The sequence below is a fragment of the Papaver somniferum genome, chromosome 3 (genome assembly GCF_003573695.1).
Source record: "Papaver somniferum cultivar HN1 chromosome 3, ASM357369v1, whole genome shotgun sequence".
Classification (NCBI taxonomy): Eukaryota; Viridiplantae; Streptophyta; class Magnoliopsida; order Ranunculales; family Papaveraceae; genus Papaver; species Papaver somniferum.
The window spans coordinates 161,059,470-161,131,558 of NC_039360.1; the positions used below are offsets into that span (position 1 = coordinate 161,059,470).

General features: G+C 36.7%; 4 protein-coding genes and 1 pseudogene across 6 annotated transcripts in view; 2 read left to right on the top strand and 3 right to left on the bottom strand.

Annotated features, from left to right (window-relative positions):
* LOC113360241 (cysteine-rich receptor-like protein kinase 10) overlaps positions 1–97 on the top strand; it is a 17,459-nt gene extending 17,362 nt beyond the window's left edge. Inside the window, exon 10 of the mRNA XM_026603773.1 lies at positions 1–97. This exon is cut by the window's left edge and continues 236 nt beyond it. Within this exon, the coding sequence (XP_026459558.1) occupies positions 1–97 (97 nt within the window).
* Positions 98–6,688: 6,591 nt separating this feature from the next.
* Positions 6,689–13,445, bottom strand: LOC113357844. 3 transcript variants are annotated; one of them, XM_026601334.1, is made up of 8 exons: positions 13,220–13,445; positions 12,980–13,024; positions 11,027–11,330; positions 8,932–10,754; positions 8,093–8,728; positions 7,716–8,006; positions 6,890–7,568; positions 6,689–6,805 (listed from the first exon to the last, which is right to left on the bottom strand). In XM_026601334.1, the coding sequence occupies exons 5-8, from the start codon at positions 8,542–8,544 to the stop codon at positions 6,797–6,799; spliced, it is 1,431 nt and encodes a 476-aa protein (XP_026457119.1). In that variant the 5' UTR covers positions 8,545–8,728; positions 8,932–10,754; positions 11,027–11,330; positions 12,980–13,024; positions 13,220–13,445; the 3' UTR covers positions 6,689–6,796. The 3 variants fall into 3 exon arrangements, 2 of the variants coding, with proteins under 2 accessions (XP_026457119.1, XP_026457120.1); XM_026601335.1 differs by having other exon boundaries at positions 11,000–11,330; XR_003363956.1 differs by lacking the exons at positions 6,689–6,805; positions 6,890–7,568; positions 7,716–8,006; positions 8,093–8,728; positions 8,932–10,754 and having other exon boundaries at positions 10,843–11,330.
* A 4,767-nt stretch (positions 13,446–18,212) lies between these two features.
* On the top strand, positions 18,213–19,406 carry LOC113360242 (F-box protein At3g49450-like). The gene has a single exon (XM_026603774.1). The coding sequence runs from the start codon at positions 18,213–18,215 to the stop codon at positions 19,404–19,406; it is 1,194 nt and encodes a 397-aa protein (XP_026459559.1).
* Positions 19,407–19,806: 400 nt separating this feature from the next.
* LOC113360243 (glutamic acid-rich protein-like) lies at positions 19,807–20,349 on the bottom strand. The gene has a single exon (XM_026603775.1). It carries the CDS (start codon positions 20,347–20,349, stop codon positions 19,807–19,809), a length of 543 nt encoding a protein of 180 aa, XP_026459560.1.
* A 1,225-nt stretch (positions 20,350–21,574) lies between these two features.
* LOC113361781 lies at positions 21,575–23,035 on the bottom strand (annotated as a pseudogene).
* Between the last annotated feature and the right edge of the window lie 49,054 nt (positions 23,036–72,089).

The following is a 72,089-nucleotide window of genomic DNA, read 5'->3' on the forward strand; positions in this document are numbered from 1 at the left end:
TACTAAGCTCAACCCTTTAGAACATTCTAGGAACAGCTCAAAATCATATTCTGCAGACGACATTTCGGCTAGCATCCCCAAGATAACACTGGTCTAAATATGCCCTTGCATGCCTATATATATAGTCATAGATTTGTGAGAAAATGATTCCATACCTATTCTTTTGCCTACAAATAAATATGATTGCGCTTACAGAATAGTTTTTTTTTTGTTCGAAAGAATGCTTACAAAATAGTTAACTATGGTTTGTTCGCATTGTAAAATGTTTGAGTCTTCATTCATGGCTAACAACAAACCCAATAATCGCTTATATAAATTCATTGTTTGATAAACACTGAATATGCATAATGGTTATATGTCTTATTAAAAGTTTTAGGAATATTTGTATATTGCATTTGACAATTTCATGAATATGCATACTGCAGCTCTTTATCTTTTTCTTTGCCATGTATGTACCGAGACATGATGAATGGCATTTGATTAGCGTCAATTACCAGTTGGGGTATTTGAAAAAACCATAGGAAATATTTGATCACAAGGCCATTCTGCACAATGCGATACAAAATATGACCATCTTGGATCACCTTGAGATGGACCATCTCATTCCATCACGCAGTGAGATGGCAATGATAATGCACTCCTCTTAACATCTCAGTTGAGTCGGTTTTTTCTGGGAATGCTTTCGACAATGGACTCCGACGGAAAAGTATTAGTGTGTGAACATGACTTGCAAATTCAATACTTCTTTGCTCGTAGTTCCAAAGATGATAGAATCGAAACAAATAGAGTTGTGTCTTGAGGACGAGGATTGTTAGCAGTTGGATCCTGTGGCTCAATGGTAGCGCGTCTAGCTCCAGATCAGAATGTTGCCTGTTCGATTCACGCCAGGTTCACTTTTTTCTACTTACTTTTCATCATTTCGTCTGAATCTTATCAAATATACCAAACACTACAAGAAAATGTAGTTCTTGCTACAAATCTCTAAAAGTTATAATTTAGTGCTGCAAAATGAAACTTTTGCCACACAATTGAAACTTTTACCACATAATTGTAGCAAAAATATGAAAAGAGTGTGGCAATAAACTTCTTGCTACATAGGTCATTTCTTAACACCTCCCCTCAAGTTGTACGTGAGTGATCGAATGTTCAACTTGGTGCGTAGAATATGAAACGTTGAAGCAGATAGACCCTTGGTAAATATATCGGCCAATTGATCCCTTGATCTTATGAAACGAACTTGCAGCTGCTTCCTTGCGACTCTTTCACGTACAAAATGGTAGTCTATTTCTATATTCTTAGTACGAGCATGGAAAACTGGATTTGCAGTAAGATACGTCACCCTGATATTGTCACACCATAGCATGGGAGTTGATATGATGACACCCAGTTTTTGAAGCAACGATTGAATCCAGATAATCTCTGAAGTTATAATAGCCACTCCTCGATACTCAGCCGCAGTACTCGACTTATAAATCATCTTCTGTTTTATAGCACTCCATGAAATCAGATTCCCACCAAAATAAATACAAAAACCACTCGTCGGACGACGATCATCCAGACTGCCAGCCCAGTATGCATCAGAATATTCATGTAGAGAGAAATCTTGGGAGGTACTCAGATGAAGACCATAGTCCACTGTGATTTTCAGGTACCTGATTATCCTCTTGATAGGTTCCGAATGTTCAATATATGGGTCATGCATATATTTACAAACTTTGTTGAAAACAATGGAGATGTCTGGTCTAGTAAGATGCAAGTATTGTAATGCACCCACAACACTTCGATATAGAGATGGATCGTTAAATTTTTCAGCACCATCCTTTCGAATTCTTTCATTTGCAGCTAGAGGAGTTCACACAGGTTTCACACCATCCATATTAGTAGGCTTCAAAAGATCAGAGACATACTTTCGCTGAGTGAGAACAAGTCCTTTCACTAGTCCAGAAGGGGCTATAAATCACGCATGAAATCTGTTATAAAACATAGTTTATTACGGTTTTCATCCGTTATTAGAATCGTTATTTATTTGGTGTGACTTTTTAAAAACGACAAATAGGAAACGTTATTAAATACAACATCTAAAATTCTTGATTTAAAATCACATACATAATCTGTAATTAAATATCAAAGTTATTGTATGTAACATCAAATAACGGTTGACTTATGTCATATAAGAATCACGGTTAATATATGTGAAATATAATAACGGTTGATGCATGCCATTAAAAAACACACGGTTATTAGGTGTGAAATAAAAAAACGGTTCATAACCATTATAATTGGAGGTATTTTCATTAAAAAATTTTTACCAATTCTAACGAGACTGTTTCGTCATTTTCTAGCTATGGATTCAGATTTTGGAATCTGAATGAAATCAGTTCAGAATTGTATTTAGCGTATTAGAAATCCAACCATATTAAAAATAAAAGAAACTAGACGTTAAAGAATTATTAATTATTTATTAAAAGAGAATATAATATTCAAACATAAATTGGTAGACATGTCCTAGCAACTCCAAGTTACATCCTGAAAATTAAAAAACTAATCAATCTACTCTCACTACCATTCTAACTCGATGGATATCCTACAGTAGTTACATAGGCCTTGGGCCACTTAACAAACTCACTTCTTTTAACATTCCCAAGTACAACATCATCATCTCTATCGCACAACATGGCAGTTGGATCAATAACTTCCTCAATCATGCAGTCGTATTGCTCATCAATCAGTAGCTTCATATCAACATATGCAAGTGCAACAACCTTTTTTCTGAAGTTCCTCAAACAGCAAAGACAAAACGACGAAGGGATCCCAATACCCTGTATATGTAACAGGACAAACTTTAAGATACCATAATAGCAGCATCGTATACATCTGACTATACATTACTAAGAGATATTCGAGGTCACCTGTTGATAAGAGCTATCATAGATCTGACCATGTACTCCAGTGCCGTTTTTCTGTCTTTCAGCATCCAACTGTGCTTTCAAAGCTTCGTTTTTCTTCCTCACTTTACGCAATTCGTTCCTCACTTCCAGCAACTTGGCCTTCATAAACTCAGCAGCAAGAAACTGAGATTTAGAAATACCAGCACCCATTCCGCGTATGTATCCCTTTTGATCAGTGCCATATATCTAGCCATATACATGAATCAAATTCAAATTTATTGATATTCGGTAAAACAATTAATGTAACCTAAGGGAGTTTCCTAGACTACTACTATGCAGATGGTCACGAGGAGGAAATTACAGTCTACCCATAAAGGGAAACTTCGGCCAATACAGTCTAGCATTTATGTCATCAAGCATATGTTACATCTTATCACGAGTTCAAGGATACTACTTGAAAAAATAGTGAAACCTACATAGCGGTGCTGACTACTTGAATATTGATGCAACAGTATTACGTTGTAGTAATATGATTATAAGAAAGAAAACAAATTTCAAACCAAATCAGCAAGCAGTGCTATAAGAAAGCAACGTAATCACTACCACCATCCGATATGAAAATTCAAGAAGTAAAAATATTCATATAACAACAAATTCACCACTAACCTCGGTGACAGCGTCAGTGCCCAAACACTTTTGTGCTGAAGGATCTTTATCATATGCCTCCTTCACTAGTTCCTACACATCAACAGAAGCCAATCAGATTCAGAGACTAACTCACATCATCAATATCAATAAACAATATAAAAATAGAAGAACTTGCAAGTTTTGCAGCTGCCTGTGATTTAGAAGATGAGGGATCATCATCTGGGGTGGCTCTATGTGTTTTCAGAAACACATCTGGCCTATATATCTGACCAGTGGGGCTTTCCTTTTCCTGTGACAAAACAATGCATTAAATAAATACTTACAAAATTTTGCATCACAAGACAACATCTGTGAGCCATAATAAAGAAGAGGTTTACCGGCAAGATAAGTGCATCAAAATTTTAATTAGCTGCTAAGGTAAGTAATTATCCTACAACAACAAGCCTTGAAATCTAACCAGCTGGGTTTCTTCATCTATTATTACACTTTAAAAACCAAATGGATTGAAACTAACAACTTTCAGTCGGAAGCAATAACGCAAGGAATGAACAAGAACCAATGGACTAGTATAAACAAGGACTCTAGGCATACCAAAAACACCCTATGCTATCCAATTAGGGAAACAAATGAAATAACATAAGAATAATAGCTTAAAATGCAATATAGTATTAAGAATTTACCAATTCATTCCACCTTGTAGGGACACCTTTCCTACCACCTGTATATTGAGCCTTAACATTTGACCGTGCTTCCGCAGCTTGTTCAAATTTTTTCAGCCACTTTGGGTCACTGATGTTATTGATAAATTTCCCCCAGTCTTCTTTCTTATTGTATGCTGGCAACTTCCTTTTCTTTTCTTCCACAGATGTAACATCATTGAGAGATCGTTTCTTATTTGACTTTTCAGTTCTCCAAGCACTGTTTTCTTTTGCTAAAACATACTTCTTATTGATAGTTATTACCTGGTACATATTCTGTAATAATGCAGTATAAGGATTTAATATATATGAACATAAGCATAAGCGAAAAAAAGCCAATTTGACTCACTTGAACAGAGTTCCAAACATCTTCTTTGTCTTCTAGAGGAACCTCTTTCAATTTTGCATACCCCAACCCTATTTTCGACCTTGTAATCTCTCCGATTAAGGTTGCAAAATTTGGTGGCCCGTTCCATTGCCCATGCTCATTAAAGAATATTGGCAAACGGTCATCTAGGTTTGAAAAACCAAAATTAGAATAAGTAATGAACCATCTATGATTTAGAAAAGAATGTATTTCAAGGAAAAAAACTTACTATAAGCAAATAATTTGTAGTTCGTATAACTTAAAAACTAGGGAAATGAATTAAAAGATATTTAACATTACCAGTGTTCTCCATTTCATTGTCTTGAAAAGTCAGAGCATGTCTGATTCATGGGTTAACGCAATCTCATCATATTGGACCCCTGAACTATGTGCACCATGACTTGATCCAGATATTATAGGGCTATGTCTCGGAGGCGAGGAAAGCCAGTTGAATGTGGGGCTTCCTTCCCTTGAAAAAGAAGTGGACATCTGAAACATAGAAAAACATAATGATTGAGCTCGGATAAAAGAGTTGGTGTCCATTGGTAATGGTGATAATGCTTATGATGAAAAGATGAACAATAAAAGGGAAAAATTAACTAAGAAGTTGCTTCGCTGAGCTTATTATTTACCGTTTCAAATTCCAATTGCTTTATTCTCTATTTAGTATAAAAAAAATAATGAATATATGTCAGCATTCTGAATCTTTCCAAAATCCAGCTGCATAAAGCCACCAGTATAAAACATATACTACTACATGTAAAAATTGACCCTAAAAATTGACACAAGATCAGCATAATTAAACCCTTTATATCATGTTTAATTGGTTCTAAAAGCCAGACCCATATTAAATTCGATCAAATCAACATGAATAGACTCCCCCTAAACCAATCATAAAAAAACCAGTCTAATTAGGGTTACAGTGATAGAAATGTTTATACCCAAAGGTTTTAAACACACAAACACCTAGTATACACCATAATCAAATCAACATGAATAGACTCCCTCTATAACAATCCTGAGTAACCCAGATTCAGATTCAATCAAAGATAGTCTGAATCTTTTCAATCAAAAGTCAAAATTTATTAAGATGGAGACAAGCATAAGATTATATTATAAGATAATCAATCTAATATGTAACCCATGAGTCTTTTCAATGTATTGTTACAAAACTAGATCAATCCTATGTAACCCCAATTTCATATTCAATTAAAGAGTCTAATATGAACTCATGCATCTTCCAAATAAAAAATCAAAATTATTTAGCTACAAATAAGCAGAGAAAAGATATACCTTGCTGTTTTTGATCTCTGATAATTCCACAAAAAGATATATCTCTGAACATCTCTTAACTAATTTTAGGTTTGAGATTTATAGCTATTCCAAAACAACACCAAGAGGGAATAATCCTCGCCCAAAAGAATTTTGTTTTGATTTTCATCCCGCCCTAAAATTGTTAGGGATCGAAATTTTTTTGACAGAGATTATTACTTGTTTGATATTTTCTTCCATTCCTTCTAAATATACTCAATTCGAATTGGGACGATTTGAGAATTTGACGAGTTGAAATATAGTTGCATAATAAAGACTCGATAATTCAGTTGAGAATCTGACCGAGTTGAACGATCTCAAGCATAATAGAAGAAACTAAAACTTCATCCTTTCGAATTGAGATGATTTGGTCGTAATATAGTTACATAATCAAGACTGGACAATTCAATCAAAAATTGGATCGAGTCGGAACGAGTTCGAGCAAAAATGAAGAAAACCGAAACTTTATCCTTTCGAATTGGGACGATTTGAAAATTTGACGAGTTGAAATATAGTTGCCTAATCAAGACTGGACAATTCAGTCTAAAATTGGATCGATTCGGAACGAGTTCGAGCAAAAATTAAGAAAACCGAAACTTCATCATTTCGAATTGGGACGATTAGAAAATTTGACGAGTTGAAATATAGTTGCATAATCAAGACTGGACAATTCAAAGTAACAATTTTATCATAATGAAATATTCCACTCAAAATCCAGTACCGAGTAACAAATATTTTTTTTGAATAAAATATCTAAAGAATTAATTTCAAATTTCAAAGTAACAAGTTTATCATAATGAAAGATTCCATTCAAAATCCAGTACTGATAAATTTTATCACGGGCCATTTTTGGGATGCTTACTGGTTTTAAACTTCCGCCTCCCCTAGTTTTCCTGAAACATCATAATTAATGACAATTCAGTACAACATTTCAATAAAATGAAGCAACAGTTCAATTCAAAAAACTTAAAACTTACAAATGCATCTTCTTCCGAGTTACGGTTATCATCCAAGTTCGCCGCCGTTAGGGAAGATTCTTTAGCTATGCCGGTAAAGACAAAAGGATCCTCAAAAGCATTCACATAAGGACTTCGTCGTTTTGGAGATTCTAAAACAATGTGCCACTTCCTATCAGGCCTACTCTCATCCTTGAAATAAAAAACTGAAGTAGCTTTAGAAGAATGGATAAATGGCTCATCGGTGTCTTTTTTGTTACCCATAAACTGTTCGAAGTTTACACAAATCTGTTTTGTAACCGGATCCACATACCATCCATACACCTTATCTTCAACACGAACCCAATCACAATAAAATACAATTTGCTTGAAGGTGGTGTAATCCAGTTCTAGAATTTGTTTAATAATTCGGAAATACGGAACTTCATCGTCCACCGTGTTCTGATCTCTGGCACTTTCTCTAAATGTGGTTGTGGCATTCATGGACACCCCAATATTTTGGGTGGACATACCTTTTTCTGCATCATCTGTATAAAAGATATATCCATTTACTGCATATGCATTATGTGATACTGCGTATCTATATGGACCATCAACGAGCCGCTTAAAATCTGTCATGTCTTCTCCATGAAATTGTTGCGTTAGCCATTTCATGTATTCATCGAGATTCCTTGAATTCCTTCTTCCTCTAACATGTAATCTATCATACTTCATGTAATCAACATATACGATTACCACCATACTCTACAAATTTGTTTGTTCATTCAACCCTAACTAGTTCAAGTCTCAACAAGGAAGTAAATTACTATGCTAAGAAATGATAAGAAAGTATGAAAGTACTACTTACTTTTCCCATTCAGTATTTTCTTGAGAATGCATCAAAACCCATCTGCGTGCTTGTTCGTACTGTGGGTTAGGTATATGATATCTTTTTCCTTCAGACATATTTGGTGGGTATGGACCTTCCTGAATGTCATCGTCAGTAGATATCCTTCCCTTTTTCTTGTAACACTTCTCCCTACCATTCAGAATGTACTCCATACAATGTCTCAATGCGTCATCTAATACATATTGTTCTGTGATAGAACCCTCTATATAGTTTTTGTTGCGACCAAAAACTTTGAATGTTCTCATCATCCTGTAGTGTAATCACAAAAACAATAATAAGTCAATTTACCTCCATGAAAAACTAAACCAAAAAATTTACTCAATCAACTAAATTACCTTTCAAACGGATACATCCATCGAGTTGTAACAGGACCCAATGTTTCTGCCGCTTCTGCCAAATGTACGACGACATGTATCATTGAAACAAAAAAAGCTGGCGGGAAATACATTTCAAAAACACATATAGACTCCACGAGACGTTGGTGCATGATGCGAAGCTCAGCAATATCAATAACCTTAGAAGAAAGAACCTTAAAGAACAATGACACCTGTCGAATGGCCTCAATCAATAGATAATGCCCTTTGAAACAGTACATCAAAAAAACGGGTAGCAAACCCTGCATTAGGATGTGGTAGTCATGTGACTTCATGCTTTTTAACTGAAAGTCACGCAAACATACTTTGCCTTTCCAGTTCCCGCGGTAACCAATAGGAACCTTCAGGTTACTAAGAGATGTACACACCAGTTTTCTCTCTTTTATAGACAAACGATAAAGTGCTGGCAGCATTTCCGAAGACTTTCCAGGTCCTCTCTCCTTCAACCACAAATTCCTCTTTATCTTAAAGATTTGCAGATCCTTGCGAGCCGGAATCCCATCCTTAGTCTTATCCTTATTGTCTATTATAGTTCCAAAAAATTCTCAGCAAAATTTTTCTCAATGTGACATCCAAATTGTGTCGAACCAGCAGATCCTAGAGTAAAGTAGGACAGTTAGTAACAACATCCATACATCAATAGTTGGAAGAAAAAAATGACACCAAAACAAAATCAAAAGAAGTAACTTAATAAATATGAAAGGTGAATGGTTCGTATGCCAATTCAAGAAGCATGTGTATTGTGCCGCAATAATACACAAAGTAGGCAAATCAAATAATAAGACTGTTAAATTAGTTACCTCCCAGTAAGGAAAATCAAATAAGATTGATCTTTTTGACCAGGGAGTGCTTGTATCAACTGATCGCTTCTTCATATTTGGCGGAATCCTTGTATCAACCATCTGTTTCCTCTTACCCGTTGCCCGACAAGTTTCAGTGCGTACACGATTCATAGTATTCAACAGTTGGACACCCGTCAAACGCCTTTTCCCAGTAGAATTTGATGTCTTATCCTTCCTACTTGTGAACTTTCCAAATTCTGTTCGCACACCATTCATCTTCGTCAACAATTGCTCTCCGGTCAAACGGCATGGAGCATCTCCATGTTCTTCGTTTCCATCAAATTTTGCTTTTGCATTTCTGAAAGGGTGGTCAGCTGGTAAGAATCTTCTATGACCCATGTAGCTGAATTTACGTCCATTCTTTAGCCAGATTGCATCTGTGTTTTCACCACACATAGGACAACCAAATCTTCCCGATGTTCTACAACCAGAAACATGTCCATAGGCCGGAAAGTCATGCACACACCACATTAAGATTGCTTTCAGCGTAAAGTTACTCTTTGTATGAGCATCATATGTCAACTTTCCAACAGACCATAATTCTTTCAACTCGTCGACTAACGGCTGCAAATACACATCGATGTTATGGCCTGGTTCAGTTGGACCAGGAATCAGTAGTGTCAACATTGTAAATTCTTTAGCCATGCAGTGTGATGGGGGCAGGTTCAACGGTACAAGCATAACGGGCCAACAACTATGGGGATAATTCATTCCTAAAGGGTTAAATCCATCGGTTGCCAGTCCTAAACGCACATTTCTCTTCTCTGCAGAAAACTCAGGCCACTTGCTATCTATGAACTTCCAACAAGGAGAGTCCACAGGATGTCGCATGTGTGTGCTGCTTTCCTCTATATTACCACTGCAATTCAACAACTCTGCTATCCATGGTATACTAAACATGCGCTGCAACCTTTCATCAACTGAGAAATATCTTAATTTTTTCATTGGCACTCTTTTGGCATGTGGTTTCTTCTTATCAACTGGTTTCAATCTACTTGCTTTACAATTAGGACATTCATCCATGTCAGCATAAATTTTCCGGTAAAGAATGCAATCATTCGGGCAAGCATGTATAATTTCTCACTTTAATCGAAAAGGTTCAATCATAGACTTGGCTTTATTGGCTGTTGCCGGTAATGTATTCCCAGTAGGTAAAATAGTCTTCATAAATTGCAATAACTCAGTCAAAAAAGCATCGGAACATTTATGTCTTGCTTTCATAATTAGCAACTCAATTGTTGTAGAAATTTTCATATGCTGCCCATCACAAGAAGGATACAGGGGTTGTAGTGAATCTTCAATCCTCTTCTTGTAATTTATTTCAGCACCCCGATCGCCTTCAAAATTATCACCGCTCTCTTGATTAGGATCATTGAAACAGTCTTCCATGAGGTTATCGAGGTCAATACGTCGATGTAGGTCACTGAACATGTTGACCATTCCCCGACCAGAATCTTCACAATGAACTCTATTACCAGGTAAATTAGGAGCTTGATTAACATTTACAACATTTTTATGAGGCTGTTCTCCATGATGTATCCAAGTTCTGTATGTCTTAAGGAAACCATTTTTGATCAAATGCAAATGTATTTCCTCTAGAGGATACTGTTTTCTTGCTGCAAAAATCTTACATTTCGAGCATGGACAGAGAAATAATTTATCTGCTCCTACAGTATCTTTTGTGAACTTGATAAATGATTGAACTCCTTCCCGAAATTCAGCGGACTGTCGTTCTGCACCCATCCATTTTTTGCTTGAAATAGGCATCACTTCGAGAAAACCTAGATGACACACATAAAAAACAAAATGATGATACTCAGTAATCTGTAAGTCTGTGAAGGATCAAATCAGATAAATTTTTGCTTCTAAATTCCACATTAAAAGAAACAAAAAACAAAACAAAGCTTGGGAAAGCTACAAAATGTAGCATTTAAGTAGCTCTAAGATACACACTCTAAAATACTGTTGTTACATAGGAAAATATGGTTTAAACAACAAAGTATAGGACTGATCTAAGAGATGACACCTGAGACGAAGTTAAGCAGAAGCATACTTTTCAAGCAGTTTCAGGATCTCCTGACGGTTGAACTGCTTGGCAACATCGATTGCTGTCTTGCCTTCCGAGTTTTCAAGCAGAAACAACTGAATGTAGAAACAACTGAATGCCCTGGTCCGAATTAATTCACCGGGCACTTATGAGAGGCAGACTAAGCTTACACATCAGCGTCGTTATCCAAAAGTAATTGCACACACTCTTGATATCCACAACCAACAGCGTAATGAAGAGCAGTACTTTTGCTAATATCCAGAGCATCCACTGCAGCTCCAGCCTCGAGGAGAACCTGAGCACACTTCACCTGGTGCAAAAGATAAAGCAGGTTCATTAAATTCTATCAACAGTAATTTGACAAATTCGGCAACATAAAGTGCTCCATTGTTACCAGAAACTTACATATTTAAAATATAAGTAAACAAGTGGTAAAGTCATCTGTATTTTTACAAAAATATCGCAAAAGATATCACCAACAGGCCTAAAGTGGTGACAGAGAGAGTAATTTCACAGAATCAGACTGCTTTTTTGCAACGTAGGAAGAAGAGATGGTTGACCTCAGATTCAGAGATAGGAAGCCTGGCTTGTTAACTGAGCTCAGTTGGTCTTACATTGATTCAGTACTCCTGGCTATGGGTTTTGGCATATTTTGGAAGAGCGGCTTTTGGCAACTGTTTTCTTATAAGCAATCAAATGTCATCAGTACGCATTCAACTGTCAGTATAAACTCAACAAATGTCGAAATTTTTGTACCGTCTGCTGGAGCAATGTATGTTTCTAAAGAGTAATTCTATATTATTTCAAGATTAAAAGGATTATCACCAGCAACAGCACCACCACCACCACCACCAACAACAACAACAACAACAACAAGAAAAAACAACTTAAGTTGAAATAATTTAGATGGCATGAACAAGACCTTGTAGGATAATTTCATGTCTCAAGTGAAACACTCGACCAGACTATCTTGGTCGTCTACGTTGGAAATTTCAGGTCCCTCGAGATAATTGCAAAATCTCTCAACGTAATTCAACCTGCTTTCTTGCGAGGTAGGCAGATTACAGATGGTGAGATTGTCGCCAATGAATAGGTTGATTTCAGAGTCAGAGATAGCAAGCCTCAATTGGTGGTAAAACTGGACATGGATAAGTCCTTTCACTGGCTCAGTTGGTCCCTCAACTAAGGTTTCTGGTACAAAATGGAGAAGGTGAATATGTTGTTGCATTTTTATAATTTATTTCTCTGTGATTAAAAGTATACAGTTGACTATAGCGATTTGGGATCAAAATCTAAGCAGTGGATAAATGTGGCATTCCTCCCAAAGTGGGGGTGGAGATTTTCAAAAGCAAACGACAGTTTGTGGGTGAAAGCACAAAGCACAAAAACACTTAAGAACTACCGCACTCCCAATCACAATGAACTGCTTAACCAAATAGTTTTAGGGAAACTAGTTGTATATGCTTAGTGTGTCTCTACCAGCACACGTTTTAGTGTTTATTGTTTTATTCCAACAAAACATCTGTGTTTTTATTTACAGGTTCACATATGTTGTTAAATCATTGGAAGGTTCCTAATAGCAATTCACACTTTCGCTAAATTAGAGCACCTTTTGCTTGCTTACCTGACAATATAATAAGAAAAAGACCAAATTTAACACCTAATAATCTCCTAAGATGTTGACCCCAGAAATGTTTCTACCTTTTCACAGCTCTTAGCCACGTTTGTGTTAATTGCTTGGAGCATCCCCATTATTTGCTCTTTAAATTCTAGGCTAGATTAGTAATTCGATTCTTAGGATAGATTTGAAAACCCAATTTTTTTATTAACCAGAGAGAAGATTAAGCAAAAAAAAAAAAAAAAAAAAAAAAAAAAAAAAAAAAAACAGAATCAAAGACTTAATTAACCCAATTTTTTTATTAACCAGACAGAAGCTTAATTAAGGGATTTGAAACTTACTTTAGTTTGAAATCTTCTTCTTCTCCGATCTCCTCTTAGGTTTGTCTAGAAAAATAACAGAGATAAGGGTTTGAATAATTGAATTCAGAAACCAATTTCATTCAATCAAAGTAATCAAAATCATTCCTTCCCAATTTATCAAAACAAAATCATTGGATGTGCAATTTTGCTCACCAAAATCAATTTTTTAAGGACTAGAGCAAAACCTGAATATAAAGATACCAAGGATTTGAAACTTACGATCTCGATACCATCTTCTTCTTCTTCTAAGTTAATTAGAGCTTCGGTAGTTAGGTTTCCAGCAGAGGGGAAAAAACAGACGGCGGGAGGAGAGATGATTCAACGAACTTATCTTCTGCTAGTATGGAAACGATCTGGCTCTACTGAACTTGTTGCAAGTAAGCCGGTGTCTGCCATTGGTTAGCTATTTTTGTGGTGCGTACAAGAATCTCATTGGGGTATCAAAACTTATGATATTTGACGGATTTATTGTGTGATATAATGGTTCATAAAAAATCACACGCCTACAAATTTATCACATTTTTGATAAATTTGAAAATAACAGTTTTTTTGTGTTAAATGATGGGTTCCACTATTTTCATATTATATGACATTATTTGTTTGTGATATCCCAATCACACGATTAATCTATCATTTAAAAACGTGATTTATGGCCCTTTCTGGACTAGTGTTTGGCATTCCGGAGAACCTCAACACCCAAGAAGAAGGATAAATTCCCCATATCCTTTAGTGAAAACTCCGAATCAAGAGACCTTATGAGTTGTTGTATCTTGGCAGCATTAGAACCCGTGACAATGATATCATATACATATACAAGCACATACGTGATAGAGTCCGAAGATTTTAATATAAACAGCGAGCTATCAGCAACTGAGCCATTAAAGCCAAGATTCAATATGTAGTTACTTAACCTCGAAAACCAAGCACGCGGAGCCTGTTTGAGGCCATACACCGATTTATGCAGCTTACAAACATGGTTTGGATAGTATGGATCAACATACACAACAAGATGATTCATGTAAACCTCCTCCTTCAAGTTTCCATGCAAGAAGGCATTCTCAACATCTAACTGCTTTAATGGCCAATTGTTCATCACAACAATAGACAACACAAGGCGGATAGTGTACGGTTTTATCACCGGGCCAAATGTCTCCCCATAATCAACATCTTCTTGCTGATTGAAGCCTTTGGAAACCAAGCGAGCTTTGAACTGCTTAATGATGCCATCCAGATTTTGTTTTACACGAAAAACCCACTTTGGTCCTACAACATTCATTCCATCCTTATACGGGATCGATGAACATTCACATGTTCTTGATAGACATGTGGATTACAGCGTAGAAAATGATTTGAACTTAAAATACTTGTGCTCAAGGGTACATTACTTGGACAAGACAAAGGAGACTTCTCCTGCCGAGAAGACTGGAATGGGAAGGAGATTTCCTCAAATCGTACATGACGTGATATATATGTTTGTTTTGTTTTTCGGTGCAAACACATATATAACCTTTTTGTGAACTTCTATATCCTATGAAGAAACAGGGTAGAGATCTAGGTTCAAGCTTGTTTGCATTATATGGCTGAAGACATGGATAAGCTAGGCAGCCAAAAACTCGTAAGAAAAAGTAATTTGGAGATTTCAGAAAGTGAAGCTCAAACGGTGTTTTGGATTATGAAATAGATTTAGGAAGCCTGTTGATCAAGTAACAGGCTCTTGTAAATGCATCATCCCAAAAAGATCGTGGCATATGGGCATGAAATAAAGTGCTAAGCCAGAATCGGTCACATGACGTATTCTACGTTCTGCTAATCCATTTTGAGGTGAAGTGTGTGGACATGAGAATCTATGTTGGATACCCGCGTCATTGAGATAAGACGTGAATTTCTTATACTCTAAGGCATTATCAGACTGAAATACTTTGATAGTATGACCTGTGAGATTCTATACTTGTTTGTGAAATAGAGTAAACGTTTTTAGAGCATCAGATCTTTGAACAAGAGGAAATACCCATGTGTAATGTGAAAAGACATCCATAATCAAAAGGTAATAACGAAAACCAGATCTTGATAATTGTGGGGAGACCCAAATATCAGACACAACCAAGCTCAAAGGCTTGTCATAAATAGTGGTACTGAGAGAGAAAGATAACTTCTTGATTTTACTGATATGGAAAGAGTGACAGTAATCAAAGTTTTTATTTGCAACAGGAAGGAAAAATTGACGACATACTTTGGAGACGGTATGCAACATAGGATGACCTAATCGTTGGTGCCAAAGTGGCAGATTATGCGCAATATGTGCATGTAGGTTTATTTGTTTATCTAGCACATCAACTCCATCAAAGATGTATAGCCCATTCTTATTGAGTCCTCTCAGCAATGGAAGCCCCGTTTGCTTTTCTTTCACAGCAAAAAAAGATGTGTGAAATTCAAAAAATACAGCATTTTCACAACAGAACTGAGACACTGAAAGCAAATTAGATTTGATCTTTGGTACGTGATAAACATTATTCAAGAAAAAAGACCTGGAATTGTATGTAAAAAGCTATTACCAATATGAGCAATATTCAAGGCATTACCATTACCAACTTTCACTTGTTCAGTGCCATCATATTCATGAGGGATAGTGAGATTCCTCATGTCAGCCGTGAAATGATGTGTAGCTCCAGTATCCGTAACCCATTGGTTGTCATGGTTTCCTCCTAGTAGAGCAATGTAGGCAGCTGGTTTTCGCTGCTGATTTTTTTTAGGTTTCTCATAACGAAACAACCACCTATCTGCTAGGTGATTTCGCTTCTTGCAAATATGGCATTTAGGTGCTCCACTGTTCTCATTCTGGGATTGCTGGTTGTGATGCTGGTAAGGATTGGAGTTGTTACTCCTGTATTTTGGGATGGAGTATTGCTGATACTGAGAGCCTGGAGCATACCTCCGTGGATCATGCCTATGTCCAGATGCTGATGTGGTAGACATAGCCACATTGGCTAGCTGCTGCTGCCACAAATCTAGTTTTTTCTCTAGCCTCATGTCAAAGGTTAGAAGATGAGAGTAGAAACTGTCGATATCCATTCCTTCAACAGTGCTTAGTACAATTACAATTGGATTATAGCTTTGGTTGAGTCCATTGCTAATGGCCTGTTTTCTCTCATCAGCAGAAACAGTGCATCCAGATTCTGCTAATTGAGCAAATAAAGTTTTAGCATCATTCAAATAAGATTTTAAAGTCTTATTACCTTTTGATAGATTATGGAGCTGTTTCTTGAGGTTCATCTGATGAGCAAAGGTTTTTGGAGCGAACTCCGATCCCAGTTTATCTCATACTTCTTTTTGCTGTGCTAAGCCTTGCTACCGTGCTCAAAAATTCAGGTGTTAAGGTTGAATTCAACCATCCAACAATCAAAGAATCTTGAGATTCATATGCAGTGAAGTCTGGATTTATATCTTCACTGTTAGGTAATGTTTTTGCTGGTATTTGTTTGGTTCCATCAATGAAACCAGTGAGATCATACACTTTTAAGATGAGTTTAAACTGAGCTTTCCAGAGTAAGTGATTGATTTCAGTATGTTTCAGGATAACAAGATGATGAATCGGTACCTGACGGAGACTGTTTGTATTTTCTGCCATGGTAAATAGGTTTTTTGGGTTTCTTTTTTTTTTTTTTTAATTTTGCGGAAGATGGCTTGGGTCAAGGCTGATACCAAGTTAGAAAGAGATATTGCGGTGAATGTTTCCACAGTAAATCATGTGGAGAACAAGTATTATTTATATGGAAGTTCATCATATCTTATTACAGGGTTGTTACAACTAACATCATAAAATTAGAGACTAGGAAGAAATAGTTATACGCCTGTAATGGGGTGCAGTTATGGACTCTGCTGAATAACCAAACTGAGCTATTCTCCCGGATGACTGAGTTGTTGGTCATTGCTTAACATTATCAATAATTAAATTCATTAATTTAAGAAAGTCAGTAAACATATTCACACTCATAGGAAAACCGGTATGAGCCACCCTGCGCAATACTTATTAGCGTTATTAACCATATACGGCTGTTGAAACACGATAAACAAGCTCGCTCAACCCATCACATGCATCATGCATGTATTGATGCACAAACTTTTATATTTCAGAAAAATTATGTTTTTCTTTTTATTCTCCAGAAGTAATAGTTTCTCTGTATCTGTATCTGTAGTTGTATTTGTTATTTATTTATTTTTATTTTTTTTACAAATTGTGCGAATAGTGAGTATCACTCTTAATTTGCTGGATCAAGAGATCTCCAGTATTGGTGGTACAACTGATCAAAAAATAAAATATTGGTAGTATATTAAATGGAGAAAGAAAGAAATCAAAACGAAGTTTATTCATGAATAAATCGAGTACAGATAGAAATGCTGAAGAGATGTTATGAACTTATGATCGAATGTAAAAAATGGACCCGTGCATCGCACGGGTGAAAAGCTAGTTAATATATAAAAGAAAGGAAGTAAAGATGGAATATAAACTACAATTCACCGTTTAGGACTTTGGTCACATAGCAAAGCAAACGAAACGGGGAATAAATGCAATGAACAAATATTTTTCTTTGGGCCTTTGATCCAATTCAACTCTTTCCACTATATAAGCTTTTAGGGTTTCTTTTCATGGGGGTTGTCGTTTATAATATAAACAGAAGAACCAAAAGAATATCAATCGGCAATATCATGTTTCTTCCGTTTGTTCAATCCAGTCCAGAGTTTTGCTTAAGGATAGCATGTACTGTTCAACGAGGCCGATGTGGTCAAGTAGTTCATGGATGATTTAGAAGATTTATTGGTTTTCTTTCGCATCCAAAAGATTTACAGGTAGGGGTTTCTCCTAATTTAAACTAAAAATGATTTTTAGCATAAAGTATTTTGTGCATGTGATTTTCCTTTCAACTGTGTGTATGAGTCGTTTTTAATCTATTGGTCAGTACAAATGGTTCCGGTTTGCATCTATTGTGTAATTTTATTTTGACAGTTAGGTTTCTAAAATAATTTGGACAGTAAAATTCTTGCTTAAACCTCTAATAGGCTACACGGTTATCATCCTGTTTGGTTTGGTTACGGCATCTTTGTTTTTGAATTTTATTTCTTATGGATGTCATCATGTAATACCCCAATTCTCCATCACTATTTTTAAATCCTAATAAAAGTTTGATTTTCTCCGTGTTTATTTAAAAGGGCTACCATGGATTATTTCAACAACAATGTACCATCAGAGATTCAGTTAGATATTTTCAGTCGAGTACCAGCTGAATTCATCCGTGATCCCACATTAGTGTGCAAGAGTTGGAATAATCTTATTCATCATCCATCATTCTCTCGGATCCACTTGCACCGTATTAATCATAATGATTCTGGTAAGGTGGGATTTCTTGCTTCTACTAAATATATTGATGCTCAAGAATTTAAATACTTCGAGTATAATCATAATCATGAATCAACAACACCCATTGAGAGAATTAAAAGGGTTAACCTAAAAACTGCGTTTTACCGCACTAGCATATGTATTTGTAATCCCATCACCAGAGAACATATCATCCTTCCTAAAATACAGTTTTGTGATACTAATCGTGCTATGTGGTCTAGTGGGTTTGGTTACGTTTCTTCGACAAATGAATACAAAGTTGTAGGAATACGTGTGTCCCCTTTGATGACCACGATTACAGAAGTCCATATATACACTCTAGGCAGTGGCAATGGATGGAGAAACCTTGGAAAATTCGACATTGATTTCGGCCAAAATTGTTTGAAACAAGGTGTCTTTGCCAATGGAGCTCTTTATTGGATCGGCGGCAAAAATTTGGGAATGATTATTACCTTTGATTTAGCCGATGAACATTTTTGCAAACATCTTTCACCACCTGTGTTTCCACCAAATGGTAATTGGGTTCTTAACGGAATAGGAGTTTTGGACGGGTTTCTATATTTTGCTGTTCTGCTAGCTACCCAAGGAGAAGGCGGTATCTTTTATGACATATGGCTATTAGAAAAAAAGAATGACTTGAAAGTACCAGAAGGAGATGAGTTATTTGGTTGGACTAAAAAGTATAGGCTTGAAGAAAGAAATTTAGTAGCAGTGACAAAGAGCAATGGTGTTTTAACTTACAGCCGCAACTATCTCAATATTTACGGTCCAAAAGCTTCTACCTCGGAAATGCTTCTGGATTTGAAGGAATGGATTCGAGAAATATATCCTCACAAGAACACCTTAGTTTCGTTGAAAGAATTAGGGGAAGAAGATGTAGAAATAATGGAGTCAATTGAAATTGAGAAGACGGAAAACTATGATTCTCCTTTGCTGCATCCGGATGAGGTTGAGGCCGTGGATACCTTAGTTTCATTGAAAGAATTAATTACTGGAAAGAAGATAGGGCGATAATGGAGTCGACTGAAAGAAGAGGTTTAGCATCATGCAATGTGAAATTTGGTTTTTAATGACATTAAATTTAAAGTGCTGCCATATATCGTACATACTATGAAGATCCGTACGTTTTCCGTGTTAATGGTTTAACTATATTCAGCAACCATATTGTAGTAGATTATGGAGAAATTTAACGCATGAATATAGCCCAGGTCTTATCCATCACCTACTGTTTCCACAAGAACCACACTCAGTCTTGTATTCTTCAAATTTGTAGATGACCAGAAACATAATTTCTTAGTAACGGCATTTCTGAATGCAATCCTCTGATATTTGATCAACGATTCTCTCCTTCATTTCTTGGTAACTCAATGGTTGGCCTGGAGCGATTTGATCATCACCATCTTTATTTTCTTCATCACCATGAGCCGTCTTGTTCTTCTGCATTTCTTGGTTCAAGAAGACCATCGCCATCTTTATTTTCTTCATCACCATGAGCTGAAACTACATCCGGTTCTTCTGAATTTCTTGATTCAAGAAGATCATCTGCATCTTTATCTTCTTCATCAACTTCAGAGGGAGCGCCATGATCTTCTTCTTCGTTTCTTGGTTGACTAAGATCATCTACATCTTCATTCTCTTGTTTTGGTTCGTTAGCAACACCAAGAACAGCATTTTCTTGGTTTCCATTATCTGGTTCTTCAACAACAATATCATCTTCTATGTTTTCTTCCCCAGCACTCAAAAGATCATCACCAAGAACAGCTTCTTCTTCATTTTGTTGGTCTGGTTCATCACCAGGAACTTGAGGATGATTATCCCTCTTTTGTCTTTCATCTCGTACATACTTTTCTATTTGTACTACATCGTATGGAGTCTGTGGATTAGTGAATCTCCATAAAATTTCTTCTGCTGATACTGCTTCTTCATCTTCAACGCGTGTCTGTGATCTTGTCTTCATTATTCAAAGTAATAAAAGAAACCCTAGACTTGTTATATTTTCTTACGGGAAAACAAATTGGTTTTATTTTTCGAGAGAGGGAGAGAGCGACTAAAGTAGAGAATTGAACACGATCTTCTGGTTCTGCTACTATATATATATATATATATATATATGAAAAATTTCTTGTTTGGTCCTAGGCCCATATAGTTATTTATAGTAGGGTCCAACCGGAATTTTTTTTTATCCGGAGGTCCAAAATTAATTAAAACATGAAAATGTCCATAATGCCCATTACTACCAAACGTGTGTGTGTACTGCTTACAAATTTGAGTACATATCTGGTACACTGCTTAAAAATTCGAGTACATATTTGCTACACTGCTTACAAATTTGAGTACATATCTGTCGTACTGCTTTCAAATCCAATTATATATCTGAATGCTTACAAATTCGAGTACATATTTGATGCACTGCTTCCAGGTAGAGTACAAATCTGTAAGAATCAATGATAAATAAATTAGAAAACGTATTACATCACATACATTGTAGGATCATACAATGTAGCAACCCAACCTTCTACGTTCCTCCAAATCCATTTGTAGCACACCTTCTTTCAAACACACGTCACAACCAATTTGTAACTTCATCAAGACCACCACCGATTTCACAAGCTTGCAAATCTGAACCAACAACAACTCATGTTCCTATCATTCAAAATCTGTCATTTCTTGCAATAAGTTCTGAACTGCAGCTCCAGATCATCTCCATATCCAATTCCAGTACTGAATCAAACGTAACAAAGAGCATCTATTTCAGTATTTCATATACGTACTGAATCAAACATAACAAGGAGCACTTCCTATGAGTATGCGATATATGTACTGAAGATTCATGAACTATAAATCAACAGTATGACAACAACAGGTGACAGATCTATGAAAAATAAGAGAATCGAAAGACATATTACAGTATTTCACGTAAGTACTGAAGGGTAAGACTAAAAAAGGAGCAAAAACACAGAAAATAACACTTCCTATCAGTATTATACATACATACTCATGGATCGAACCAAAAAAATTGGAAAAACTTCAAATAAAACAAAATTAGAAGAGTTTTGTATCAGTACGCCATATATGTACTGTCAATTCATACACGAAAAACAACTGTAACAAACCTAAAAAATGTTATAATGTTGAACCAATGATAAATCACAAATAACCGCTACAGTTTTAGTTACCTGTAACCCTGGGAAAACAGCATTGTTAATCGCAGATTCCATATCAACCCAAAGAACAAGATCTTTCTTGAAGAAAATCATGCCACCTCTGGGACCTCGTAATGACTGCAAATTGAAACAGAAGACATAGTAAACAACATGACCCTTGAACCTAAACCAATAAAAACAAATGTTGCTTGTGTTGGTGTCAGTAGTTGCAGTCTTGCAGACTTCATGAATGAGACTAGGTGTACCTTGTGAGTGGTGGTTGTTACAACATCACATTATTCAAATGGGTCGGCAAGTACAGATGCAACAACGAGACCACTTATGTGAGCCATATCCATCATGAGAAAAGCCCCAACAGAATCTGCAATCTTCAAGAAACATAGCAGGAAAGGGAATTAGGTGTGCGTAATGGGTTAACTAGTCTGATTCTCTGATCACTAAGAATCACAACTGTTGATAATCAAAAGATATGTGTATACCTTTCTCATTCGAGGATAATCGAAATCACGAGGATAAGCACTAGCACCAACAATGATGAGTTTTGGTCGAAAGAGGGTGGCAGTTTTCTCAAGCATATCATAATCAATAAGGCCTGCAAGTGAATTTGGTAATGAATGCAAATTATCAACGAATTATAAATGAACAACAATAGACCACATAGTCATTACACAATATAAGAATGCAGAGAAGCACCTGTTGATTCATCAAGACGGTAGGGCATCGATTCAAAATAAATCGAAGTCCCAGATACCCGTCTTTTAGGAGTCATAAATCCATGTGACAAGTGACCTCCATGAGGAAGATCCAGACCCTGTGCCAGTTACATGAACAAATTAATACAGCCCCATATTTTGAAAGGTGAGTTGATTACATCCCTTAGGGGTTCAAAACTGATTTCAAAAAATTGGAGAGAAAGAGAAAGAGGCCTCAACTTACGATAATACGGTCATGTGGGTTGAGAAGTGCAGTGTAAACTTCAAAGTTAGCAGGAGAACCAAACAGAGGTTGGACATTAACTCCCAATTTTTTTGGGTCTAAGTGAAATGCATCCAAAGCCCTTTGTTGACAAAGTGTCTCTAGCTCATCAATGTACTCATTGCCACCATAGTACCTACATTGCAGAATGAAATGATCAAATGCATTTCAATACAAATACAGGGAAAAAATACAACATTAAGCACCATCTTTACCTTTTACCATGAAGCCTTTCTGAATAATTGTTTGTGAGACAAGAACCCACAGCTTCCATCATTGCGCGAGATGTAAAATTCTCTGAAGCAATGAGCTCCAAGCTGTTAAACTGACGATTCTTCTCACTATCAATTATTGAACGAACTTCAGGGTCTGCCTAACTTGAGAAGGTAATCTATCCGCAGTAGTAGTACCCAACTTGGGAAAAAAATTTGAAGAACCTTTAGTAAAAAGATTGGGTTGTTGTACAGCAGCACCCATTATTGCAGCTCCACTGTATGCCTGCATCTTCTTCACTTCTCCTTAAACATAACAAGGAGCACTTCCTATCAGTATGCGATATATGTACTGAAGATTCATGAACTACAAATCAACAGTATGACAACAACAGATGACAGATCTATGAAAAATAAGAGAATCGAAAGACATATTACAGTATTTCACATAAGTACTGAAGGGTAAGACTAAAAAAGGAGCAAAAACACAGCAAATAGCACTTCCTATCAGTATTATACATACATACTCATGGATCGAACCAAAAAAATTGGAAAAACTTCAAATAAAACAAAATTAGAAGAGTTTTGTATCAGTACGCCATATATGTACTGTCAATTCATACACGAAAAACAACTGTAACAAACCTAAAAACCATAAAAGCGTCAATCAAATCGATTTGATTATCAGAATACAATCAAAAAAACAAATCAAAAGAAGAAAACCGAACAAAATAATCAAACAAGATGATTAGAAAGCATACCTGAAAACAGAAAAAAAATATTCTCCTCGTAAATCATAAGAATTTTGTATTAGTACACCAAATATGTACTGTCAATTCATACACAAAAACAAACTGTAAAAACCTGAAAACATAAAAACGTCAGGAAAATCGATTTCATCTTCATAATACAATCAATAGAAGAAAAACGAAAAAAATAATCAAAGAAGATGATAAGAAAACATACATGGAAACACAACAAATCTTCTTGTCGTAAGTCATAACGATGCATCTTCTTCTTCTTCTTCATTCAAAATAAGCTAGGTTTCTGTCAATACAGGATATACGTACTGTTGTTTCATACAAAAAAACAAATCTAAAAACAACAAAATGGAACTAGTTAGATCAAATCTAATAACGAAATGAACCAAAAACGTGATTATTCATCTAGATCTAGTAAATAATCAAGAAATCAAACATGGAGATCAAAATCTTAATCAAACACCACAACGATTAGACCATGGATCGAACAAAAAAAACTGGAAAAACTTCGAATAAAACTTGCAGAGCTCGAACAAAAAATCGTAGTGATGATTAATATCGTAAGAACAAAAAATCCACCTACCGATTACACTTGCAGAGCTCGAACTCATGAATCGAACAAGGACCTCAAATAATCTTCACTTGCAGAGCTCTTCTCTGAAAACAAAAATTGAGAGAATGAAAAAGAAACGAACGTGTTTCTTAGCTTAAAAAAACTTGTGGGGTGTTTTGGGAATTATGATAATACGTCACATGTGTCCCGCACGTGTACAGGACCTAGGCTTAAAAAATTAGGTCCAGTTTCATGTTTTCTTTTAATTATGAACCGATGCTTACTGGGCTTTAGTGGGTGGACCTGCCATTAACTAAGACTACCATAATAGTACCTATTGGTAATTCCTAGTATATATATATATAGGAGAGAGTTATTCATCAAACACCTCGAGGGAGATAGGAAATTATGGGCCTGTTACTGTTGGACGGGAATTAAACCAAACCTAGGGCCTGTCGTGCGGGCCGGAAAATTCAACCAAACCGAACCTATTTAATCAGCAGCACGGTGGTGGAATTCGTGGGACTTCTTTCCTGCATGTTGGAACAGAAACGAGTTCTTCCTCACGTGCAGCCGTGCCATCTTCTAAAACCTAGTTCTAGGATTTTTGAAACTGTAAAAAACCTCTGCTCCTTCAATACAGAAAATAAATCCTAGATTGCTATTTGTTAGTGAAATTCTGAACGAAAGACATAATCCTTAAACAGTTGTCGAAGTTGGGAAAATCAACACAATCTCTAAGTATGTTTCTATAGAAATTAAAGGAGACACTGTAACTGTTTAGTGGACCGATTACAGGAGGAGATAGTAATTTTGGGCGTGTGGTTGTGGGCCTGAGTCGCGACTTTTAGAGCAGGAAAATTGAAGAGACTATTTGAAGTTGGTAGTGTCCCAATTTTCCATTCCGTAAGTAGACTTTAGAGTAATCAATCTTTTTGATAGGGTTAGGAGGAAGTTTTCCTTTTTTCTGAATGGTAAAGAATTTGGTGTAGGATTTCAAACTCGCGTATAGTACCATCATTTATTGATTCAACCACATTAATACCGTCGGCATGATGAAGTGATTTTTAATGTTTGTTTCTTAATTTGTATATATACGGAAGTGCTAGACTTACCGCACTTTTCTCTCCAAAAGTCTCCCGCAAGAGGAATGAATGTTAGATATCTAAACTCTCCAATATCTTGATGGATAAAGGGCAGTTGTGGGACCAATTTGTATTCGAGGCAGGATAAAAGATCGGGAGAATTACGCGGTCAACATATCATTTCCGTATATATATGTACATATATATGTATATATTTTTATTATTTGCTGAAAAAACTTGTTTTTCTCTCCATGTAGATTAAAAGGGTTTGATGGATTACTTTAACAATCTTCTACCATTGGAAATCCAGTTAGGCATTTTTAGTCAAGTACCAGCCGAATTCGTTCATGATCCCAGATTAGTATGAAAGATTTGGAATAATTTTATTCATCATCCATCTTTCCCATGGTTGCACTTACATCGTATTAATCATGATGATTCTGGTAAGTTGGGTTTTTTTGTATCAACCAAACGCATCAATGCTCAAGAATTTAAATATAATCAGAATCACGAATCAACAACACCCATTGAGAGAATTAGAAGATTTAATTTAAAAACTCCGTTTTACCGTACTAGTATTGTTGGTTCGTGTAATGGTCTAATATGTCTTGATGGACGCTCATCTATATGTATTTGTAACCCCATCACTAGAGAACATATCATGCTTCCTAAAATACAATTTTTTGATACCATTGGTGCCCTAGTTGGACTTGCGGGTTTGGTTATGTTTCTACGACAAATGAATACAAAGTTGTAGGAATACATGTGTCCTTCTTGGAGAGGAAGACAATATAAGTCCATATACACACACTAGGTAGAGGCGACGGATGGACAAACCTTGGAAAATTCAGTATCGATTTCGGGCTACATTATTTGAAACAAGGTATCTTTGTGAATGGAGCTCTATATTGGATTGTCGGAAGTATAGAGAAGATTTTTACTTTTGATTTGGCTGAAGAAAAATTTTGTGAACATCTTTCACCGCCTCCTTTGCCACCAAACGGTAATTGGGATTTTAACAACATAAGAGTTTTAGATGGGTTTGGTATTTTGCTGTTTGGCTAGCTGCCGAAGGATACGAAAGCAATAGATGCTTTGATATATGGCTATTAGAATAAAAGAGTGATGTGAAAGAACAAGAGGAGCATTGGTCGTTCGGTTGGATTAAAAAGTTTAGGCTTGAAGAAGACCAATTGGTAGCCGTTACTAAGAGCGAGGGCGTTTTATATCAGGTCGGTGATTATCTCAATATTTTCGACCCAAAAGCTTCTACCTCCAAAATGCTTACAGATTTTAAAGAATGGATTCGTGAAATTTTTCCTCACAAGGACACTTTAGTTTCCCTGAAAGAATTAGGGGAACAAGATACGAAAATGATGGAGTCGATTGAATTTAAGAAGGCAGAAAGCTGTGATTCGTCAGCCGGAAGAGATTGAGGCCAAGGATGCCTTAGTTTAATTAAAAGAATTAATTATGGGAAAGAAGATACGGAGATAATTGAGTCGGTTGTGAGGAAACAAGAAGACCTGATTGCTCGTGACATTGAAACCATCCAATTTTCAAGTTCGACAGACAAAAATGCTACGCGACATGACATTGAAACCATCCAATTGCTCGTGAAGAAAAACATGTTCTTATTATTTCCTTTTGTGTTCATAGTTTACATGCATAACTGTTTTTTATGCGATAGCATATAACTGTCGGACTCCAGATGTTTATCTAATGCATTAATAGCGTCTTTAAGCACAGAAAATTATATCTAATGTTGCCTGGATTATCAGATTTGCACTCCTTTTTTGTTTGAGAATAATTACAATTAGATTTGTTCCTGTGCTAGGCACCATACATTTTTTTTCCTTTTAGCTTATCAGATTTGCTCCTTTTTTGTTTGAGAATAATTACAATTGTCACTTCAGAACTAACTGCAAACTGATACTAATCCAATGTTCACTCCATTCAATCTCATACAGCCAGAAAAATGGATCGAAACATACAAATATAGAAAAAAGAATTAGAAAGAAAATCACTTGAAATTCAATAATAAAAAAAAAAAACTAATGAAAAAGCCAGCATAATTAATCTTCAACCCCCTCCCCGCAAGAAGCCAAGAACTCCCCCTCCTCTTCTATTCTGAAATCTTGTAGATAGCAAAACAGAGTTTCCTAGTCACGGCATCACGATAAACTGATATTTCAACCTTCATTCCCGCTGCAAAATCATTATATAGACGCAACTCATTCCAACAATGTAGGTTAATTATCGTTGGATTCTCACCAAAACCTCGAAGCACCATGTCATATTTCCTTAATTTACTATCATATACTTCGACATTAATCCCATGACGAAGAATTCCATCGTTTGTCAGCAGCGATGGTACGATTTGTTTCAGAACAAAATCCTCGTTTAAACCTAGACAGTCCCCAACATAATCAATTTGGTGTATTTCTTTAGTAATAGCAAATACCGAATTATCCAGCGCCCTATTATTGATGTGTACCTTAATATCTTTATAACTCAAACTTTGGTTGGTGAATGCTTCATCCTCCATTTTCTGGAAATCTATGATTGCTAGACCGTGAACCAAGTAGCTAGTCTAGTATATGTATATATTTATAGCAGGGGATCGAGTTTTTGATGAGTTGGGAAAGTTGATGAGTTTAGGAAGGCTCTTACTTGTACCTTAGTATCGCAAATTCCGACTTAGAAAAGGAATGTGCGTCCAAGGTCTGATTCCAAATTTTGAGTGGGTCCTTGACTCGTTAGTTAAGATAATTTCCAACGGGACCTCCGGTATGGGTGTTAAGTGACGACATCCTTACGTAGATTTTCCAAATTTACAGGGAGTTGGAGATAATCATCTCCAACGGAGGGTTTTTGAAGGTGAAAGTAATAGTGTATTTGTTATCCTTTAATTGACCGATATCCGTATACAACAGAAAATTTGGAGATTAGAGTTTCAGAATTTTCAAACCCTTTACATACAACTTATATCGCTTTGTAGCAGAGAAACAATTGTGATTAAATTAAATCTATTAACAGATGCATATATATACTAAAAACCTATCTTTTCTCTCTTTGTTTTTATCAAATTGTTAGATAAGCTAGCCCATTTTTTCTCTCTTTATTCGCAGAGATTAAAAGAAATTAAATTGGGATTTTTACATACCTATCTTCCTCTTTTTGTATGAGATATACCGTTCATCTTCTTTTAATCAGAGTAGAGTATAAATATGGAAAAAACAACATCGATTTCATCGTAGTTTTAAGAAAATTTTGGATGACTTGGATTCTTCACATCCTCTACAACAACCTCTAAAACTAGAGGATGGGTTAGAGAATGTCTTGATAACTGACGTACACGTCAATCTCACATTCACTCCCCACATTCCCGTTGGAGATGAATTTTTTGCGAAAAACTAAGAAAATCCTAGGTGGCCGAATAAGTAGGAACTTCAAGCCTTCTGTTGGAGGTGCTCTAAGTCTTGTCAATCCGTCAAATCATGAGCCTTGGAAATGATTAGGTTGTTCTAATTTCTTTTAAGTAAAGTGGTGAAGTTCTAAAAACTCTTTGTTTGTTTCCTAACTTAGAAATAAACCTTAGGCTAATCCCTATAGGCTAGATTGAACTGCTAGATTGACCAAAAAGTGTTGCAAATCAAAGAAAAAGTGTGGTTTAAAAGTTAACACTTGCACTTGCTAGGTATCTCTCCTAGCATTTGCTCGAAGTTCAACTAGCATGGAGATTGAAACGGTGAACCAAACAGCGCTGAAAAAGTGATCTGAACGCTGAACGATTCAGCGCTGGGAGAATGTTTTTTGATCTGACGGCTGAGATTTAAAACGCTGAACCAATGCTAGATGGTGGTCCCGCCGACGTGGTTTTCTTATCTAGCTGCTAGATTAACCATCCCATATGACTTAGGAGGTTTCCCTAGATGACGTGGATGGCCAATCTAACTACTAGATTAGAAGACCATAGGGTTTAGCCTAAACCAAGAAATCTAGGGACTCGAAATGTATTGGAATTTCTTCACACCTTGACTACCCTAATGTAAGATTTTCACTAACGGCTGAGATTTAAAACGCTGAACCAAACAACGCTGAGAGCTGAACCGTTCAACGCTAGATGGTGGTCTCGCCGACGTAGTCTTCTTATCTAGATGCTAGATTAACCATCCCATAGGACTAAGGAGGTTTCCCTAGATGACACGGATGGCCAATCTAACTGCTAAATTAGAAGACCATAGGGGTTAGCCTAAACCAAGAAATGTAGGGACTCGAAATGTATTGGAATTTCTTCACACCTTGACTACCCTAATGTAAGATTTTGTTAATTGGTGTGTCAGGATTTTGTTGCTCAATTTATTTTAAGACACCAGTTCTGAATCTTTCATGTGATCAGGATAGCACGGTGGATGCGGCCCCAGATGCATCAAAAATATAAACATAAATTCAAACAGTCTTATATGTTTTGTAGGGGCAAAGTATCGCATAGGTTATCAAGTGTGCGAGATTAATATAAGGCTGTGCGATAATGTCGCAAGATGGATCCGAAATAAAAGGAAATATGAGGTGTCATTCACTATGTAATATCCAATATAAAGAGAAAGGAAGGAGAGAGAAAGCGATATTATGGTTATTAGTATAATCTCCTTCTTCTCCCTCCATAAAAACGGGAACTCCAAATATTCATTAATAGAGTCCCAATGTAATCCATATGTAATTAGATAATCATAGTGAAACCTAACCCCGTGGATGTAGATCAAATTGATCGAACCACGTAAATCTTGTGTCCCATTTTATGTTTCCGTTATCTTTTATCTTTATTTTCATATCAAATAAGTATATATATTTAGAATCATAATCATAATAGTTAATGGGTTGTGTTGTAGGATTTCCCACAACTACATTTTGGCGCTAGAAACACTACCTTCTTCTTGTTGGTAAGAAGGAGAATCCAAGAAATTAACTACTGATAATGATAATGAGAGATTCTACTAGATCTAAAGTTTTCAAAGGCAATAAAGTAAGTTTTGTTGAAATAGAGGCGATTCACGAAGAAAAACATAGTGCGGAGTTTAGATCGGTGAAGACAAAGAGATATAGCCGCTCAAGTGAAAAAACAGAAGCTGAAAACTACCAACTCCATCCACAATTAGCATCAGAAGGACAAATCCTCTTCTTTATCTCTCTAATTTTACTCTTACTATTTAGATATGATGATTTACAACAAAATCTTGGGAAAAAATTTCATATCTATTGAAATTTGTTTTCAAGAAAAATTCATATTTCTTTTGAATTCTTAAATTAAAACAAGTTTTGCTTACAGATTTGAAACAAGCAAATCGCGTTTTCTAAACCTATTTTAACCAATTCTTAAAACATTAGTTCCTGCAATTTCGACTTGATTTATAAGAAGAACACCAAGAAACAGATCTAATTGCTATTGTGATTTTACAATTTAGTTTGCAGCAAATGACCGCATCAATCAAAGAATTCTCAACTGATACGAAGAGCATTCTCGACAAATCCAAGGGAGATATATTCGCAGAAGAGAAAGGAGTTGGCAGGTCGAAAACGGAGATAAAAAATCATTAATTGTAAAAAAAATCAGTTAATTTAGAGGATTCAGCACTATGCGAAACTCATCGCTCTCTGATTTAGAGAAGTTAGTTTAAAAATTGTGTCTGTTTAACCCGTTTGATTTGTTATATTATAGTAAACGAAGTAAAAGAAGAACTTGGTTAATCTGCGAGAGAATGCGAAGAAATAGGATATAAGATGATGTTACATTGCGTGAAGAAGAAAAGAGATATTGCAAATTTATGGACATCAACAACTTAGGTGAAAATGAATTCTCATGCGAAGACAAGCTTCATATACGTAAACAGCCAACAAGAAGTATAAAATGGAGTCTCTGCGAAGGCATCATCAGCAAATGACTAGTTAGAACCCGACCTTCGTGCGATAGAATAAAGTATCCAATAAAGATAGAGGCAAAGGGAAGTACGAGACAACAGCATCAGGCGAACAGCTTCGCAGGAGAAAAGATATACAAATAAGATATCAAAGGAAAGCAGAGACACGGAGATGTTAGAGCAACATCAGCGGCTGGATTCAAATAAAGACGCAGAAGCAGAAAAACAAAGGAGCCTATATCGATTTTCAAAGGACAAAACCTTTTCTTATTCTTTTAATTTTGCTCTTCAAATGTTCAGATTTGGTACATTACACAAAGAATTTGAAAAAGACAAACAAAACCCAACTTGCTCTTCATAAAAAATAAATAAATGATTTTCTCGTAAAAGAATGATCCAAAACAAGTTTTCCTTACAGAATTACAATCAACAGAATTTGATTCATAAACCCATTTTAGTTGATTTTGAAATCGTTAACTATTGAAGTTTTTTATATTATTCCTCAACTTGATTGGATGCTTGCAGCAATGAAATTTTCCAGGAACGAATTGATTAAAGACGAAAGAAAGGGATATCTACAAAAGCGAAGGAATAATACACAGTAACAAATTAGTTTGTGTGAAAACAGATCAGTTCGCATCAATCAATCTAATTCGCAACAATTAAGTTCGTGTCAATACCAGTTTGAATCCATCAATACATGCGAAGTTAGTAATTCGAGTGAAGAAGCTGGAAAGTGAAGAAGAAAAATCACTAAGCAGTGGCTGCTAATGGAAAAACGAAAAGCTCAAGGACGAAAAGTAGAACAAAAGCCACAGTGCGAAGAATAACAATTCCATAACCAATCAGCTGAATTAGGCGGTAAGGCTTCATGCGAAGAAAACCGCAAAGAAAACTCAACTCAGAGATGATGCTGTAACTTCCCATAAAAGGAAGGAATGATCAAACAGAGGAAAAGAAGAAGAAATAATTGCAAAGAAGAACACCAGAAGCGGAGCAAAGGGAAGAATATATCATGCGAAGCTAAAGCACCATATTAAAGCTCACCAAAGAACAACAATTCTTATCATGAGAAGTATGGAATAACAAGAAAAAAGACTGGATTGTGCGATAAATTCGCACAAGAGAATTCAACTTCTACAGAGATAAGCTTAAGGACGCACAGAGAAGAACAGTTCAGACCGTAGAGCAAAGTTTTGTGAAAGAAGGGGTCTGCTAACTTCGCAGAGAAATCTTTGCAGCTAATAGAGGAAAGTTAGAATAACAGGCAAAAAATTCTTTAATAAAAAAAAATGATTGATAGCTGGAGGAGAGCATCGTTGTTACGCGAAAGAACCCCGGCAGAGATATAAATTCTAAAGATGAAGTAAAGGGAAGATATGGCATTAAGCTTAACTAACCTTTGTGCCTTTGATTTAAGTTGGCAGAAACTTTCCAGAGCGAATGAATTGGAAAAGGAAAAAAGCAATTAGCAAAAACAAAGAGACAACAACACAGGAGCGAAAGAAAGAACTTGCTTTTACGCGAAGATGAAGAATGCAGTGTAACCAAACCAACTTACGATTTCGATAAATATAACCGATGGAGTTAGGAACGGTTACACATTCAACTAAACAATTCAAAACCCAAGAACAGCACAACCCAAGAGGGAAGTATTCTTATCAAACTCTTGACTTTTGCTAATCTAGGAATGAAATGCAGGTGCATAAGCGACGCCGGAGTAATAAACTTGAAATTACTAGCAAAGAGACGAACTTAAAGAGGCATGTGGCCAGGTGCTGCATAAACAAAGGGTTAACAAAGCTCACCTAGTCCAACAAAATGTATACTAGCTGTATTCTAGAGCCATTCTCCACACTTCGCATGCGCGTAGATATGATTGAATGGAATCGAGGATAAGAGCAGGGCACAAATTAACCACCCAACGATGACATCTAACATGAGAAAAAGGATGATTGCAAGCCTCCGGTATGAAAACGATGTTCAGGCAAAGCTAAAAAAACCAACAAATTAAAAGGGATCTATATACGTTGGAGAAGGATAATTTGAAAAGTATGACGAAAAAAGAACTTTGCAAGTTTTTAGGGACAAGTAATATACATTTTATACAGGTTTGCAGGGCGAAAGCAATACAGTATCATGAACGAAACTAAGGAATGAATGCACCAGCAAAGACAACTATAAGAACGAACAAATAATAAAAACAAAGGAAAAAGTTACAGGAGATCACTAGGTCACTAACTTGGGAGGAGAAGAGAAAAAGCATGAAGAAAAATTTTATGCAAAGAGTGGCAACAAGATGATAACGTGTGCGAATGATACCCATCAGCATGAAGGACTCGGTCAAATAGTGAAGATAGGAAGGAGATACTGCTAACAGGAGAACAAAATGATAAGCTGTGCGAATCGCTCGCAAAATTTTGGAATATCAAGGGAGAAGATATTATAACAGGAGAACAAAATGAGGTTATACATCAAGCAACGGACGACACATTTGGTTAAGCTCATTGAGTTCGTGCCACAGCACGTTGGATCGATTCTCTCCTCTCACTTAATTTCTTGTTGCTGTGCGATAATATCGCATATTTGCAAAAGAGGCCCATCTTCCCAAAGCACGCCATTTCATGTTCAAGCCCAGTAAAGCATACTAAGAGAAACTCACAACATGTTAGCAAATCAAAAGGGAGAAATAGAGCGCTACAACAACAAAGAAAAGCAAAAGAAGAAAAAGACAAAAATAAGACCTTAACAAAAGGCATCAGAAATAAAAACTAGATTGGCAAGGAATCCGAATGTGGCGTGCAACCCAGTTCGCATACATGCAAGAGGAAAAGAAGTAAGACCTATCGCATGTCATAGTCGGAGAAACCTCGAAAGCATGACTCAAGGAAAGGCTACACCGACCCCGGAACTTGAGTCATGGAGATTTGGGGTGAGAAAAAAACGATGATGCCCATCCGGGAGAGGTGCCTTAAATTTTTAGTCTAAGTGAAAAATCTTAGATTGAGAGTCTAAGGTGAAAAAGACTCTCCTAAGGAGTGCAGAAACTCCATCAGGGCGCCGAGGTACACGGTTGATTCAAGAGTGCGGGGGGCATTGGATATTCTTTACCACTCTTGAAAAGTCCTGACTATGATGCACTCGGTCCGAAGATACCCCACTTAGGATGCGGTCTCGTAACCATGAACCTTATCGGTGAAGGTATAAGAGGCTGCGAAATCAACTGGTTGTTGAAATACCGGATGGTAAGAGCCATAATATTAACCCGATAGCGGTAAGATTCCTTGAAGGGGCAACCAGGGGGAAGATAAGGACGACACCATCCATTAGGGAGCTAAATTGTGTAAAAAAACGACAATGTCACGGGGCTTCTACTCATGGGAGTATCTAGGCCTGTCGCATGAAAAGAATCCTGAAGAGGCAATAATATAAGAGATATTAAGGCAAGATCAATGGATCATTGCATGAAAATGTAAAGACCGCCTGCAATTTTTCCGCCAGAGGCAACAATAAGACCTTTACTTATGAAGGCCAATAAAACCTCCAGAGAAAAGAAAAATATGTTTATTTAACTAAATATTTGTTTTGCAGGATATCCGAAAAATAAGTAGCAAAAATAAGTTCGCACATGAGAAAAGAAATCATTAGGAAAAATGAGACCTCATGAGAAAAATAGAACACAAGTTAATATTGTTTTGCAGGAATTGATAAAGAGCGGATAGGATACGAAGAAGATCGCATAGTAAATGTAATTGAGACAAAGCCAAAGAAATAAGGAAAAAGACGTAACAATACAATGCGATCCGATGAACTAAGGATGGACAAAGAATAAAGGTAAGAAACTCAACATTATTTATATGTTACATAAAAGCATCGCATACGCATTCATGGAATAAGCATTGCATATGCATTACATCGCATACACATTTCATCAAATAAGTGTTTTCGCTCAATTATTTCGCATAAGCAATTTGAAGAAATTATACCCAAAGAATAAAAATGTGAAGATCAATTCGCTCAACCAACACTTTCTCAAGAGTTCTTCCCTCATAGATAAAAAACAGAGGCAACTATGGATTATCAAGAAAACATTTTTTGTTCTTTATCTTCTCGTCCAGAGTCATTTCCAAAGAAGACGCTCATTCATGAATAACAAGAATTTTCATTCATGACAAAGCTAACATAGCATGAGGCAGAGAACATGGAGCAATACTTCTTATTCGCATTCAAGGATGGATACTTCTTATATTTAGAGGATTAGTACTTCTTATACTTGTTCAAGGATACTTCAGACTTCTTATATTTCTTCAAGGATACTTCATACTTCGCATACTTCAAAAAATGATACTTCATATATACTTTTCAAGTCCAGTATTCTTTCGCGTAGTTCCTTCATCAACAAATATCAAAGACTACTCCAACAACTACAACAAAGTGGATTTTTCCTTGAAGATCGCTCTTCAAACGATATTCAAGAAAGAAGAGGCAAAATGTAGGGGAAAAGTATCACATAGGTTATCAAGTATGCGAGATTAATATAAGGCTGTGGGGTAATGTCGCACGGTGGATCTGAAATAAAAGGAAATATGAGCTGTCATCCACTATGTAATATCCTATATAAAGAGAAAGGAATGAGAGAGAAAGCGGAATTATGGTTATTAGTATAATCTCCTTCTTCTTCCTCCGTAAAAACGGGAGCTCCAAATATTCATTAATGGAGTCCCAATGTAATCCATATGTAATTCAATAATCATAGTGAAACCTAACCCCGTGGATGTAGATCAAATTAATCGAACCACGTAAATCTTGTGTCCTATTTTATGTTTCCGTTATCTTTATCTTTATTTTCATATCAAATAAGTTTAGATCTAAAAATCATAATCATAATAGTTAATGGGGTGTGTTGTAGGATTTCCTGGAACTACATGTGTAGTGTGAAATTGACATCAAGAAAAAGAACATGAGAAAAAACATGAAATGCATGCAAAATGTTTAACCCTGAACAGTTGCTTACAACAACTTCTCATATACTGATGCACAATGATGAGAAACACTTTAACTCACCCATCGGCGCGATCCATATCCGATGTGGAGACTAAGTTCCTGAACACATATCATCTTTCTTCATAACATCATCATTGTTTTGCTAGCTGATCACCTTAACAAAACAATGATAGATCAGGACAGTTTCATCGTAGGTGGGATCAGACTATCTTATCAATTCCGGCTCTAGATGCTTCAAAGTTGGAACCGAAAATTTAATAGTCTGTTTATTTATACACGTGCGACCCCTAGAACAGAGAAAAAAACACAACCAAAACTTGATTTCGTTGCAGATTGATAGTACCTAGCAGAGCTTACTCTCTTCAATCTCATACAACCAAAAATGGATTGAAACTACAAAAACTACAAAAGGTGTGTTTAACACTTGATAGGTCCATGAGATTAGAAAATTAAATTTAATGAAACATTCGATTAAAAGAATATTAAAGCATGATTAGTCTTTACCCATTTTATTTACCCTCTCTTACGACAAAACAAAGTTTCCAAGTGGCAACAATGCGAAAAGCAGATATTTGAACTTTTATCCCATAAATCAAACCATTATAATGATGAAATTCTTTCCAAGCACTCATTACATAATCATTATCCCAACTGTGAAGCGTCGTATCTAGTTTGGTTGTCATATGGCTCAACGTTATACCCACCCCTAAAGGATTGAGAAGGGAAATTTGAGAAATCCAAGGAGTTCACATATACCGATTACAATTCTTGAAGCCAAGAAGATTAAGAAAGTTTTTTTTTTTTTCCAATTCAGGTTCCACCAACATGTTAGACGCTAAAATTTAGAAGTTAGGTTATTTTTATGGAACTAACACAATCACCTAAGTTTTATAAGCATATGCCATAAAACATTTGATACAATCCGTGTATGCGTGAAGCATTGTTTGTTGATGTTTACAGAGAACATACATTTGTAAATTTACATTAAAACACAACTATTGACGGTAACATGTAAACACACACCCTCCTTGTGATCGGATTTTCTACTGCCTTTCAAGGAAACCACAACACTAAACATAAACAAAAAATAATCAGAGATATGAGGATCTAGAGAAATGGCGAACAACCTTATGAATAGTCAGATTTGTGCGTTTAATTTTTCGTAACTCAAACATTGGGCACTGACAAAAGAAAATATGAGACCCATAAAGTAAAAGATGTGTATGTGAAATAAGCCGTTTAGGAGTGTTTTTTGAACGGTGGCATGTAAAGAGTTTTCTTCAATCCAGATCACCAAAAAAGGATTGAAACAAAAAAAATTAAAATACACAAGCATGCAGGACAACAAAAATATACTAGCTATGTTCAATACTCAGGTCTAGGAGCAATTAAAAATAAAATGTAATTAAACATTCAATCAAAAGAAGACTTAAATCTTGATTAATCTTTCCACTTTTCTTCACCTTTTTCTGTTTCCTCCTATATTCTTGATGAATTTTGTAGATAATAAAAATAGAGTTTCGATTTACAAAATGGTGAAAAACTTATATTACAACCTTCATGCCTTAAATCAAACCTTCATTAAATTCCTTCCAACCATTATTATAAAGATTCGTTTTCTCTAAAAAAACTCTGAAGCACCGCATCATCAAATTTGCATAATTTATTATTATATAAATCAACTCTAATTCTTTGATTTGAAATATCATCATTTCCTAGTAGTTATGGACATCGCAAGGTGTATGGACCATCCGACTGACCCATGATTACTTAGACCCTATTGCTCTACTAGATAATTAGTATCTCTTTTTAGTTTCCTCAAACATCCTACTAACGTGGTTGTGTATTCGTCTCTTATTTTTCCTTTCAATCTTTCCGTCCAGATAAATTGATACGGAACATGTTCTATATAATGAACGTCAAACGACATGCTAAGAAAATGAACATATAACAAATGGTGCAAAATTAATCTTCAATGACCGACTAGTTTTTCATGGAAGTTACACCTCGGTTCTTGTGATCTTCTCCTCCTAGACGACCAAATTGCGGAGCTCCCAAAGGTATCATAGTAGCTGGAAACATGTCTAAATTGCGGAACCTTTGCACAATTAATAACATTGAAGAGACTATTTGAAGTTGGTAGCACTACGGGAAAAATCATCATTGACGACACAAGATAAGAGTTGCAGTACCCCTACGACAACTCCATTTCATGCATTGTGGAACGGGGGTATTGTAGAAAGTCCAAGTTTTTCTACAATGGATGACAAGTGTTGTAAAGAGTGATGTGATTCATGGTTCAACAATAGTTTGCCAATGTTGTGATTCTCTTCCAATTTTTTTGATAACCTAACACAACTCTTGCTTGTATTGTAGAACAATTGTGGACAACATAAGTTGCATATCATAGAAACATATGCAACAACAATTACCAGTATTATGAATAATATTTGCACAGCACCTGTATGAATTGTAGAACTATCTTGGACAACAAAGACCTTATGTTGTAAAGTAACTGTTTCACTATATCTAGTTTATGTAGTTGAAAACCTTTGATGATGTTGCAAGATTTCTGAACAACACCTGCTGATGTTGCAGGATTTCATTTTACAATGATTATGGTATGAAGTAGAAATTGTTAACACAACACTTACTAGTATTGTGAATATTACAGTCAGTACACTTGTTAGCATTGTAGAACATTTGTTTTTACAATTATTGTCATGGGTAGCAGAAATTGTTAACACAACACTTATTAGTATTGTGAATATTACAGTTAGTACACTTGTTAGCATTGTAGAAGTACCTTGATACAACTATACTATGTGTAGTAGGACTATCTTTTACAATACTTGTGAATAAGATCAAACCCATATTTCAGAATATATATTTCACTTTTGTCACTACTATTTGTGAAATGTAAAGAAACAACTAGATTAAACTGAAATGTAAATAAACAATTGGATTAAACTGAAAGATTCATTCAAATTAAACCAAACCCAGAGTTAAAGAATTCACATACCAATGTGATATACACAAAACATACAAAAAAGTGGCAGTGATATGTTTGTTACCAAAAGTTAAGTCTCCAAAAAGATCACAGAAGATTAAGAAGTCTATTGGTAGATTATTCTATCTTTGGGCCATGTGATAAAATTTGAAACAGCATCATGAACAGTTATGACTTCTGAAGTAGCTTGGTAGACAAGAGCATCATCAACATAAGAAACCTTCACACATACAGTGTAGGCTCCAAGACCGATTGGTTTTCCATGTATCTGCTTACTTGGATCTGTTTCAGCAATTTCAGCCTCTGCAACCACCTCGTCCTCCTTGTACCAGCTTAACAACTTGCAAACTTGGAATCTCTTTGGCACTTGAACCTCATCTTGTTTCCTGACATGACTTGGAGTGGTATCAGTTGAGACTCTTTCATTACAGATAACATTTCTGCTAGTGCTAGCCTATGATTGTTGCTGGGACTTAACATGTGAGAGGGTAAGACTCCATTGCAGACACATTTTGATTTCGTTCCCTATATTAAGACCAAACACAGTATGAGGGGCATTATCGAGTTTGAGTTTATCAAGAAAAGGAGACCTAATAAAATACAAGTTAAATTCTCACCTCTAGCTGCACCACTCGATCACTCAATGCTTTATAGGATTCTCGACACTCTTTAATCATCATCTTATAGTGGGACTGCGCAACAACCTTTTTACGTGTCGCTCCAAAACCAATTCCTTTAAGTCTCCCTTTAGTTTTCTTGTCCTCACCAAAGGCCTTTGCAAGAATATCATCTGTCACGGATGATCCACAATCAGCATGATACTTTTCTCGAGCTTTTTCAAGTTTTTCCTGTGTAAGCGTGTAAAACATCAGATATTTTTGACTTTTTCAAGCACACACAAATAAAACAAAGTAACATGAGAAGATTTCTTACCAAAGCTTCTACAACACCAGGATGTGGTTTCTTTCCTTTGCGCTGTTTATGACCAACTTTCCAGATTATAGCTCTATCAATCTTTGGTTGTGTTTTGCTTTTTGCTGCCAAATAAATGTATCAATACATGAGTCATCAAGAATAGCATAACAACATGGTATTATCTCAGAATATTTCTAAGATAAAACTTTGTAGAGAACTTCAAACAATTATATTTTTAACGATGCAATAGCTTTCACATGGTGAATATCAAGACTGTAGAACATACCAATTTCACCTCCAATCGGGCGTAACCTTCTCGACTTATGGTATGTGGGGTGGTGTGTTTTGAACGATTTTCTTGCATTTTTATTCTTCTGACCTGAATAGAAAAGTAAAAAAATCATTTGACAGACTTTAAAGTTTTTAATACAAATATATAGGCATTCTATATAATAGAAATTACTTACTCTGAATTCAATAGAGTCTACATGTTTCACAAACTCTTCCCACTCCCTAACTGTCATGGTCCTGGGCATTAACTTCTCCAGCCGTTTCTTTTGTTCCCCTTGTAGCCGATCCAAAGCGTCGAGTACCAAACCAGCTTTCCTTGACCTTGCTTCTCTAAGATAAGTTCCCATCTTGCTGAAATAATAGTCTTTGTAATACTCAGGCACAATGAAGGTTCTACAATAAATTTAAATAATTGAATTAGAATACGCTATGAATTAAATAATTGTTGACTATGACTTAAATAATTATTGACGAATGAAAAGAGTTAAAGAGTTATCAATTGCGAACCGAGACTATCTTCCATATGTTTTCTTTGGCTTCATAAGGGACAAGTCTCCAATCCTTGTACGTTAATGGAAGTTTCCGAACAAGCACCCCTAGCACACTGGCAAGTTGCACAGATGGATCACCAATCGGTTGTTCATTAGAGTTGAAGGAAATTGTTCTTTTCGGATCAGCAGAATCTAACTTCAGTGCATACATCTGGGTTGGACCACGTGGAACATATTTTCTTTTCTTCGCTTCTTTTCCTTCTTCACCTTCCTCATTATCATCATTACCATTATCATTTTCTTCTTCCAATTCAGGCTCATCACCATTACCATTATCATTCTCTTCTTCCACATCAGGCTCCACATGATCAGAGTTATCCTCTTCCACAGCTTCCTCCTCCTCTTCCTCTTCTTCTTCATCTTGAAAATTGCGAGAGTGTCGTGTGGATCCCTAAGTTGAACATTCAGACATGGGCCTGTGCTGCTTGTGTCAAGTTTTCGCTTTACATTCTTTCGCCCCACTCCAGATTTTTCAGTATCTCCTTCAGAGCTTTTTGATTGGGACTTTGTAGTTGTGGTCTGTGAATGTTGAGCACTTTCAGATTGCACATTCTTCTTCCTAGTAGCCTGTCTCTTTGTAGTTGGTGATGACATTTCAGCACTTTCAGGTTGTAGACGACGCTTTGGAGTTGTTGCACATTTAGTTAGAGAAGAAACAGCAACACTTGGTTCTAACTTCTTGTTCCTTTGTGATGATCGCCTACTTCCAGGTGAAAGAGATGGAGTCGGGGACTTGGTTTGAGTTGGGGGTTGCAGCTTTGAAGTGAGTGAAGCACTTTCAGTTGGAAGGGATGGTTCTGCAGATGGAGAACCTTTATCAGTTTTGGACTGTTTGTTTTTCATCTGCAAAAAGTGTAGCTTAGTTAAAATGAGAAGGTAAGTAGTTTTTTGTGAAATTGAGATGAAAAGTCTTTACCTTTATCGCAAACTTCTTGTTCCTTGGTTATGATCGCCTACTTTCAGGTGGAAGGGATGGTTCTGCAGATGGAGAACCTTTATCAGTTTTGGACTGTTTGTTTTTCATCTGCAAAAAGTGTAGCTTAGTTAAAATGAGAAGGTAAGTAGTTTTTTGTGAAATTGAGATGAAAAGTCTTTACCTTTATCGCAAACTTCTTGTTCCTTGGTGATGATCGCCTACTTTCAGGTGGAAGGGATGGTTCTGCAGATGGAGAACCTTTATCAGTTTTGGACTGTTTGTTTTTCATCTGCAACAATAATGCATATAGGTTAGTTAAAATGATATGGTGAATAAATTTATTTACACTGAAATTGAGATGAGAATCCTTTACCTTTATGGCCAACTCCCTGACCAGATTTTTCTTTATTGTTTCCTTGTTAGTCTTCATTATTGCAGTTATGCCTTGCAAAAATATAATCACAGTGGCTAAACTTCATGCTTTGGCACAATATAATCAAATCATACACCTAAAGAGAATAAGGCTACACCTATCAAATCACAAATTCTTACGAATTCTAAATTATACTTCATGCATCACAGTGGCTAAACTTCTGCACTAGTACTCCACATATCTTTGGTACTACAATTATTACACTAAAGATGTAGTCATCAGCCCATGAAGAGCACCTCCCCATTAACATGATTTTTTATTCTCTGACTAATGGGAATCATGGCCATCTAGGGTTCTCTGTATTTGCTAATTGAAAGATGGAGAGAGGGATTGGAAATAGGAAGGAAGAAAAGGGGGGATTTTTTGTTATAACACAGAACAAAGACCTAAAAAAACTAGAACATGAGCTGCAGAGACAATCATCGAAATGAAAATCATCATAAAAAGACCTAAAATCGAAAATTCCCAAAATTAAATAGGACCCAATACCAATTTCATCATGGAAACAACAAATCCTAAATTGCATGTGAAGATCTGAACATTTATGTGAAGAAAAAAAAAACTCAAAATTACTAAAATAGAAAACTGGAACAAAGAGATTTATTTTCTTAAGATTTGAGAGTATGAGAGATTACCCCTTCGTGAAATCCTTTTCTTGAAAATTTGTTAGGGTTTTCTTCAAAGTTGAAGAACTCTGAGATTAATAGATAGTTATGGTTTTCTGAAGAGTTTGAGTGATTGAGAGATTGTTAGGGTTTCCTGATGAGAGATTGTTAGGGTTTTCTGATGAGAGATTGTTAGGGTTTCCTGATGAGAGATTGTTAGGGTTTTCTGATGAGAGATTGTTAGGGTTTTACGATAAAAGATTGTTAGGGTTAGAGCTTCACAGTTGCAGACATAGCGATAGGTGAGAGATTTTTTCCTTTTTTTTGGTGAGAGAGTTTTCTTATTTTTGTGAAGAGTGAAGAGACTAATGATTTTGGACGCGTTGTGAAAATATTGGGGGGAAACATGGGATAGGACACGTTGCAGTTGTCAAAAATTAAATATTCTCTGAAAAATTCTTGGGCAGACACGTGACCAAATTTGGGCGGGATTTTGGGCGGGAAAGTGGAATATTCTGATTGGTCTAAGCAAAAGCATACAGATTGGCAAAGAACTCTGATTTAGTAGCAGTTGCTTCCCCTAACTTTGGTACGTTGGATTAGACAAAATTACAACAAAAAAATTTGGTGGTAACACTCTAAGTAACATAGATATAACCTGCTCCGAGCACGAAACCTGGCGGTAACTGGTAAATGGACTATCTAAGTCAGAGACTTCGTAAAACGATGAATCGTCGATTCATAAATAATATCTGCTTAAATTTCCTCCAACCCTTAAACCTGACCGGTTTTGGCAACTTCGAGACATAACATGGCTCCGAGATCGAAACCTGGCGGTGAGTGGACTACTCTAAGTCGGACTTCATAAGAACGATGAATCTGTCGATTCATAGGTAAGATGCTTTCATAATATTCCTCCAACCCTTAAACCTGACCGGTTTTGGCAACTTCGAGACATAACATGGCTCCGAGATCGAAACCTGGCGGTGAGTGGACTACTCTAAGTCGGACTTCATAAGAACGATGAATCTGTCGATTCATAGGTAAGATGCTTTCATAATATTCCTCCAACCCTTAAACCTGACCGGTTTTGGCAACTTCGAGACATAACATGGCTCCGAGATCGAAACCTGGCGGTGAGTGGACTACTCTAAGTCGGACTTCATAAGAACGATGAATCTGTCGATTCATAGGTAAGATGCTTTCATAATATTCCTCCAACCCTTAAACCTGACCGGTTTTGGCAACTTCGAGACATAACATGGCTCCGAGATCGAAACCTGGCGGTGAGTGGACTACTCTAAGTCGGACTTCATAAGAACGATGAATCTGTCGATTCATAGGTAAGATGCTTTCATAATATTCCTCCAACCCTTAAACCTGACCGGTTTTGGCAACTTCGAGACATAACATGGCTCCGAGATCGAAACCTGGCGGTGTGGACTACTCTAAGTCGAGACTTCATAAGAACGATGAATCTGTCGATTCATAGGTAAGATGCTTTCATAATATTCCTCCAACCCTTAAACCTGACCGGTTTTGGCAACTTCGAGACATAACATGGCTCCGAGATCGAAACCTGGCGGAGTGGACTACTCTAAGTCGGACTTCATAAGAACGATGAATCTGTCGATTCATAGGTAAGATGCTTTCATAATATTCCTCCAACCCTTAAACCTGACCGGTTTTGGCAACTTCGAGACATAACATGGCTCCGAGATCGAAACCTGGCGGTGAGTGGACTACTCTAAGTCGGACTTCATAAGAACGATGAATCTGTCGATTCATAGGTAAGATGCTTTCATAATATTCCTCCAACCCTTAAACCTGACCGGTTTTGGCAACTTCGAGACATAACATGGCTCCGAGATCGAAACCTGGCGGTGAGTGGACTACTCTAAGTCGGACTTCATAAGAACGATGAATCTGTCGATTCATAGGTAAGATGCTTTCATAATATTCCTCCAACCCTTAAACCTGACCGGTTTTGGCAACTTCGAGACATAACATGGCTCCGAGATCGAAACCTGGCTGAGTGGACTACTCTAAGTCGGACTTCATAAGAACGATGAATCTGTCGATTCATAGGTAAGATGCTTTCATAATATTCCTCCAACCCTTAAACCTGACCGGTTTTGGCAACTTCGAGACATAACATGGCTCCGAGATCGAAACCTGGCAATGAGTGGACTACTCTAAGTCGGGGACTTTGTAAGAACGATGATCTGTCGATTCATAGGTAAGATGCTTTCATAATATTCCTCCAACCCTTAAACCTGACCGGTTTTGGCAACTTCGAGACATAACATGGCTCCGAGATCGAAACCTGGCGATGAGTGGACTACTCTAAGTCGGGGACTTCGTAAGAACGATGAATCTGTCGATTCATAGGTAAGATGCTTTCATAATATTCCTCCAACCCTTAAACCTGACCGGTTTTGGCAACTTCGATACATAACATGGCTCCGAGATCGAAACCTGGCGATGAGTGGACTACTCTAAGTCGGGGACTTCGTAAGAACGATGAATCTGTCGATTCATAGGTAAGATGCTTTCATAATATTCCTCCAACCCTTAAACCTGACCGGTTTTGGAAACTTCGAGACATAACATGGCTCCGAGATCGAAACCTGGCGATGAGTGGACTACTCTAAGTCGGGGACTTCGTAAGAACGATGAATCTGTCGATTCATAGGTAAGATGCTTTCATAATATTCCTCCAACCCTTAAACCTGACCGGTTTTGGCAACTTCGAGACATAACATGGCTCCGAGATCGAAACCTGGCGATGAGTGGACTACTCTAAGTCGGGGACTTCGTAAGAACGATGAATCTGTCGATTCATAGGTAAGATGCTTTCATAATATTCCTCCAACCCTTAAACCTGACCGGTTTTGGCAACTTCGAGACATAACATGGCTCCGAGATCGAAACCTGGCGATGAGTGGACTACTCTAAGTCGGGGACTTCGTAAGAACGATGAATCTGTCGATTCATAGGTAAGATGCTTTCATAATATTCCTCCAACCCTTAAACCTGACCGGTTTTGGCAACTTCGAGACATAACATGGCTCCGAGATCGAAACCTGGCGATGAGTGGACTACTCTAAGTCGGGGACTTCGTAAGAACGATGAATCTGTCGATTCATAGGTAAGATGCTTTCATAATATTCCTCCAACCCTTAAACCTGACCGGTTTTGGCAACTTCGAGACATAACATGGCTCCGAGATCGAAACCTGGCGATGAGTGGACTACTCTAAGTCGGGGACTTCGTAAGAACGATGAATCTGTCGATTCATAGGTAAGATGCTTTCATAATATTCCTCCAACCCTTAAACCTGACCGGTTTTGGCAACTTCGAGACATAACATGGCTCCGAGATCGAAACCTGGCGATGAGTGGACTACTCTAAGTCGGGGACTTCGTAAGAACGATGAATCTGTCGATTCATAGGTAAGATGCTTTCATAATATTCCTCCAACCCTTAAACCTGACCGGTTTTGGCAACTTCGAGACATAACATGGCTCCGAGATCGAAACCTGGCGATGAGTGGACTACTCTAAGTCGGGGACTTCGTAAGAACGATGAATCTGTCGATTCATAGGTAAGATGCTTTCATAATATTCCTCCAACCCTTAAACCTGACCGGTTTTGGCAACTTCGAGACATAACATGGCTCCGAGATCGAAACCTGGCGATGAGTGGACTACTCTAAGTCGGGGACTTCGTAAGAACGATGAATCTGTCGATTCATAGGTAAGATGCTTTCATAATATTCCTCCAACCCTTAAACCTGACCGGTTTTGGCAACTTCGAGACATAACATGGCTCCGAGATCGAAACCTGGCGATGAGTGGACTACTCTAAGTCGGGACTTCGTAAGAACGATGAATCTGTCGATTCATAGGTAAGATGCTTTCATAATATTCCTCCAACCCTTAAACCTGACCGGTTTTGGCAACTTCGAGACATAACATGGCTCCGAGATCGAAACCTGGCGATGAGTGGACTACTCTAAGTCGGGGACTTCGTAAGAACGATGAATCTGTCGATTCATAGGTAAGATGCTTTCATAATATTCCTCCAACCCTTAAACCTGACCGGTTTTGGCAACTTCGAGACATAACATGGCTCCGAGATCGAAACCTGGCGATGAGTGGACTACTCTAAGTCGGGGACTTCGTAAGAACGATGAATCTGTCGATTCATAGGTAAGATGCTTTCATAATATTCCTCCAACCCTTAAACCTGACCGGTTTTGGCAACTTCGAGACATAACATGGCTCCGAGATCGAAACCTGGCGATGAGTGGACTACTCTAAGTCGGGGACTTCGTAAGAACGATGAATCTGTCGATTCATAGGTAAGATGCTTTCATAATATTCCTCCAACCCTTAAACCTGACCGGTTTTGGCAACTTCGAGACATAACATGGCTCCGAGATCGAAACCTGGCGATGAGTGGACTACTCTAAGTCGGGGACTTCGTAAGAACGATGAATCTGTCGATTCATAGGTAAGATGCTTTCATAATATTCCTCCAACCCTTAAACCTGACCGGTTTTGGCAACTTCGAGACATAACATGGCTCCGAGATCGAAACCTGGCGATGAGTGGACTACTCTAAGTCGGGGACTTCGTAAGAACGATGAATCTGTCGATTCATAGGTAAGATGCTTTCATAATATTCCTCCAACCCTTAAACCTGACCGGTTTTGGCAACTTCGAGACATAACATGGCTCCGAGATCGAAACCTGGCGATGAGTGGACTACTCTAAGTCGGGGACTTCGTAAGACGATGAATCTGTCGATTCATAGGTAAGATGCTTTCATAATATTCCTCCAACCCTTAAACCTGACCGGTTTTGGCAACTTCGAGACATAACATGGCTCCGAGATCGAAACCTGGCGATGAGTGGACTACTCTAAGTCGGGGACTTCGTAAGAACGATGAATCTGTCGATTCATAGGTAAGATGCTTTCATAATATTCCTCCAACCCTTAAACCTGACCGGTTTTGGCAACTTCGAGACATAACATGGCTCCGAGATCGAAACCTGGCGATGAGTGGACTACTCTAAGTCGGGGACTTCGTAAGAACGATGAATCTGTCGATTCATAGGTAAGATGCTTTCATAATATTCCTCCAACCCTTAAACCTGACCGGTTTTGGCAACTTCGAGACATAACATGGCTCCGAGATCGAAACCTGGCGATGAGTGGACTACTCTAAGTCGGGGACTTCGTAAGAACGATGAATCTGTCGATTCATAGGTAAGATGCTTTCATAATATTCCTCCAACCCTTAAACCTGACCGGTTTTGGCAACTTCGAGACATAACATGGCTCCGAGATCGAAACCTGGCGATGAGTGGACTACTCTAAGTCGGGGACTTCGTAAGAACGATGAATCTGTCGATTCATAGGTAAGATGCTTTCATAATATTCCTCCAACCCTTAAACCTGACCGGTTTTGGCAACTTCGAGACATAACATGGCTCCGAGATCGAAACCTGGCGATGAGTGGACTACTCTAAGTCGGGGACTTCGTAAGAACGATGAATCTGTCGATTCATAGGTAAGATGCTTTCATAATATTCCTCCAACCCTTAAACCTGACCGGTTTTGGCAACTTCGAGACATAACATGGCTCCGAGATCGAAACCTGGCGATGAGTGGACTACTCTAAGTCGGGGACTTCGTAAGAACGATGAATGTCGATTCATAGGTAAGATGCTTTCATAATATTCCTCCAACCCTTAAACCTGACCGGTTTTGGCAACTTCGAGACATAACATGGCTCCGAGATCGAAACCTGGCGATGAGTGGACTACTCTAAGTCGGGGACTTCGTAAGAACGATGAATCCAACCATATACTGGGAATATTCCTTGGAATATTCTATGTATATCATCATCATACTCATAACCACCCATTCATTTAATTTTTAATTTCATTCATCTACAGCCGTTAAGTTTTTTTTTTTTTTTTTGTTTAACATCATTCTCATTTCTATTCCTTCCTTATCCTTTTCTTTTTTCCCTCAACTGCATCTCCCCAGTGTGTTCGACGGACAAACTTCACCTCAAACCACCATTATTCAAACCAACATCACTCAAACCACTTCGGTACAGCAGCACCTCCATAACTCAAACCACTGGCAACTTCATCGATCTCAGGAGATTACTTCACCAACTTCATCATCACCACACAATGTTGAAGATCGATCTGTAACCCATATCTCGACTAACCACTTCCACCAATTTCCCGAAGTTGAAGATCGATCTGTAACCAAAGCTCAATTTAGGGTATATTGTTTTTTTGATTTTTGAATTAGGTTTTTTTCAGTGACTTTTTTGCATTAAAATTTGAATTAGGTTTTTTGATAATCAACACAGAACAATATGGGTTTGGTTTAAAATTTCATTAAAATCAACAATATGGGTAGTTTGTTCCTTTCTTATGATATTGATTTCATCAAAATCAACAATATGGGTAGTTTCTCCTTCAGTCTCTTTTTATTTTTTCTGCAGTCATGTTGATTTTTTTCTTTTAATGTCGAAGGTGCATCATAGACGTTGCAGTCTTCTTATCTTGCTTTGTTGAAAATGTTTTGTTTGCTTTGTCTAATTTTCAGTAAATCATAATCATGATTCAGAAATTGGCTCATTAAGTTTGTTGGGTATGTTTCGATTTGGCAGGTGAGGGCTTGAATATGTGAATCTGTGACTCATAATCGTGGTCCTTCGAAAGACTGAAGATTTGCATACTAGAAGAGAAAAAGATCAGTCCTAACTGAATTGTGTTAGTGTTTCTTTGTCTAATTTGTGATGTTCTAGGTGGCACATATGATTAGAGATGTCAATACTAACCCAGGGATATGTTAGTGTTAGTCCCTGTAGTATATGTACTTTGTTCTGAATGAAATTTAAAAGTCGTAAACTGAAGTTCATTTTGAGATAAAAGGTTAAAGCAATTAGATACCGTTTTCCTGATTACGTTTGGTTATACTCTTTGTGCCAGCTATTTTCGTTATCAAGAAGGGAAATTGAAAGGTTTTTTTTTAACTGGATTGAAGAACTGAACAGATTTGCAGATTCAAGTTATTCAAAATTATGAATAAAGATTGGGTTCATTGGCCAAGGTTAATATGTTGTTCCCTGTAGAATATTACATTCTTTACATTGGTTTCCCTCTTTTATTGTGTTATTCCGTGATTAATTATTTTGTCGTTCTTTCATGTAGGGGTGATCTTCCATATCAGGAGGCCTTGAAGAATTTCATAGATACCGTTTGTCAGAGACTTGGAAATCTTCTGAATTCAGTTGTCCTTGTGTTGATTGTAAGAATCTCACTTTCCCACTTCCTCCGAAAGAAGTGCATCTTCACTTGCTGAAACGAGGTTGGGATCCTACATACACTGAGTGGGTTTTTCACGGGGGAGACTATGCACACTTCTACTGATGTACACCAAGAGGGAGCAACAAGGGGATCATATCATATAGATGCTGCTGTTGAAGCTGATGCACATATCGATCAGGGACATGAACCTGTGCAAGATGAGGGTTTGGAAAACCATGTGGAAGAGGCGGACCCACCGTTATATCCTAATTGTAAAACACACACAAAGTTATCCATCACTGTTGAATTGTATAGGCACAAGAGCAGTAAATGGTTTATCTAGGAAATCTTTTGACGAACTTCTCAAGACAATCGGTTCCTTGTTTCCGCCAGATCATTGTCTTCCTTGCTCAACATATGAAGTGAAAAAGCTCCTGAAATCTTATCAATTGACTTACCAGAAAATACATGCTTGTATTAATGATTGTTGTTTGTTTAGAAAAGATTTGAAAGATGCAGACGAGTGTCCTAAATGTCATTATTCTAGGTGGAAGGCAGACACATCTAACATGGACGATGCTGAAATGATAGACAAGCCGCAAAAGAAGATACCGGTGAAGGTGCTTAGGTACTTCCCCATTGTGCCGAGATTGAGAAGATTGTTTCAATCAGCAGCACTGGCTGAGCAGTTGATATGGCACGCGACGAACAAGAGTAAGGATGGGAAGATGCGTCATCCAACAGATTCTTTGGCTTGGAAGCACATAGACACAAAGTATCCCGAGTTTGCTTCAGATCCCCGTAATTTGCGTCTTGGGCTTGCTGCTGATGGATTTAATCCATTTGGTGATCTTTCCGCAACCCACAGTTGTTGGCCAGTGATGCTCGTGGTTTATAATTTGCCCCCTCAATTGTGTATGCAAGGTGACAACATAATTCTGAGCATGCTGATTCCAGGAAAAAAACAACCGGGTAATAAAATTGATGTATACTTGCAGCCCTTGATTGATGATCTTTTTGAGTTATGGGAGAAAGGGGTGCAGGTATATGATTCGTTTACTAAAACAGATTTTAACTTGAAGGCGTTATTAATGTGGACAATAAACGATTTCCCTGCATATGGTAATTTATCTGGATGTACGTATAAAGGGAAGGCATCCTGTCCTCTTTGCGGTGAAAATACACTTTCAAACTGGTTGGCATTTAGTCGTAAAACTGTCTACTTGAATCATAGGAGATTTCTTCGTCATAATCATCCTCTTCGGCAGAAAAAAGACTGGTTTAATGGAGAGATTGAGAGGAAGGAAAAGCCACCTGTTATGTCTGGTGCTGCGGCACTTGAATGTCAGAATAGTATTACAAATGATTTTGGGAAAGCGGAGAAGAACGAGGAGGAGATAAGGAAAAAGAAAGAGCAAAAGAAGAAGAATAAGGGCAAGAGTAGTGCGGCAGCAAGTGCAAATGTGGGTAATTCTAAATGTGGGAAGCGGAAAAGGGATGTTGTTGCTGATGCGGCTATTTCTGGTGCAAATGATGATGAAACTGAACTTCGGGTGTTTAACAAACGGTCAATATTCTTCGACTTGCCTTACTGGAAGATTAGTTACATAACTTCAAACTTACTTGTTAATATTTGGCTATGGGTTCTTCTGCTTTGCACCATGTTAGCCTCTAAACTTCACATTATCAACAAATGTAATCTAAATGGCACACTCGTTCTTTTGATATAGTGTTTGGGAAGTATAATGCATCTGAGTACTTTTCCTAATGTGATAAAGCATCGGCAGCATCAGTTTGATTGCACCATAATTGACACATAATAGTATATTTTCAGTATAATGAGCATTTTGTTTCTGTTTTTTCCAGCATGACATTATAATATAATTAATTACTTACCTAAGATTCGACATCATGACATTATAACTTTCACATAGATTAAATGTCTGATCTTTTATTTATTTATAGAATTAATTACTAATGTTGGGTTTTTCCATCTTCCTAGGATTTATTACTACGACACAATATTGATGTTATGCATACAGAAAAAAATGTTTGCGAGAGTATTATTGGTACCATATTGAATATAAAGTCCAAAACAAAAGACGGTCTAAAGTCCCGCAATGATCTGAAGAGTATGGGAATAAGACCAGAATTACATCCAGTAGAGATAAATGGAAAAACGATCCTTCCACCAGCACCATACTGTTTAAATGACAAGGAAAAGGCTATATTGTATAATAGGATGAGAAATTTAAAGGTTCCATATGGTTTTAGTTCTGATCTTAGAAAGCATTTATCAAAAGATGGTTGCTTAGGTGTTCTTAAGGCTCATGATTACCATGTTCTTATGCAACAAATATTACCCGTTGCTTTGCAAGGACTTTTACCTGTAGGGCCAAGGGAGGCAATTTTCAGGTTATGTTCTTATTTTCACGAAATATGCCAAAGGGAAGTTGATCTCCATAGATTAATAGAACTTGAAGTAGAAGTTGCTGAGACTTTGTGTATGTTTGAGAGGTACTTCCCTCCGTCACTTTTTGATGTCATGATGCACTTGACAATTCACCTAGCTCGAGAAGTGCGATTATGTGGACCTGTCACTAGTAGAAAAGTGACATTTAGTAACAGTTCAAACTTTTATAAAGTAACAGTTCGTAAAATGCATGTTACTAAATGTTAGATAGTTAAATAACAGTAACACTTTTCGTAAGAACTGTTACATAATGTCATCCAGGTTGTATACTGTAACTGTTTTTATAGTAAGTATTACTATATACCCATGTTACTGTAACATATTTCGTATGTCGCCATTTCCATTACAGTTCTTTAAACCAACTGTTATTATATACCTTTGTTACCGTAACATATTTAAATATGTCACCGTAGTTGGCATTATCGTAACGTTTTTTAAACTAAATGTTACTATATTTATATGTTACTGCAACATGTTTAATATGTTACCATAGTTGACATTATCGTGACATTTATGTAAATTATTTATTTGCATAACTAGTTTTTGGGTATCCGGTTCAAAAAAATAACTACTTATGGACTGACATTAATTTAACATCTTGATTAAGTTCTAAGCATAAGAGCTAGCCATGGCTCATATTGATGGTTACCTAAGGTTTGAGAAAAAATAGAATATAACACAAAATAATAAACAAGTTGTAAAAATATGTAGGAATATTAAAAATATAAATTGTATTGTAGTTGCGTGGTGTGACGACGAAGGTGGTGGAGGTATAGTTTACTGTCTTATGAGAGTAAATATTTTATTTGGATAACACTAAACAAAAGGAAAACATGGAAGAGTGGTTCAAGAGTTATAATTAATGCAATAGGTCTCAAGGTCGAATCTTGTGAAGTGTACTTTTATGTAATTTATATTTCATGTCCAAGAAGACCAACTCATGGTAGTGGATGCGGCGGACATGGTGGTGACGGTTGTGGAGATGCTAGTGTTGATGGTTGTGGCAGTGCTGGTGGTGGAGGTAGTGGTGGCACTAGTGGAGGAGGTAATGGTAGTCAGTAAAAACTGTCAGTTTTTATGACAGTTTCAATAAAAACTGTTACGGTTACTCAAACAATAGCAACACTTTGTTCCCAAACATGTTACAATAAACTGCTAACGGTAACGGTTTTATGTAAAATAGTTACAGTAGAAATTATTCAGTAACATATATTTGATAAAGTGTTACTGAAAACTACCAACAGTAATAGTTTTAGAATTTATGAGTCATTTTTCAATAGCCTTTCCGTAACAGGTTTTATAAACTTTCCGTAACAGGGGCTTTAGTAACACCGCATAAAAAACTAAAACTGTTACGGATATAATACAGTAACAGTTTTGAACTGTTACGGATCATCATTTTTCTACTAGTGTGTACAATATCGTTGGATGTATCCATTTGAAAGGTATGCCAATTTAATTTATATTACTTCTTTTTTTTGGTTTTGTGTAGAAAGTTATGCCCTTTGTATCTTAGAGATACTAATATTTAATTAACTAGTAATTGTTGCATACTCGACTTTCCTAGGTATATGAAGACATTCAAAGAATATGTAAAGAATTATGCACAACCTGAAGCTTGTATAGCCGAGTGTTATCTTGGAATGGAGAGTGTTAGGTATTTTGATATTCGTAAGGCCCAAGCAGCTGAAACAGGAGTAGAGCAAAGGCGTAACGAAAACACTCAAAATGGTTCCACACCGGCAGCACGTCCTCTTTCTAAAGGTGTCCAAGTGCGTATGGATGGTGAGAAGTTAAAGATAGCTCACAGATATGTGCTTTTTAACACACCCGAAATTGACCCATATATGATGTAAGTATGATGTTCACGTTTATTAAAATAGTCTGTCAATTAATACTTCATTTTCTAATTTTAATTTTGTCTTAGAATGCATATGGACGAGTTAAAATCTCCTGCTGGGAGGGCAATTACTGGTGAAGACCAACTCAATTCCATACAGTCTGACACATTTGCAGATTGGTTTCAACAAAAGGTATGTTTAGTCCACTCTTAGTCAGATTATGCATCTTAGTATAGTTTAAACACTTGGACATTTTGCTGCTGCGGAAAACTACTACAAAAAACACAAATGCGTGTGATTTTGTTTTATTCTATCACATAGAACAATCCATGTTCGGCACACCATCATATAAATCTAACTTCTTATGCTTAGATAACAAATTTAGTTATATTCTTATGTTATGAGATTATACATTTGTAGGTTAAGATGCAAATTGAACAAGGCATGCCAATATCACACACGGTAGAATGGTTGTCATATGGGCCGTTGGAAAACTGCATATCATATAAAGGCTTGCTTATCAATAACACTAGGTTTATTACGAAGGATGTTAAGAGAGTCACACAAAACAGTGGAGTTTCAATTGAATCAACAACCTTAGTTGCAGGATTGTCAGAAACTAGTGGGTTCTATGGTGTTTTAGAAGAAATTCTATTGTTGGACTACAATCATATGTTTCAAATTCCAATATTCAAATGTGATTGGGATCACACCAATTTTGGTGTGAAGGTAGAAGATGGCTTTACATTAGTCAATTTAAAGCAGCATAAGAACCAATACTGTAACGATCCATTCATTTTAGCAAAGCAAGCGCGACAAGTTTTCTATTCCCGAGAGTCAAATACATCTAACTGGTATGTGACGGTGAAACCACCGCCCAGGGGTTTCCATGAATTAGAGGAATACAATGAAAAGCATGACACAATTTTCCAACCAGTGGATATTTCAACTTTTGGTTTCCAAATGGATGACGAGAACGAGAGTTACTTAAGAGAAGATGGGGAATATACCATAGTGGTTCCGACAAAGAAGAAGAACAAAAAGAAGAAGAAAAAGAAGTTCACAAGTTAGATCAGTAGTTTATTGTTTATACGGTATTGTATTCTTACTTTAGAAATATTTGGTGTTATTTGCCTTCTCAGTAATCTACTTCAACTGCTATTCTCAAGTTTCTTGCTACAGCTGAGTGTGTAGTTCTGTATGAGTTTCCTGCTATTCTCAAGTTTCTTGCTACAGCTGAGTGTTAGTTCTGTATTGGCTTGTGTATTTATCACTTATCAAACTCTATGTTCTATTGTTGGTAATTCAGGGCTGCTTTTGTTATCATCATTTGTGTGTGAATATCGGTTTGAAGATGGTAATGTTTTTCAGAATATTTGTTTGTTTGATGGTATACTTTTGCCATAATTCCCCAGTTGCATGCTTTGCTTAAAGCAGGTGGTCTTATAGAATGTATGTGATTATTTACAGAGAAGAATGTATATGGTTACAGAGAATGCTTCGCGCTCTTTGTGGCTCAGTCGGCTTTGCGCATTATATTTTGTTTTACAACGCTTATGAAGGGTTGTCATAATAGTATATTAAAGAACCACCAACTTTACAGAACTTGTGATAGTGTAGTAGGTTGGTTAGTGGTGTAGACATATAGGAGGCTCAGGGTCGAATCCCCCAAACCTAATTTTTTCCCACATTCTATATTTTAACTTCAACAACACTTATAAGTGTCGTTATACGTTTCTATTAAAAAAAAAAGAAAAAACCCAAACTTGTGAACTGTAAGGATGGTTGATGAGCTATACATCCATGCATTAGGTTCATGTTCGAATCTCCCCTCTAACGTATTTTTCATTATCATATTTTTGTGTTCTTCAACAACACTTGTGAGAGTTGTGATAGGCTAAGTCACTACACTTATGAAACAAAGTTGTTATACCTAAATGTCGTCACAACAGTTTTTCTAAAGGAGTTGTCGTTTGTTTTCTTAGCGTAACCCCTTGTTCCTAAGGGTTGGTAGTGATGATATACGACAACTCTTTCTTTGAAACCAGTTGTAAAACATAGGACTTTCTACGATGCATAGCGAAGTGTTGTAAATCTCCAGTTGTAGATGTATATTTTTCCCGTAGTGTAGTGTCCCAATTTTCCATTCCGTAAGTAGACTTTAGAGTAATCAATCTTTTTGATAGGGTTAGGAGGAAGTTTTCGTTTTTTTTTTACTGGTAAAGAATTTGGTGTAGGGTTTCAAACTCGCGTATAGTACCATCATTCATTGATTCAACCACATTAGTACCGTGGCGTCGGCATGATGAAGTGATTTTTAATGTTTGTTTTTTAATTTATATATATACGGAAGTGCTAGACTTACCGCAATTTTCTCTCCCAAAGTCTCCCGCAAGAGGAATGAATGTTAGAGATCTAAACTCTCCAATATCTGGATGGATAAAGGGCAGTTGTGGGACCAATTTGTATTAGAGGCGGGATAAAAGATCGGGAGAATTACGCGGTCAACATATCATTTCCGTATATATATGTACACATATATGTATATATTTTTAACGTATTTGCTGACAAAAATTTGTTTTTCTCTCCACGTAGATTAAAAGGGTTTGATGGATTACTTTAACGATCAAAGAATGGATTCGTGAAATTTTTCCTCACAAGGACACTTTAGTTTCCCTGAAAGAATTAGGGGAACAAGATACGAAAATGATGGAGTCGATTGAATTTAAGAAGGCAGAAAGCTGTGATTCGTCAGCCGGAAGAGATTGAGGCCAAGGATGCCTTAGTTTAATTAAAAGAATTAATTATGGGAAAGAAGATACGGAGATAATTGAGTCGGTTGTGAGGAAACAAGAAGACCTGATTGCTCGTGACATTGAAACCATCCAATTTTCAAGTTCGACAGACAAAAATGCTACGCGACATGACATTGAAACCATCCAATTGCTCGTGAAGAAAAACATGTTCTTATTATTTCCTTTTGTGTTCATAGTTTACATGCATAACTGTTTTTTATGCGATAGCATATAACTGTCGGACTCCAGATGTTTATCTAATGCATTAATAGCGTCTTTAAGCACAGAAAATTATATCTAATGTTGCCTGGATTATAAGATTTGCACTCCTTTTTTGTTTGAGAATAATTACAATTAGATTTGTTCCTGTGCTAGGCACCATACATTTTTTTTCCTTTTAGCTTATCAGATTTGCTCCTTTTTTGTTTGAGAATAATTACAATTGTCACTTCAGAACTAACTGCAAACTGATACTAATCCAATGTTCACTCCATTCAATCTCATACACCCAGAAAAATGGATCGAAACATACAAATATAGAAAAAAGAATTAGAAAGAAAATCACTTGAAATTCAATAATAAAAAAAAAAAACTAATGAAAAAGCCAGCATAATTAATCTTCAACCCCCTCCCCGCAAGAAGCCAAGAACTCCCCCTCCTCTTCTATTCTGAAATCTTGTAGATAGCAAAACAGAGTTTCCTAGTCACGGCATCACGATAAACTGATATTTCAACCTTCATTCCCGCTGCAAAATCATTATATAGACGCAACTCATTCCAACAATGTAGGTTAATTATCGTTGGATTCTCACCAAAACCTCGAAGCACCATGTCATATTTCCTTAATTTACTATCATATACTTCGACATTAATCCCATGACGAAGAATTCCATCGTTTGTCAGCAGCGATGGTACGATTTGTTTCAGAACAAAATCCTCGTTTAAACCTAGACAGTCCCCAACATAGTCAATTTGGTGTATTTCTTTAGTAATAGCAAATACCGAATTATCCAGCGCCCTATTATTGATGTGTACCTTAATATCTTTATAACTCAAACTTTGGTTGGTGAATGCTTCATCCTCCATTTTCTGGAAATCTATGATTGCTAGACCGTGAACCAAGTAGCTAGTCTAGTATATGTATATATTTATAGCAGGGGATCGAGTTTTTGATGAGTTGGGAAAGTTGATGAGTTTAGGAAGGCTCTTACTTGTACCTTAGTATCGCAAATTCGGACTTAGAAAAGGAATGTGCGTCCAAGGTCTGATTCCAAATTTTGAGTGGGTCCTTGACTCGTTAGTTAAGAGCATCTCCAACGGGACCTCCGGTATGGGTGTTAAGTGACGACATCCTTACGTAGATTTTCCAAATTTACAGGGAGTTGGAGATAATCATCTCCAACGGAGGGCTTTTGAAGGTGAAAGTAATAGTGTATTTGTTATCCTTTAATTGACCGATATCCGTATACAACAGAAAATTTGGAGATTAGAGTTTAAGAATTTTCAAACCCTTTACATACAACTTATATCGTTTTGTAGCAGAGAAACAATTGTGATTAAATTAAATCTATTAACCAGATGCATATATATACTAAAAACCTATCTTTTCTCTCTTTGTTTTTATCAAATTGTTAGATAAGCTAGCCTATTTTTTCTCTCTTTATTCGCAGAGATTAAAAGAAATTAAATTGGGATTTTTACATACCTATCTTCCTCTTTTTGTATGAGATGTACGGTTCATCTTCTTTTAATCAGAGTAGAGTATAAATATGGAAAAAACAACATCGATTTCATCGTAGTTTTAAGAAAATTTGGGATGACTTGGATTCTTCACATCCTCTACAACAACCTCTAAAACTAGAGGATGGGTTAGAGAATGTCTTGATAACTGACGTACACGTCAACCTCACATTCACTCCCCACATTCCCGTTGGAGATGAATTTTTTGCGAAAAACTAAGAAAATCCTAGGTGGCCGAATAAGTAGGAACTTCAAGCCTTCTGTTGGAGGTGCTCTAAGTCTTGTCAATCCGTCAAATCATGAGCCTTGGAAATGATTAGGTTGTTCTAATTTTTTTTAAGTAAAGTGCTGAAGTTCTAAAAACTCTTTGTTTGTTTCCTAACTTAGAAATAAACCTTAGGCTAATCCCTATAGGCTAGATTGAACTGCTAGAATGACCAAAAAGTGTTGCAAATCAAAGAAAAAGTGTGGTTTAAAAGTTAACACTTGCACTTGCTAGGTATCTCTCCTAGCATTTGCTCGAAGTTCAACTAGCAGGGAGATTGAAACGGTGAACCAAACAGCGCTGAAAAAGTGATTTGAACGCTGAACGATTCAGCGCTGGGAGAATGTTTTATGATCTGACGCTTGAGATTTAAAACGTTGAACCAATGCTAGATGGTGGTCCCGCCGACGTGGTCTTCTTATCTAGCTGCTAGATTAACCATCCCATATGACTTAGGAGGTTTTCCTAGATGACGTGGATGGACAATCTAACTACTAGATTAGAAGACCATAGGGGTTAGCCTACACCAAGAAATCTAGGGACTCGAAATGTATTGGAATTTCTTCACACCTTGACTACCCTAATGTAATATTTTCACTAACGGCTGAGATTTAAAACGCTGAACCAAACAACGCTGAGAGCTGAACCGTTCAACGCTAGATGGTGGTCTCGCCGACGTGGTCTTCTTATCTAGCTGCTAGATTAACCATCCCATAAGACTTAGGAGGTTTCCCTAGATGACACGGATGACCAATCTAACTGCTAGATTAGAAGACCATAGGGGTTAGCCTAAACCAAGAAATGTAGGGACTCGAAATGTATTGGAATTTCTTCACACCTTGACTACCGTAATGTAAGATTTTGTTAATTGGTGTGTCAGGATTTTGTTGCTCAATTTATTGTAAGACACCAGTTCTGAATCTTTCATGTGACCAGGATAGCACGGTGGATGCGGCCCCAGATGCATCAAAAATATAAACATAAATTCAAACAGTCTTATATGTTTTGTAGGGGCAAAGTATCGCATAGGTTATCAAGTGTGCGAGATTAATATAAGGCTGTGCGGTAATGTCGCAAGATGGATCCGAAATAAAAGGAAATATGAGCTGTCATTCACTATGTAATATCCTATATAAAGAAAAAGGAAGGAGAGAGAAAGCGATATTATGGTTATTAGTATAATCTCTTTCTTCTTCCTCCATAAAAACGGGAGCTCCAAATATTCATTAATAGAGACCCAATGTAATCCATATGTAATTCAATAATCATAGTGAAACCTAACCCCGTGGATGTAGATCAAATTGATCGAACCACGTAAATCTTGTGTCCCATTTTATGTTTCCGTTATCTTTTATCTTTATTTTCATATCAAATAAGTTTATACCTAGAAATCATAATCATAATAGTTAATGGGTTGTGTTGTAGGATTTCCCACAACTACATTTTGGCGCTAGAAACACTACCTTCTTCTTGTTGGTATGAAGGAGAATCAAAGAAATTAACTACTGATAATGAGAGATTCTACTAGATATAAGGGTTTCAAAGGCAATAAAGTAAGTTTTGTTGAAATAGAGGCGATTCACGAAGAAAAACATAGTGCGGAGTTTAGATCGGTGAAGACAAAGAGATATAGCCGCTCAAGTGAAAAAACAGAAGCTGAAAACTACCAACTCCATCCAAAATTAGCATCAGAAGGACAAATCCTCTTCTTTATCTCTCTAATTTTACTCTTACTATTTAGATCTGATGATTTACAACAAAATCTTGGAAAAAAAATTTCATATCTATTGAAATTTGTTTTCAAGAAAAATTCATATTTCTTTTGAATTCTTAAATTAAAACAAGTTTTGCTTACAGATTTGAAACAAGCAAATCGCGTTTTCTAAACCTATTTTAACCAATTCTTAAAACATTAGTTCTTGCAATTTCGACTTGATTTACAAGAAGAACACCAAGAAACAAATCTAATTGCTATTGTGATTTTACAATTTAGTTTGCAGCAAAATGACCGCATCAATCAAATAATTCTCAACTGATACGAAGAGCATTCTCGACAAATCCAAGGGAGATATATTCGCAGAAGAGAAAGGAGTTGGCAGGTCGAAAACGGAGATGAAAACTCATTAATTGTAAAAAAATTCAGTTAATTTAGAGGATTCAGCACTATGCGAAACTCATGGCTCTCTGATTTAGAGAAGTTAGTCTAAAAATTGTGTCTGTTTAACCCGTTTGATTTGTTATATTACAGTAAACAAAGTAAAAGAAGAACTTGGTTAATCTGCGAGAGAATGCGAAGAAATAGGATATAAGATGATGTTACATTGCGTGAAGAAGAAAAGAGATATTGCAAATTTATGGACATCAACAACTTAGGTGAAAATGAATTCTCATGCGAAGACAAGCTTCATATACGTAAACAGCCAACAAGAAGTATAAAATGGAGTCTCTGCGAAGGCATCATCAGCAAATGACTAGTTAGAACCCGACCTTCGTGCGATAGAATAAAGTATCACATAAGGCTAGAGGCAAACGGAAGTACGAGACAACAGCATCAGGCGAACAGCTTCGCAGGAGAAAAGATATACAAATAACTCAGAGATATCAAAGGAAAGCAGAGACACGGAGATGTCACTACAAGAAAAACCGGATTAAGCGACCAGGCACTTTAAGTTGCAAAAGCCTATATTGAGTCGCTCTAACCCTTATAGCGATTTAATGTGGCACTCGCTCTAGAGTTGGTAAAGGTGGGATTTCTATAAGTCTAGAGCAGTTAGGAAATTGCTTTAGTAATCAACCAACTATCATGTAGCGTCTCTTCCATTAATTGCTCCACATCTAGACCGACCACCCTAGAGCAAGTAAGACACCAATCACTTAATGGCTAGACCAAGTCCCTGTGAGCAATTAAATACCTTGTCGGTATATACATCGAACAACTTGGGCTGAAGTGGGTTGTTTAAGTTTTCAAGCTACCAAATTTATTCAGATTGCTTCATCACTAGACCTGCCAACCAAGGAGCAATTAAGTATCTTCTTGATAGATACATGGAACGACTTGGCCTGAAGTGGGTCGCTTAATTTTTTAGGCAATCAAATTTCTGTATCCGAAAATGTAATTACAATATACAAATTAATACTGGACGTAATTACTAATTAAGATTCTATAATTATAAATAATCCACCTCTTAATTATAAAAACCTTCATTACATGTGGTATGTACTTCAATATTCCCACCCATGCAAAATACATTAACTTGTTACAAAAAGAAACCATCAAGTTAACGTACTGGTTTGCAATCCATCCCAAAAAAGACAAAAAAAAAACATGTCCAAAGAACAAAAAGCATACAAGTCCAAACAAAAAAATTGGACCTATATGTTTACCAAAATAACTGCACATTCAACATTCATAGGTAAGAAAAAGAGCCGATGGAAAGCACTGGACCTGTAAGTTCACCAAAAAAAACTGCACATTCAGCATTCAGACTAATCATCCTCTCTAGAGGATTCATTCTCCTGATGATCATAAGCACATCCATCCTGCAAATCATCATCATCCCCAGCATAATCATTATCATCTTCTTGCAAATCATCCCAAGTAAATCCATTATCTTCAGGTCCACGTTCATCTTGGGACTCATCTTCTATATCATCTGGCACAGGTTGACAACCAAGGGTCGTCAAAGCCTCATTCAAGTACTCCCTGATATTACGCTCCCTCCTTTGAATCTTTGAGATTTCTTTGTCTTGCTTAGCAACTTTCTTCTTTTCAGAGTCCAGCTGTTCTTGGAAATCAGCCAACTGTGCTTCATTTTTCTCATATAAACTGAAGCGGGCAGCAACTTTCGACTTACGAGCACCCTTAGCCCCAATACGGCGTGGATCAACAACCATTGCATATATTTCCTCGGGAGTGTAATTGACTTCCCCTCGACGAACCTGCTCACTAATCAGGTTCATTTCTGCCTGTATACCCATTGTAAAAACAAGCAACTAAGTCAAAATTCAAGTTTATGTAGCTACTATGAAGAAAAGACAAAACAACACAACAGTTATAGAACTATCCTTGTCTTTTAAGCAGAACTTTCATTCAAAATGCAGTAACTATAGTTAAAAAGCAAAAGATAGATTGATCAAATACTATCCTAAAACTACACTTAAACAAGTATGGTTCTATAAGTTCTTATGTATGATCAAAGAACCCAAAATCTGCAACAAAAAAATAGTTCATAACAAATCATATTTTGACAGCGTAAAAGCATGCAGACAATTAAAATATCAACAAACAAAGTATTAATGGATCTTAAACATGGAAAACTATGCGCGATCATCATATTTTATATCATAGTATCATACCAACAGTAAGAAATGCATAGTCAAAAATATAAACAAATTTGAACAACACATTGATATTATACCAACAGAAACAAATAACACATGTTGCGTATCTCGACCTTGTAGCTTGGGATGTTTAGTTCACATTTACACCAACAGTAAGTTGCAAGCATTATTAAATCTATTACTAGTGAGGAAATTTTTACCTGTCAATCTGCACACAGTTTACCAAGCTTACTAGCTTTGTGAGTTTCCATGAACATACTGAGTGGATCAATCGGGAGATTTTTGCGCGCCTAATTAAATTGAACTTGTAAGCTTACCACAATTAATTTAAAATTTATTAAGACATGAAGAACAGGGATAAGACATCAATGAACAATTTAAGGCTTACCCTATCATACGCTTTTCTGGCGAAACTCTGTGTACCATTGGTATGGTTCAGAGCTAGTGCCTGTCGCGCAGCCCTTGCTTTTTCGGACGCAGCCTACCATTAAATATGAAAAATAAAAATGATAAGCACTACCGAATTCACCAATAATATAGATTTTTTTTGTTTCTTATGATAAAGAAACCATAATCGGTTTTATGAGCTCATAGCTGGACACCACTCCATGTTAAATAGTCAAATCATCAAAGTACATTGCAAAGGGTAAGACCAGAAAAATTATATACCTTAAATTTTACATCAGTGTTAAAGAAGTCACACATATGAGCCCAATCATCAACATTGCGGATTCTTGGGGATGGATTTCGCAGGGCTTCCTCATGACTATCAAACGATCTGTAGTGCGATGCTAACTCAGATCGATATCTAACATAAGCCAGTCTCATCTGTGTTCTTATAGCCTCCTCAGCATTTTCATCATCAGGTACTAAGATATAGTAATCCTAGGAGAAAACTAATTTGTTAAACAATGACCAATGTTTAAAAAACTCAACGAAACTACAAAAAAAATAGAAAAGGTGAATTAAGTATTACCCTGACAAGTTTAGATACTCTTGATATCTTTTCTTCAGGCATGTTTCTAAACAAACGGACAGTCAAAGGGAAGTTGTCACCTTGGCGCACCCACATTCCTATCGCGAGAATACACTCAAGGCTGAATGTACACACCAAGCTCTTTTCAAAAACTTCTACTTTCAGTTTATCCAAATCAGTATATCTAATAGCAACTTTAGGAAGAGTGGTGATACCCCTAGTAGTCTCTGTGTAAGAAAGGACAGCAACCAACAAAATAAGTTATTAAGATAACCATGTTAACTATCAACTATGGCAGAAATAGATAATAACAGGTAAAAGACTTCACTTATAGCCGGTGGATTGGCAGAGTTAGATGCCAAAGGAGAATTCGAAGCCTCACGCGAAAAACCTCGACGGCTTAACTCTGGTGATATATCTTCATTATCATCTAACTGATTTTGTTGTCGACGAGACAATCGAGGACTTCTACGAGGTGTTGAATCATGTTCATCACGAGCCAACAAAGTATGCCATAGAGGGCTCCTACGAGGTGCTGAATCACGTTCATTACGAGCCAACTGAGTTTTTCGTCGAGGAGACGCCCGTGGAAAGTTGCGCTGCACAGATGTCGGATGACAAGCTGAAGTAGATCGTTGCCTACTGCAATATCCAAATTCAACACGCTGTGGAAGAGATAACTGCCTAGAAGTAGAAAGTTTCCTGTGGTCATCTTCAACGTCATTATGTGGTGGAACAGATGATTGCTGCTTTTCTGCATCGTCCAACAATAATGATCGCTTTGCTTGAATCAAACTTTGGGGCCTTTGACGACTGGCTGCTTCTAATACTGTATCCATCACGGACTGTCTTCTGTTTAACGACCTTTCAGGAGTTGTTAGTGCTGCAGCAGGTCTCTTTCTGGACTTTGATACATTTAAAGATGTACCACCTATCTCTTCAGTAAACAATACACGAAACAATTAGATATGAGACAATGAACAAAATAAGGGAGAAACTATGAGAAGGGGAAGGAATATCATTACCGTTTAAAGATCGCATATTAACTGGTGCCCCTTCTCTTGTCGAAGGAGAAGAAGAGTACTGCGGAGTGGTCATGGGATCCCCGCGGGGAAGTTGTTTTACACGACCACCTCTACTTCTAGCCATTTCTGAAAAAAATTTATCAGGAAAACAAAATCAATCACTGAACAAGATAAACAGCACAAGGTTACCAACACCCAAAACCACAACAAGGCTATAATGAACTTCACCAAAAAAAATACATAAAAATATGACTATTTACAACTACTAAATTACATCAAAACAAGAAAATAATGATTAGCAGAAAATATTAAGTAAACATACATCAAATCTCTTTACCCTAAACAAAGTTTAAAGGGTTTTTCTTAATCTTAGAAAAAAAGATCTATTAAAAAAAAACATCTGAGAAAAAAGAGATCTTTAAAAAGGAAGACTGTTAAAGGACAAACTTATAGAGAAACCAAAAAAAATTACATCTGGCATGGAAGATTCCATCGCAACCACTTTAAAAAAGAAAGAATTTTACGGGATAAAGTTACAGAGAAACAAATTTTTTTTACAGGGCATGAAAGATTGCATCCCAACCAAAAACGATTTTAAAAGAGAATCAAACAAAGCTTAAAGTGGTGAAAAAACAAAATCAAAAGAGAGAGAAAAAAATTAATTTTAATGAATCCCCATATTGAACCCTAGAAACTGCATCTAAAAACTTAAAATAAAAAACACAATCAAATCCCTAAGCTACTTTAATCAAAAATTAAAGTAGCAAAAAGACAACATGGAAGACAAATAGAAAGCTTAAACAATTGATGAATCTTAAAATTAAACCTTAAAAACTGGATCTAAATCTTAAATAAAAGACTTGCATGCTCTCAAAGAAAACCCTAAGATTAAAATCAAAGTAATACCCTAAGATTAAAATCAAAGTAATAGATAATTTACCCAAGATTATAGTGTACGATTAAGGATTTTCAGAAATCCCTAAAGATCTTCCTAAACCGCCGCTAGTGGACTTGAAAGAGAGTGAAAGAGAGAGAGTGTACTCGGAAGAATGAAGAATTAAAACCCTAGACTTTAGTATCATAAAGGCCCTGCGGGTGGAAACATAATTTACATCACAGTTTTTATTTTTCACATGGGGCGGAAACAATGTTAAGTATTGTTTATTTCATTTTAAGAACAAGGAAACGAGTGAGTTGTTGGCTGAAAAAATTCCAGTTACACGAACCAAATGTTATTTGGTCAGTGAGTGAGATGATGGAGGGAAAGTTTCCCGCTAGACGAAACTTAACAAATTTCGAACCAAATATTATTTGGTCTGTGAGTGAGATGATGGAGGGAAAGTTTGCCGCTCCCTAAATTACCAAAATTCGAACCTATTATATACGGTAGGCATTAGAGATGTGGTTGATCCACCGATTGTGGTCAAGTGGACTCCGTCAAACCGTGTTACTACTCAACATATAAGATGGATTAAATTGTTCTTATCTAAATGTGTAATCATACTTAATTAAGAAAGGACACGTACTGTCCTAGGTGTCAAGTAAATGAACAATAGTTTCCATACTTTAGAAACTATATATATGAATCGATAGTCTTGTAACCATTAAGGACGTGAAAAAATGAAATAAAATTTCCACTTTTGTTCCCTTAATTTCCTTGTGTACTTCTACTGATTTTGTATAGTTCCCTGTGTACTTTCAATAGTTGTTTCTTCAAGTACTTGAGCTATGCACGAATCAATACACACATAAAAGAACCAACTTAATTTGGTTCTGTGAGTAAGATGGGGCAATTTTCCGCCCTGCAAATTTATTATGATTTGAACAAAATACATTTTTCCATGTGAGTCACATTTTGAAGGAGAATTTAGAACATTACAATAATACATTTTGTAAACAATTCCCTATTGTCAAAATGTGTGCATAAATTGGTTAAATGTGCAAAAATGCGTGTCGGCAAAAAAGTGGGCACAAATCTGATTTTACAATGTGAAATATTTATTTCACTCATTTCTGATAAGAGTGATATGGTCATTTCTAAAATCTGTAAGAACAACCACAGTCATCGACTATAACTAAAAATTTGGTCGAAAACCCAGACGCTACAGAGAGGAGTATCAATCAAATACCAGAGTATAACCAAAAACCAAACTATATTTGGTCGATAGTTTGGTTTTGGTCGGGCGTAATTTAAGACTACGCCCGACATCAGGCGCAAATATTAGTTGCGTTTCGAGCGAGGCGTAATTTTAATTTGCGCTTGGTAGTCAGGCGCAAATAATAGCTTCGTATGTTTCAAACGTAACTTTAATCTACACCCGATAGGACGTAGTTTACATTTGCGCCTGATATCGGGCGGTATGTTTCAATTGCATCTCAACCAGGAGGTATGTTTCAATTGCGCCTCAAGTTACGCCTCTCCATCGGGCGGTTTTATATATTATGCCCCACACCAAACGCAATTTTAGGCTCCGCCCGACATCAGGCGTAAATTAAAGTTACGTCCCACCCCACCCAAGCGCATTTTATACCTATGCCCCATATCAGACGAACTCTTATACCTCGCTCCACCAAATTTACTCCAGCAGCGTAACTTCTCACCACGGACTAAAAGCATTCTTTTAGTTTTCATCTGGAATTTAGTCTTTATTAATATCTTTATAATAAAAATAAAACGAAAATTTCAAAACAAATTAATTTACAAATATATTAAGTGATTTTTTTATTTTTTTATTAGTTAACAGTATTATTAGAATAAACTAGTTGAAAGCCTAACAAGCTAAGCTCCAACAGCGCACTACGTACTACATTAATTGAACAAGTTGTCGTGTTAGCCTACAAGCGAGTCTCATGGCCAGGAGCGGACTACTATAGGTCTGAAACTTCGTAAGAACGATGAATCACACCACTTACCGGTAAGATTCCATGGGAATATTCTCAGAAACCTTAAACATACACCAATTCGTCAACTTCGAGAAAGAAACTGGCTCCGAGATCGAAACTTAACCATATTTATCTAACACTTCTAGATCAAATATGATTATCAGTCAATCATGAAAGATAATCAGATGAATCTAATTGTGTCTCCAACTTTGCATTAAGCCATGGTTTGCAAACTTTCCATTCCTTAGATCAAAATTTTTTTAGTTCATGAGTATGAGAATCATACAATACCGGAGACAAACTCAGGTGCGAAATTTAATTCAGTTGCATTCAATTCAGGTGCAAAATCTTTTTATTTTTCAAACTGGGATGTTCAAATCTAACAAATTTCATCTTCAGTTCATCCGAGTGAAAAACTATATTCCAACTCTAATAATCTTTGAACCTGGGATGTTTAACTCTGATAAATCTCTACCATCGAAAAGTGATGCATGTGACAAGGCATCCATCGAAAAGAAGTTTTCTCTCACCGGGATCTGTTATTTTACTAACCTCAATTTTTGATGTTAAATCCGTAGTTTTTTCGAAAAAAGAAGCAACAAGATCAAATTCTTCAATCCATGCAAAAGCAAACCAGTTTTGTAGAAGAACGAAGCAGCTTTAAAGGGAAAATATTTGCGCCTGATGTCGGACGTAGTCTTAAATTACGCCCGACCAAAACCAAACTATCGATCAAATATGGTCTGGTTTTTGGATATAGTCTGGTATTTTGGGGGAAACACAATCCATATGAGCTTATCTGTAGCCATTAGATCAAAGTTTAGACAATACCATTGGTTTAAAAAGTGCATACGGATTGAGAAATTTAGTTAAACCAAACACAACTTCAAACCGTTAGATTGGCCATGATTTGATTTCCTTAAATTTGGTTCGTTGGATTAGAAATAATTACCATAAAACCATTGTAACACACAATCTCTATGCGTTTTTTCCTCCTCTTTTGATTTCTTCGACTTTCTTCTAACTGTCGAGAGGAAAAAGAAAAACCCTTGGATCTCCTCTTCTATCCTCTGTTAGATTGTTTCTCCAGCACAAACACTTTTAATCTTAAGATCCATCTTCTTATTTTCACAATCTCAAGATTCAAGTGAAGATATCGATCTCCACGAAGACGAGATTTAGGGCAGCAAGATTGAAATGAAGAAGTTCTATTCCTGATTAGTTCGTATTTAGCTGTAGTAGAACAAAATTTTGTACGGTAAGAACCCTAATTTTGTTTGGTTTTACCTTAATTTTGCATTTGACACTTCAAACTTATAGATTCAAGCTTAGACATTCTGTAAAAAATAACCCTAGATTTGTTTCTCGTCGGTGATATTTAAGTGTTTCAATTTGATCTGTTTCCAAGTTAAATTCTATTGCTTTCTTCATATTTCTTGTTTCATTTGCAATTTATTTAGCTATATTTTCATACATTCGTAAGGGCATTGTTAATTGTGTTTATTCGTAGTTCAATATTATCCATGTAGTTTTTGTAACTTACATCAGTATCGGCATTTCAACTTAATTATGCGTGTTTAGTACAGATATTATAGCATCGATGGATAAGAGTTGGATTAAAATGCATAGGAATGAGGAGGCGTTCCGCAAGGGAGTCAAAAGCTTCCTAGACTTGGCGTTTGAGCGTATACAACCTGGGATGGAGTCAATTCGTTGTCCTTGTGTTTACTGCAATAACAATTGCTATTTTTCTCGAGATGAAGTGCATCTACATATATTGCGTCATGGGTTCACGAAAGGATATACTAATTGGATATACCATGGGGAGGCAGAGGGAAGGGAACCTTTGGGTACTGCTAGAATAATTGAAGATGACTTGCCGGAAAACGACGATTGGGATGAGTTGCTAGGTGTTATTGGAGAATCTTCAAACTCCGATCCTGCTAATTTTTACCGGTTGTTGGAGGAGTCCGAGCAACCCCTTTATCCTGATTGTAAGAATTATTCAAGGTTATCCTTTACTGTGCACTTACTTCGTATTAAGACCCGTGGTGGATTGGCTAACAAATGGTTCGACGAGCTGTTGAGTCTTCTGATCAAGGCATTTCCAATTGCCCTAATACCGAAGAACTGTTATGAGGCTCTAAAATCCATAAGGGACTTGGGTCTTACCTATCAGAAGATCGATGCTTGCCCAAATGATTGCATATTGTTTCGGAAAGACTATTCTCTATTGGATAAGTGCCCGGTCTGTCATGCTTGTAGATGGAAAAATGATGGGTCATTGGGAGGCAATGAATTAGATATTAGTGCAAAAAGAAAACCTAAGAAGAAAGTTGCTGAAAAGATAGTACGATATTTTTCTTTAAAGGCAAGAATTCAGAGGTGGTTTATGTGTCCTAAGACCGCTCCTCACATGATATGGCATAAAGAACGTATTGATGATGGACTTTTGAGGCACCCGGCAGATTATCAGAACTGGAAGAGCTTTGATGAGATGCACCCCACATTTGCAGCCGAGCCTCGTAATCTGAGACTTACATTAGCTACCGATGGGATGAATCCTTTTGGAAATATGACGAATCCTCATAGCACATGGCCAGTTGTTCTAATCAACAACAACATACCACCATGGATGTGTACGAAAGATTCTAATTTCATTTTGTCTATGATAATTTCAGGACCCAAATCACCAGGAAATGATATTGATGTGTATCTGCAATTATTAATAGAGGAATTGAAGGATTTATGGGAGCGCGGTATTCGAATTTTTGATGCTTCAAAGAAAGAGTTCTTTCTATGTCGTGCAGCACTATTAGGTACTATTAGCGATTTCCCTGCCCTAGCCATGCTTTCTGGATGGAGTACCAAGGGAAAATATGCATGTCCATGCTGCAATAATGACCCATGTTCACTTCGATTAAGCAATGGAGGTAACAACTGAACTATTACTTTTTTTGGATTACTTTCCTTTTATGCCCAACTCTTATCATTTTGTCCAAATGTTATTTGTAGGTAAGTGGTGTTACATGTCCCACCGCCGCTTTTTGCCAATGGATCATAAATGGCGCGATCACAAGGCAGCCTTCAATGGAGAAAAGGAGAAACGACCACCACCAAAGATATTAAATGGGGCCGAAATACTTGAGCAGTTGGATCATCTAGAGCAAGTTGAGTTTGGTAAGAACGCCAATCAACAAAGTCTAGTAGAAAAGATACCCTTTGATCACAATTGGAAGAAAATTAGCATTTTCCAGTTGGAATTACCCTACGTGAGCACGATTTTATTGTTCCACAGTCTAGATGTGATGCATATCGAAAAGAATGTTTGTGATATCGTGATGGGGACTATATTGAAGGTCAATGGGAAGACAAAAGACAACATAAAAGCTCGATTGGACCTACAGGGGATGGGTATACGGAAGGACTTATGGGCGACGAGAACAGGGGATAAGTATAGGGTGCCAAACGCTTCATATGTGATGTTGAACAAGGAGAAGGATTCATTTTGTAAACTTTTGAAGGAAATTGAGGTTCCTGACGGGTACGCATCAAACATTTCTCGATGTGTGAACCTTAAAGAGCGGAGGCTTATTGGTCTAAAGAGTCACGATTGCCATGT

What these genes read in the sequence shown, in the direction of transcription:
- LOC113360243 (XM_026603775.1), bottom strand. Translation starts at nt 20,349, where the DNA reads ATGAAGACAAGATCACAGACACGCGTTGAAGATGAAGAAGCAGTATCA.
- LOC113357844 (XM_026601334.1), bottom strand. Translation starts at nt 8,544, where the DNA reads ATGCTGCCAGCACTTTATCGTTTGTCTATAAAAGAGAGAAAACTGGTG. An exon ending in TGGATGTATCCGTTTGAAAG is followed by an intron (nt 8,007 to 8,092) that starts GTAATTTAGTTG and finishes ATTACACTACAG; the next exon opens with GATGATGAGAACATTCAAAG. An exon ending in GAAAATACTGAATGGGAAAA is followed by an intron (nt 7,569 to 7,715) that starts GTAAGTAGTACT and finishes GAAGTATGATAG; the next exon opens with ATTACATGTTAGAGGAAGAA.
- LOC113360242 (XM_026603774.1), top strand. Translation starts at nt 18,213, where the DNA reads ATGGATTATTTCAACAACAATGTACCATCAGAGATTCAGTTAGATATT.